We start from the raw sequence: 72,089 nt of genomic DNA on the forward strand, positions 1-72,089 counted from the left end.
GTTGTAGTGTGTCTGGGCTGGAGTTTCACTGGGACCGGTCGGTTGTAGTGTGTCCGGGCTGGAGTCTCACTGGGACAGAATGGTTGTAGTGTGTCCGGGCAGGAGTCTCACTGGGACAGGTTGGTTGTAGTGTGTCTGGGCTGGAGTCTCACTGGACAGAATGGTTGTAGTGTGTCCGGGCTGGAGTCTCACTGGACAGAATGGTTGTAGTGTGTCCGGGCTGGAGTCTCACTGGGACAGGTCGGTTGTAGTGTGTCTGGGCTGGAGTCTCACTGGGACAGAATGGTTGTAGTGTGTCCGGGCTGGAGTTTCACAGGAACAGGTCGGTTGTAGTGTGTCCGGGCTGGAGTCTCACTGGACAGGATGGTTGTAGTGTGTCCGGGCTGGAGTCTCACAGGGACAGGTTGGTTGTAGTGTGTCTGGGCTGGAGTCTCACTGGACAGAATGGTTGTAGTGTGTCCGGGCTGGAGTCTCACTGGACAGGTCGGTTGTAGTGTGTCCGGGCTGGAGTCTCACAGGGACAGGTCGGTTGTAGTGTGTCCGGGCTGGAGTCTCACTGGGACAGAATGGTTGTAGTGTGTCCGGGCTGGAGTCTCACTGGGACAGAATGGTTGTAGTGTGTCCGGGCTGGAGTCTAACTGGGACAGGTCGGTTGTAGTGTGTCCGGGCTGGAGTCTCACTGGGACAGGTCGGTTGTAGTGTGTCCGGGCTGGAGTCTCACTGGGACAGAATGGTTGTAGTGTGTCCGGGCTGGAGTCTCACTGGGACAGGTCGGTTGTAATGTGTCCGGCTGGAGTCTCACAGGGACAGGTTGGTTGTAGTGTGTCCGGGCTGGAGTCTCACTGGGACAGAATGGTTGTAGTGTGTCCGGACTGGAGTCTCACTGGACAGGTCGGTTGTAGTGTGTCTGGGCTGGAGTCTCACTGGACAGAATGGTTGTAGTGTGTCTGGGCTGGAGTCTCACTGGACAGGTCGGTTGTAGTCTGTCCGGGCTGGAGTCTCACAGGACAGAATGGTTGTAGTCTGTCCAGGCTGGAGTCTCACTGGGACAGAATGGTTGTAGTGTGTCCGGGCTGGAGTCTCACTGGGACAGGTCGGTTGTAGTCTGTCCGGGCTGGAGTCTCACTGGGACAGAATGGTTGTAGTGTGTCCGGGCTGGAGTCTCACTGGGACAGAATGGTTGTAGTCTGTCCAGGCTGGAGTCTCACTGGACAGGTCGGTTGTAGTGTGTCCGGGCTGGAGTCTCACTGGAACAGGTCGGTTGTAGTGTGTCTGGGCTGGAGTCTCACTGGGACAGAATGGTTGTAGTGTGTCCGGGCTGGAGTTTCACAGGAACAGGTCGGTTGTAGTGTGTCCGGGCTGGAGTCTCACTGGACAGGATGGTTGTAGTGTGTCTGGGCTGGAGTCTCACAGGGACAGGTCGGTTGTAGTGTGTCTGGGCTGGAGTCTCACTGGACAGAATGGTTGTAGTGTGTCCGGGCTGGAGTCTCACTGGACAGGTCGGTTGTAGTGTGTCTGGGCTGGAGTCTCACAGGGACAGGTCGGTTGTAGTGTGTCCGGGCTGGAGTCTCACTGGGACAGAATGGTTGTAGTGTGTCCGGGCTGGAGTCTCACTGGGACAGAATGGTTGTAGTGTGTCCGGGCTGGAGTCTCACTGGGACAGGTCGGTTGTAGTGTGTCCGGGCTGGAGTCTCACTGGGACAGGTCGGTTGTAGTGTGTCCGGGCTGGAGTCTCACTGGACAGGTCGGTTGTAGTGTGTCCGGGCTGGAGTCTCACTGGGACAGGTTGGTTGTAGTGTGTCCGGGCTGGAGTCTCACTGGGACAGAATGGTTGTAGTGTGTCTGGGCTGGAGTCTCACTGGGACAGAATGGTTGTAGTGTGTCCGGGCTGGAGTCTCACTGGGACAGGTCGGTTGTAGTGTGTCCGGGCTGGAGTCTCACTGGGACAGGTCGGTTGTAGTGTGTCCGGGCTGGAGTCTCACTGGGACAGAATGGTTGTAGTGTGTCCGGGCTGGAGTCTCACTGGGACAGGTTGGTTGTAGTGTGTCTGGGCTGGAGTCTCACTGGGACAGAATGGTTGTAGTGTGTCCGGGCTGGAGTCTCACTGGGACAGAATGGTTGTAGTGTGTCCGGGCTGGAGTCTCACTGGGACAGGTCGGTTGTAGTGTGTCCGGGCTGGAGTCTCACTGGGACAGGTCGGTTGTAGTGTGTCCGGGCTGGAGTCTCACTGGGACAGAATGGTTGTAGTGTGTCCGGGCTGGAGTCTCACTGGGACAGAATGGTTGTAGTGTGTCCGGGCTGGAGTCTCACTGGGACAGAATGGTTGTAGTCTGTCCGGGCTGGAGTCTCACTGGGACAGAATGGTTGTAGTGTGTCCGGGCTGGAGTCTCACTGGGACAGAATGGTTGTAGTGTGTCCGGGCTGGAGTCTCACTGGGACAGAATGGTTGTAGTGTGTCCGGGCTGGAGTCTCACTGGGACAGGTCGGTTGTAGTCTGTCCGGGCTGGAGTCTCACTGGGACAGGTCGGTTGTAGTGTGTCCAGAATGGAGTCTCACTGGGACAGAATGGTTGTAGTGTGTCCGGGCTGGAGTCTCACTGGGACAGGTCGGTTGTAGTGTGTCCGGGCTGGAGTCTCACTGGGACAGGTCGGTTGTAGTGTGTCCGGGCTGGAGTCTCACTGGGACAGAATGGTTGTAGTGTGTCCGGGCTGGAGTCTCACTGGGACAGAATGGTTGTAGTGTGTCCGGGCTGGAGTCTCACTGGGACAGAATGGTTGTAGTGTGTCCGGGCTGGAGTCTCACTGGACAGGTCGGTTGTAGTCTGTCCGGGCTGGAGTCTCACTGGACAGGTCGGTTGTAGTCTGTCCGGGCTGGAGTCTCACTGGACAGGTCGGTTGTAGTCTGTCCGGGCTGGAGTCTCACTGGACAGGTCGGTTGTAGTCTGTCCGGGCTGGAGTCTCACTGGACAGGTCGGTTGTAGTGTGTCCGGGCTGGAGTCTCACTGGACAGGTCGGTTGTAGTGTGTCTGGGCTGGAGTTTCACAGGGACAGGTCGGTTGTCGTGTGGAGGATTGAGACTCAGCAGAATCCTCCCACTCTTGAGGGCATCTTCAAAAGGGTGTGCGTATTAGATTCCAAGCTCTCCTGTCAGATTCTTCCTTCATCAGCCCCTCACCTCTTCCACCCATCACCTCCCAGCTTATGTCATTCCCTGCCCCCACCCACATCGTCTCTCCTGTCAGCACCCATGGGCAAGAGCACAGTCTGCGTTTTGGGCTGAGACCCTTCAGCAGGATCGGAAAATAAAGATGAGGGGTAGAGTTAAAGTTGGGTGGGGGGAGAAACTGGGAGCAATAGGTGAAACTGGGTGGGAGAGGGGTGAAGTAATGAGCTATAAAGTTGATTGGTGAAGGAAATACAGGGCTGGAGAAGGGGAGTCTGATAGGAGAGGACAGAAGGCCATGGAAGAAAGAAAAACAAAGGTTGGGGGAGGAGCACCAGAGGGAGTTGATGGGTGGGCAAGGAGAGAGGGTGAGAGAGGATAAAGGGAATGGGCAATGGTGAATGAATCATGAAAAGTTGCTTATGAATCACAGAAGTTTGGTTTACAGGTGCAGCAGGCAAATGGGATGTTGGCCTTCATTGCTCGAGGGATTGAATTCAAGAGTGGGGAGGTTAAGCTGCAACTGTACAGGGTACAGGTGAGGCCGCACCTGAAGTACTGTGTGTAGTTCCAGTCTCCTTATTTGAGGAAGGATATACTGGCTTTGGAGGTAGTACAGAGGAGGTTCACCAGGTTGATTCCAGAGATGAGGGGGGTTAGACTACGAGGAGAGACTGTGTTGCCTGGGGCTGTACTGATTTGAATTCAGAAGAATGAAAGGGGATTTTATAAACATTTAAAATTATGAAAGGGGTACATAAGATAGAGGCAGGAAAGTTGGTTACACTGGCAGGTGAGACTTCAACTAGGCAACATAGCCTCAAGATCTGGGGGAGTAGATTTAGGATGGATATGAGGAGGAACTGCTTTTCCCAGGGAGCGGTGAATCTGTGGAATTCTCTGCTCAATGAAGCAGTGAAGGCTATTTAAGATAAAGTTGGATCGATTTTTGCATAGTAGGGGAATTGAGGGTTATGGGGGAAAAGGAGGTAGGTCCATGGTCTTTTTGAATGGTGAAGCAGGCTCAACGGGCCAGGTGGACCTCTCCTGCTCCTATTTCTTATGTTCTTATGTTCATTACTAGAAGTTTGAGAAATCGATGTTCATACCATCAGGTTGCTGGCTACCCAGATGGAATGTGAGTTGTTGTTCTTCCATTCAGACCGAAGATGTAGGGGAGAAGGAAGAAAAAGATAACAAAGTTGCTTGCTCCATTAAGGATAAACAGAGAGTAAGAGGTGGAGAGTTTCTTAAATGCATCTATTTTAATGCTAGGAGCATTGTAAGAAAGGTGGATGAACTTAGAGCAAGGATTGATACCTGGAAATATGATGTTGTAGCTATTAGTGAAACATGGTTGCAGGAGGGGTGTGATTGGCAACTAAATATTCCAGGATTTTGTTGCTTCAGGTATGATAGAATCGGAGGGGCAAGAGTGGGAGGTGTTGCATTGTTTGTCGGAGAAAATATTACAGCGGTGCTTTGGCAGGATAGATTAGAGGACTCGTCTAGGGAGGCTGTTTGGGTGGAATTGAGGAATGGGAAAGGTGTAGTAACACTTATAGGGGTGTATTATAGACCACCTAATGGGGACCGAGAACTGGAGGAGCAAATTTGTAAGGCGATAGCAGATATTTGTAGTAAGCGCAAGGTTGTGATTGTGGGAGATTTTAATTTTCCACACATAGACTGGGAAGCCCATTCTGTAAAAGGGCTGGATGGTTTGGATTTTGTCAAATGTGTGCAGGATAGTTTTTTGCAGCAATACATACAGGTACCAACTAGAGAAGGGGCAGTGTTGGATCTCCTGTTAGGGAATGAGATATGGCAGGTGACGGAGGTTTGTGTTGGGAAGCACTTCGGGTCCAATGATCACAATACAATTAGTTTCAGTGTAATTATGGAGAAGGGTAGGTCTGGACCCAGGGTTGAGATTTTTGATTGGACAAAGGCTAACTTTGAGGAGATGCGAAAGGATTTAGAAGGAGTGGATTGGGACAATTTGTTTTATGGGAAGGATGTAATAGAGAAATGGAGGTCATTTAAAGGTGAAATTTTGAGGGTGCAGGATCTTTATGTTCCCGTTAGGTTGAAAGGAAAGGTTAAAAGTTTGAGAGAGCCATGGTTTTCAAGGGATATTGGAAACTTGGTTCAGAAAAAGAGAGGGATCTTCAATAAATATAGGCAGCTTGGAGTTAATGAGGTGCTCGAGGAATATAAAGAATGTAAAAAGAATCTTAAGAAAGAAATTAGAAAAGCTAAAAGAAGATACGAGGCTGCTTTGGCAAGTAAGGTGAAAATAAATCCAAAGGGTTTCTACAGTTATATTAATAGCAAAAGGATAGTGAGGGATAGAACATAGAACATAGAATGTACAGCACAGTACAGGCCCTTCAGCCCACAATGTTGTGCCAACCCTCAAACCCTGCCTCCCATATAAGCCCCCACCTTAGATTCCTCCATCTAATTGGTCCCTTAGAGAATCAGAGTGGATGGCCATGTGCAGAGCCAAAAGAGGTGGGGGAGATTTTGAACAATTTCTTTTCTTCAGTATTCACTAAGGAGAAGGAAACAAGAAGGGTAGTTATGGAAAGTATGATGATTAAAGAAGAGGAAGTACTGGCGCTTTTAAAGAATATAAAAGTGGATAAGTCTCTGGGTCCGGACAAGATATTCCCTAGGACCTTGAGGGAAGTAGTGTGGAAATAGCAGGGGCTCTGACAGAAATATTTCAAATGTCATTAGAAACGGGGATGGTGCCGGAGGATTGGCGTATTGTTCATGTGGTTCCATTGTTTAAAAAGGGTTCTAAGAGTAAACCTAGCAATTATCGGCCTGTGAGTTTGACGTCAGTGGTGGGTAAATTGATGGAAAGTATCCTTAGAGATGGTATATATAATTATCTGGATAGACAGGGTCTGATTAGGAACAGTCAATGTGGATTTGTGCGTGGAAGGTCATGTTTGACAAATTCTTATTGAATTTTTTGATGAGGTTACCAGGAAGGTTGACGAGGGTGAAGTGGTGGATGTTGTCTATATGGACTTCAGTAAGGCTTTTGACAAGGTTCCACACAGAAGTTAGTGAGGAAGGTTCAATTGTTAGGCATTAATATCGAAGTAGTAAAATGGATTCAGCATTGGCTGGATGAGAGATGCCAGAGAGTAGTGGTGGATAACTGTGTGTCAGATTGGAGGACGGTGTGTAGCGGTGTGCCTCAGGGATCTGTACTGGGTCCAATGTTGTTTGTCATATATATTAATGATCTGGATGATAGAGTGGTAAATTGGATTAGTAAGTATGCAGATGATACTAAGATAGGTGGCATTGTGGATAATGAAGTAGGTTTTCAAAGCTTGCAAAGAGATTTAGGCCAGTTAGAAAAGTGGGCTGAAAGATGGCAGATGCTGAAAAATGTGAGGTGCTACATTTTGGTAGGACTAATCAAAATAGGACATACATGGTAAATGGTAGGGCATTGAAGAATGCAGTAGAACAAAGGGATCTAGGAATAATGGTGCATAGTTCCCTGAAGGTGGAATCTCATGTGGATAGGGTGGTGAAGAAAGCTTTTGGTATGCTGGCCTTTATAAATCAGAGCATTGAGTATAGAAGTTGGGATGTAATTTTGAAATTGTATAAGGCATTGGTAAGACCAAATCTGGAGTATTGTGTACAGTTCTGGTCACAGAATTATAGGAAAGATGTCAATAAATTGAGAGTACAGAGGAGATTTACTAAAATGTTACCTGGGTTTCATCTCCTAAGTTACAGAGAAAGGTTGAACAAGTTGGGTCTTTATTCTTTGGAGGGTAGAAGGTTGAGGGGGGACTTGATAGAGGTGTTTAAAATTATGAGGGGGATAGATCGAGTTGACGTGGATAGGCTTTTTCCATTGAGAGTGGGGGAGATTCAAACAAGAGGACATGAGTAGAGAGTTAAAGGGCAAAGGTTTAGGGGTAACATGAGGGGGAACTTCTTTACTCAGAGAGTGGTAGCTGTGTGGAACGAGCTTCCAGCAGAAGTGGTTGAGGCAGGTTCGATGTTGTCATTTAACGTTAAATTGGATAGATATATGGACAGGAAAGGAATGGAGGGTTATGGGCTGAGTGCAGGTCGGTGGGACTAGGTGAGAGTAAGAGTTCGGTACGGACTAGAAGGGTCGAGATAGCCTGTTTCCGTGCTGTAATTGTCATATGGTCATAATCTGAGTGTGGGCTCACCACAACAGAGGAGGCCACAGACAAACATATGGAAAGGGGAATGGGAACTGGAATCTCCCAGTGGCCACTCATTTTAATTCTGCTTCCCATTCCCTCATCTTTTAACTCTACCCCTCAGCATTTTGTGTCCAGTGCTTGGATTTCCAGCATCTGCAGATTTTCTCATTAGTCTCACCTATCTCCTTCCCCTCAGTCCATCTTCTTCCTCTGGCTTCTGCCCCCTTCCTTCTCCATCCCAATCAGGGGTCTTGTCTGACTGTTTATTCCATCCATAGATGCTGCCTCCAGCATTTTGTGGGTGTTGTTTAAGATTTCCGACATTTGTAGAATCTTTTGTCCTTCTGAATATCTGAACTATTTATTGCATATTAAGCATGACCAATACACAGTTATTTCTTCCACCATCAAAACTGCTAGCATCTTCAGGTTGGGGCTGACAATAGGCAATAGGTGCAGGAGTAGGCCATTCGGCCCTTTGAGCCAGCACCACCATTCACTGTGATCATGGCTGATCATCCACAATCAATACCTCGTTCGTTCCTTCTCCCCATATCCCTTGACTTCGCTATCGTTAAGAGCTCTATCTAACTCTTTCTTGAAAGCATCCAGAGAATTGGCCTCCACTGCCTTCTGAGGCAGAGCATTCCACAGATCCACAGCTCTCTGGGTGAAAAAGCTTTTCCTCAACTCCGTTCTAAATGGCCTACCCCTTATTCTCAAATTGTAGCCTCTGGCCTATGATTCCTGCCTCTAGCCTGTCCAATCCCTTAATAATCTTATATGTTTCAATCAGATCCCCTCTCATCCTTCTGAATTCCAGTGTATACAAGCCCAGTTGCTCCAATCTTTCAACATATAACAGTCCCACCATCCCAGGAATTAACCTCGTGAACCTCCGCTGCACTCCCTCAATAGCAAGAATGTCCTTCCTCAAATTTGGAGACCAAAACTGTACACAATACTCCAGGTGTGGTCTCACCAGGGCCCTGTACAACTACAGAAGGACCTCTTTGCTCCTATACTCAACTCCCCTTGTTATGAAGGCCAACATGCCATTAGCTTTCTTCACTGCCTGCTGTACTTGCATGCTTACTATCAGTGACTGATGAACAAGGACACCAAGATCTCGTTGTACTTCCCCTTTTCCTAACTTGGCACCATTCAAATAGTAATCTGCCTCCCTGTTCTTGCCACCAAAGTGGATAACCTCACATTTATCCACATTAAACTGCATCTGCCCACTTCACCCAACCTGTCCGAGTCATCCTGCATTATTTCAACATCCTCCGCACATTTCACACTGCCACCCAGCTTTGTGTCATCTGCAAATTTGCTAATGTTACTTTTAATCCCTTCATCTAAATCAGTAATGTACATTGTAAATAGCTGCGGTCCCAGCACTGAACCCTGCGGTACCCCACTGGGTCACCGTCTGCCATTCTGAAAGGGACCCGTTAATCGCTACTCTTTGTTTCCTGTCTGCCAACCAATTTTCAATCCATGTCAGTACCCTACCCCCAATACCATGTGCTCTAATTTTGCCCACTAATCTCCTATGTGGGACCTTATCAAAGGCTTTCTGAAAGTCCAGGTACACTACATCCACTGGCTCTCCCTTGTCCATTTTCATAGTTACATCTTCATAAAATTCCAGAAGATTAGTCAAGCACGATTTCCCCTTCGTAAATCCAAATGTGTCATAATTTCATCTTTTATAATTGACTCCAGCGTCTTCCCCACCACTGATATCAGGCTGACTGGTCTATAATTCCCTGTTTTCTCTCTCCCTCCTTTCTATAAAAGTGGGATAACATTAGCCACCCTCCAGTCCTCAAGAACTGATCCTGAATGATTACTCTATCCATTGCTCCCAACATGGCGGACGGCCAGAAACTGCAGGGACAATCTTCCCTCACCAACATGGCGCGGCGAGTGAGGCGACCCTTCCTCAGTCATTTAGCGCCCAACGATAACTGCACCCAGCTCCCTTTCCAATATGGTCGACAGCAGCGTATTTACTAATGCGCATGCCTCGGGCCTCGGTGCATTGTGGGTTGCGGGGCAGCGAGGTACCGCCGCCATTTTCTGCAGCGGGGCCGGGATGCGGCTGTGGGAGGGCGGTGTCGGAGGCCCGGTGGGGAGTGGGGACTGACGGGTGCCGGGGCCCGGGGAGCGGTCCGATGCAGGGATTGAGCATGATGGGGCAGCGGGGCAGCTCCATCTTTCGTTTTAGCTGCACGCTGCAGGCCGATTTGCCGCCCGCCGAAAGGGGCGGGCCATTTACTACGGGGCTCTAATTGTCAGTAATTGCCAGGACTGAGGTTGCAAGGAGGTGGTGGTATTTGGCGGCATTATATAATATATTTAAACTAATTTCTGTGTGTCACGTTTATAATATATTCGGTTACTGATGCAACAGGTAAATTTTCATGGCATTTATACCCTGTGTGACGATAAACTGCCTATTGTGTCACTCCTGCCAACAAGGAAGACCAGCACTGGCGTTTTTCAGTGCTCATCGCGCCTGCATACCAACTTTTTTTTTGTGATTCCTGCTCTAGAAAAACCAGACGCTGCTCTCTGATATTGGGGCCACTGCACAGTATCGGAAAAAGCTGCGGGAAGTTGTAAACTCAGCCAGCTCCATCATGGCCACTCGTCTCCACAGCATAAAGGACACCGTCAAAAGGTGATGCCGTAAAAGGGCAGCATGCATCATTCAGGACTGCCACCACCCAGGACTTGCCCTCGTCTCATTGCTAGCGTGAGGGAGGAGGTACAGAAGCCTGAAGACACACACTCAATGATTCAGGAACAGCTTCTTTCCCTCTGCCATCAGATTTCTGAGCACTTCATCAGCCCATGAACACTACCTCACCAATGTGCTCTCTTTTTCTTGGCACTACATTTATTTATTTTGTAATTTATGAATAAACAACCCTGAGATTCTTCTTCCTCACAGACAGCCACAAAACAAAGAAAACCACAGAACCAAACTGTTCAAAGAAAAACATCAACCCCGGCCATGCGTGAAAAAAAATCACACAAACTGCAACAAAAAAAACGAGTGGAAAACGCAGGGTATAAAACACAAACTCAAAAGGCATATCCCAGTTCAGCTCAATGTTCATTACCCGCAGACTGCCCCGATTCAAAAATCACCCAAAACCAGCAACAGGAAGAAAGAGAGTGACCAGAACCAGGAAAATGAATTGGAGTGAATCCAATCTAGGAACCACGTTGATTATGTATTGCAATATTCTGCTGCCTCAAACTAATAAATTCAATGCCATTGTTAGCAGTATTAAACCTGACCCTGATAACTCAGACCCTGGTAAATATTCAAGTTCAGTTTATTGTCATTCAGCCAAGCGATCTACATCAAGATGCGCCACACAGGACCATAAGAACGTAAGATATAGGAGCAGAATTAGGCCATTTGGCCCATCAAATTTGCACTGCTGTTTCATCATGGCTGATCCAAATTCCCTCTCAGCCCCAGTCTCCTGCCTTCTCCCCGTATCCCTTCATGCCCTGACCAATCAATCTATCAACCTCGGCCTTAAATATACATAAAGGCATCATCCACAGCTGCCTGTGGTATGGAATTCCACAGATTCACCATTCTCTGGCAAAAGAAATACCTCACCATCTCCATCTCAATGGACATCCCCCTGTTCTGAGGCTGTGTCCTTTGGTCTGAGACCCCCCACCACCACAGAAAATATCCTCTTCATTCAATCGAGGCATTACAGCATTCGATAGGTTTGAATGAGACTTCCCCCCCCCATTCTTCTGCATTCCAGTGAGTACAGGACCAGAGCCATCAATTGGTCCTCATTTGGTAACCTTTTCATTCCTGGAGTCATTTTTGTGAACCTCATCTGTACCCTAACCAACGTCAACACATCATTTCTTAGATTATGGGCCCAAAGCTGCTCACGATACTCCAAGTGAGGCCTCACCAGTGCCTTATAAAGCCTCAACATCACATCCTCTCAAAGTGAATGTTTTCATTTCATTTGGCTTCCTCACCAATGACTCAGCCTGTAAATTAACCTTTAGGGAAACCTGCACAAGGGTGCCCAAGTCCCTTAGCACTTCAGATTCTTCAGTTTTCTCTCCATTTAGAAAATAGTCTATGCTTTTATTTCTCCTATCAAGGTGCATGACCCACTTCCCGACACTGTATTTCATCTGCCACTTCTTTGCCCATTTTCCTAATCTAAGGCCTTCCGCAGCCTCCCTGCCCCTCCACCTACCTTCGTATCATCTGCAAACTTGGCCACAAAGCCATTGATTCCATCATCCAAATCATTGATATACAGCATAAAAAGTAGCAGTTACACCACCGACCCTGTGCAATACCACTAGTCACCGGCAGGCAGCCAGAAAAGGCTCCCTTTATTTCCACTCTTTGCTTCCTACCAATCAGCCAATGCTACAACCTTTCCTGTAATACCATGGGCTCTTAACTTTGTAAGCAGTATCATGTGTGGCCCCTTGTCAAAGGGCTTCTGAAAATCCAAGTACACAACATCCACCGATTCTCCTTTGTCTATCCTGCTTGTTATTTCTTCAAAGAATTCCAACAGATTTGTCAGGCAAGATTTTTCCTTGAGGAAACCATGTTGACTTTGGCCTATGTTATCGTGTATCTCCAAGTTCCCCAAATCCACATCCTTCCAATCGACTCCAATGTTTTCCCAACCACTGAGGTCAGACTAACTGGCCTATAATTTCCCTTCTTCTGCCTTTCTCCCTTCTTGAAGAGTGGAGTGTCATTTGCAATTTTCAGTCCTCCAGAACCATGCCAGAATTGATTGATTCTTGAAGGATCATTACTAATATCTCCAGAACCTTTTCAGCCTCTTTCAGAACCTGGGGTGTAGACCATCTGGTTCAGGTGACCTTCAGTCCTTTCAGTTTCCCAAGCAGCTTCTCCCTCGAATGACAACTCCACTCACTCCTGCCACTTGAACATCTGGCATACTGTTAGAGTCTTCCACAGTGAAGACTGATGCAAAATACTTACTTAGTTTGTTCACTATTTCCTTGTCCCCCTTTACTCCTTTACCAGCATCATTTTCCAGCGGTCCGAAATTCACTCTCACCTCTCTTTTACTCCTTATATATCTGGGAAAACTTCTGGTATCCTCTTTAGTATTATTGCTAGCTTACCTGCATATTCTATTTTTTCTTTCTTTATAGCTTTTTTTTAGATTTTTTAGTTGCCTTCTGTTGGTTTTCTAATCCTCTAATTTCCCACTAACTTTTGCTCTATTACGTACCCTCTCTTTGGCTTTTATGTTGGCTTTGATTTCCCTTGTCAGCCACAGTTGTGTCATCCTTCCTTTAGGATACTTCTTCTTTGAGATGTATCTATCCTGCGCCTTCTGAATTGCCCCCCCTCCGAAACTCCAGCCATTGCTGCTCTGCCGTCATCCCTGCTAATGTCCCCTTCCAATCAACTTTGGCCAGCTCCTTCTTCATGCCTCTGTGATTCCCTTTACTCCACTGTAATACTGATACATCTGACTTCAGCTTCTCCTTCTCAAATTGCAGGGTGAATTCTATCATATTATGATCACTGGTCCCTTAGGGTGCCTTTACCTTAAGCTCTCCCCTAGTGGGCCTAACCACAAGCTGCTCTAAAAAGCCATTTTGTAGGCATTAACAAATTCCCCTTCTTGGGACCCTGCACCAACATGATTTTCCCGATCTACCTGTATACCGTATTGAAATCCCCCATGACTATTATAACATTGCCCTCTTGATATGCTTTTTCTATCTCCTGTTTAAATTTGTAGCCCACATCCTGGATACTATTTGGAGGCTTGTAAATAACTCCTATTGGGGTCTTTTTACTCTTGGAATTTCTTAACTCTACCCAGAAGGATTCTACATCTTCCAATTCTATGTCACCTCTTTCTCAGGACTTAATTTCATTTTTTTACCAACAGAGCCACCCCAGCCCCTCTGCCTACCTGCCTGTCCCTTTGATACACTGTCTATCTTTGGATGTTAAGTTCTCAACTAAAATCTTTTAGCTACAACTTAGTGATGTTCACAACATCATACCTGCCAATCTGTAACTGTGCTACAAATTTATCTCCCTTATTCCGTATACTGCATGCATTCAAATATAACACTTCCTATCCTGTATCTATCACCCTTTTCAATTTTGCCCCTATATTACACTTCAACTCATCCCATTGACTGCAATTCTGCCCTGTCATCAGCCTACACACCACCTCTGTTTGTAAACCGACTGTCCCATCCTCAGCCCTCTCACCATGATGGCCATCCTTCTGCCAAACCCTCTCCAAAAGCGCCAGCAAACCTGCCCACCAGGATATTGGTCCCACCTGGGTTCAGGTGTAATCTGTTCCTTTTGTACAGAAAATACCTTTCCCAGAAGAAATCCCAATGATCCAGAAATCTGAACCCTTGCCCCTTGCACCAGTTTTTCAGCCAAACGTTCATATCCTGACCCTCACTGGCATGTGGCACAGGCAGCATCCAGAAATTACTACCCTTCATCTCCCGCATTTCAGCTTTCTACTTCGCTCCCTAAAATCTCTCTTCACCCTTCCTACCCATGTCATTGATGCCCATATGTACCAGTGTCTGTAACTCACACTCACAACACAAACAAATTAACGAATAATACGCAACATTAAGGTTAGTTTATGTAGATTCACCAGCACACAGTGATAGAGCAGGGATTTTGTAAACCTCTGTGAGCTCAATTCTCAGCCTCCTCTCCAGGGAAAACAGTCCGAGCTTATCTGGTCTCTCCTTCGAGTCCTCCCCAGCTTAATCCAATCCTAACAACAGCGGGGTGACCAGAACTGAACACAATGCTCCTAGTGCGTCCTCACCAACTGATGCACCATCAATAACTCCAGAAGACTGGAAGTAGAGTAAATACTGAAAGGCTTTTATTAGCAGTAAAATGTGACCTCGACCATGCTGAGTATCTGCCCCTGGACTGAGAGGAGGAGCAGTGGCACAATCGCCTTTATTCAGGGGTCTGTGGGAGGAGCCACAGGAGCAGTCAGCAGAGGGTCGTGTCCAGACAGGTAACCCAGTTACAACATATATATATATATGGTTTACCACACCAACGTCTTGTACAACTGCAACATAACATCCCAACTCCTGTACTCGGTGCCCTGACTGATGAAGGCCAGCGTGGCAAATACCTGCTTCAAAGCCTGTGACTCTACTTTCAGGGAACAATGTTCTTGTACCCCTGAATTCTACCTCTGTTCTACATCGGAGACCCCCTCCCTCTAGCATCCAGGTCATGCTCTCTTCTCACTACTACCGTTGGGCAGGGGGTACAGAAGTGTTAGGTTCCTCACTGACAGGTTCAGAAACAGTTCAACCATCAGGATCCTGAACCAGCATGGATAACTTCACTCACCTCAATACAAAAGGGATTATTTACTTATTTAGTGATGTGGAACAGTGTAAACCCTTTCAGCCCCTCGAGCCACGCGGACCCAGCACTCCCCCCACCCCCACAAACCCAGCTAACCCTAATCTCATCACGGGACAATTTATAACGACTAATTAACGTACCCAGTACGGCTTTGAACTGTGGAGGGAAACCAGAGCACCTGGAATTCACTCAAGCATTCTGTAGGGAGGATGTCAGGGACTCCTCACAGAGGATGATGGGATCGAAGTCCAAACTCCTGGTTGTCATATCATCATGCAAACTGCTGCGTTGCTGTGGTTACGTGCTCTCTAGACTCACTTTACAACTCATCTTCGCAGTGTTATTTTTATTTCCACCATTTGTCTTATTTTGCACGATAGTTGTTTATCAGTCTTTGTTTATGTCCAGTTTTTCATAAATTCTGTTGTATTCTTTTCCTGCAAATGCCTGCAAGAAAATGAATCTCAGGCCTTGAAAGACCAAGATGGAGTGAATGTGGAAAGGATGATTCCTTTTGAGAGTGAGTCTAAGACCAGAGGGCACAGCCGCAGAAGAGAGGGGTGTCCGTTTAGAAATGAGATAAGGAGGAATTTCTTTAGCCAGAGTCTCATGAATCTGTGGAATTCATTGCTGGCTGTATCTTCTCGTTTTATGGTATATGGTAACATAAACATCCTTTGAAAATAAATTTAGATTGAACTTTGAACAAGAGTTGTTTAATTCTTCAGTTAGTGGGGACCTCTGTCAGTTCCTGCGGGGTGCTGCTAATTTACTAAAGATGTTACCTGATGAGGCGCAAAACCCAATGCATGTACGGGCAGAAAATCATAAACATTAAAAGGCCTACAGATGCAACAGACACAAAATGCTACAGGAACTCAGCAGGTCAGGCAGCATCTATGGAAATAGTGGACGTTTCTGGCCGAGACACTTCTTCAGGACTGAAAAGGAAGGGAAAGACGCCAGAATAAAAAGGTGGAGGAGGAGCAGAATATATTTATTCGTTCCATAATTTATGGGGTGTCCAGGGAGCAGTATTATCGCTGGTGAAATCGCTCTCCTCCTCCGAATGGCGGGCGATCCGGACCAGCATGCACAGCGCGATAGAATCCGGTCCGGTCTGTCCGGTGAGGAGAGAACGCGCATGCTCAGCGGTCTGCGGCCTGTGACAGAGGCGGCGGCTCCTGAGACTCGGTGAGTGGAAGTAGGAGGAGGAGGAGGAGGAGGAGGAGGAAGAAGGGGAGGGGAGGGAGGAGGGAAGGGAAAGGAAAGGGAGGGAAAGGAAAAGAAAAGAAAAGAAAGGGAGGGGGAGGGAGGTAAGAATAGGTTGAGGGAAGGGGATGAGGAGGAGGAGGGAGTGGGAGAGGGGAAGGGGTAGAGGGGAGGGAGGGAGGGGAGAGGGAAGGGGAGGAGGGGGTACAGGGAGGGGCAGGTGGGAGATGGGGGAGGCTGATGGAGGAGAGGAAGGAGATGTCGGGGGAGAGACAGGAGGGGTGAGAGGAGGAAGCAGGGTCGGATTTAAGAACACTGGCGAGTCATTAAACAAGTTGTTTTGTGGCAGCAGTTCAGTGTCAAACATAGGAAATAGTATAAATGACATATATTAATAAAAACAATTCAAAAGACAGCAACATTATTGAGGTAGTGTTCATGGGTTCAATGTCCATTCAGAAATCTGATGGCGGGGGTAGAAGCTGTTCCTGAATCATTGAGTGTGTGTTTTCACGCTCCTGTGCCTCATTCCTGATGGTCACAGTGAGAGGAGGGCCTGTCCTGTCCTGACGAAGGGTCTCGGCCTGAAACGTCGACTGCGCCTCTTCCTATAGATGCTGCCTGGCCTGCTGCGTTCACCAGCAACTTTGATGTGTGTTGCTTGAATTTCCAGCATCTGCAGAATTCCTGTTGTTTCCTGTCCTGTCCTGTCCTGAGTGAAGGGAGCAGGGTCCTCAGTGACAGATGCTGCCTTCCTGAGGCATCACCCTTTGCAGATGCCCCGGGTGTTGGGGAAGTGAGTGCTCATAATGGAGCTGGCTCCATGGTACCTCTGTAGAAATTTGCTAGACTTTGCTCCTCAAACTCCTCATGAAATACAGCCGCTGTTGTTGTGCATGGATGTGTTGACCCAGGATAGATCTTCAGAGACGTTGACCCTGGGGAATCACCCTTTCCATTACCGACCCACTGATAGGGGTTGGTGTGTGTTCCCTCGACTTCCCTTCCTGAAGTCCACAATCAATTCCTTGGCCTTACTGACTCTGACAGCGAGGTTATTGATGCGACACCACTCCACCAGCTGATCTATGTCACTCCCGTATGCCTCCTCGTCAACATCTGAGATGGTGTCATTGGCGGATATGTAGATGGTGTTTGAGCTGTGTCTAACCACACAGTCGTGTGTGTGGGGAGGGTAGAGCAGTGGGCTGAGGGTGTGCCATTGAGGTGCGCCAGTGTCGATGGTCAGCGAGGAGGAGATCTTATTTCCAATCCGTAACTGACTGTGGTCTCCCAGTGAGGACATCAAGATCCAGCTGTAGAGGGAGGTACAGAGGCCCAGGTTTGGGAGGAGGTTGGTGAGAACTGAGGGTATGATTGTGTTGAATGCTGAGCTGTAACCAATGTTTATTGCAGCCAGATGTAGGTATTACTATTGCCCAGGTGGAGTGCAGAGCCGAGGAGGAGAGGAGGGCAGGAGGGTGAGCGAGCGAGGACCATGTGCATACTGATCCTTCCTCCTCACCCCGCAGAGGCTGATGGATGGCGAGGAGGTGCAGGAACGCCCGGAGCCCGGTCCACAGACCCGCCAGTGGGTGCCAAAGGGAGCAGGAGGCACCCGTTCGCCAGCGGGGGGAGAGGGAGGAGCAGGGGGCCGCAGTGGCCCCCGTCGGCGCTGCCGGCCCGACCAGCGCGGTTTCATCTGCTCTGACTGCGGCAAGACCTTCGAGCACTCATGCCACTTTGAGCGCCACCTGCGGGTGCACACGGGCGAGCGGCCCTTCAAGTGCCCCACCTGCGACAAGGACTTCAACCACAAGTCAAACCTGGTGCGCCACGAGCGCACGCACACCGGCGAGCGGCCCTTCCGCTGCCAGACATGCGGAAAGGAGTTCAGCCAGCCCTCCAATCTGGTCAAACACCAGCTCACCCACACCGGCGAGAAGCCCTTCGGCTGCCAGACCTGCGGACGCGCCTTCAGCAGGCTTTCCAACCTCGCCACCCACCAGCGCACCCACACCGGAGAGCGGCCCTTCCGCTGCCCCGTCTGTGCCAAGGATTTCAGCCAGTCCTCCATCCTGCGGCGTCACCAGCGCATCCATACCCGTGACAAGCCCTTCCACTGCCCGCTGTTTGCCGGCGGCCGGGCGGGGCGCGGGGCCCTGACGCTCAGAGGGTCTGAGGGCGACAGGTAAGCAGGGAGGGAGCGATCATGGAGCAGAGAGCATGGGTAATCAGGAGGAGAGGGAGGGGCAGAGAGAAAACCCAACACCCGGGGACAGAGAGGGAGTAACGGCTGATTTATACTTGTGTGTCAAGCTTGCGCCGTAGCCTACGCAAGTGGGCAACGCTGTTGTGAGCATTTATCCTTGTGCGTTGGTGTATCTGCGTCGCTCTGCAATTCCCGCATGTCACGCATGTGCCCACACACCTGCCCGTGCAAGGCTTCATTGTCATGGTGGTCTTTCTCGGGATAAACAAGATTAAAGCGAGCGTCTTTTTTCGTAAAAGCGATATCTGTCCTCCATAATTTCGGAGGTCTGTAAAGCTTTATGGGAAGCACTGCAGCCAGAGTTCCTTCCCTGCCCTTCAATCGCCCAGTGGGAAGCTATTGCAGCGTAGGAGGAAATGCGATGCTACCAAGCGGACCCATCACAGTTGTTGTGGTCTGCGTTGCCGTGACGTGTAGTTACATTTTGGGAGAGGTGCACGTCAGGCTACGGCGTAGGTATCCGCATAGGCTCTGCGTAGGGTTCAGGGCTACGCCATACCTACGGCGTCGATCTGACGCACAAGTATAAATCGGCCTTTAGATGCTCCTACATCGACAGAGGGAGAGAGAAAGACCCTGATACGCAGAGAGAGAGAGAGAGAGACCCCGATACCCAGAGAGAGCAAGAGACCCCGCTACCCAGCGAGAGAGACACCCCGATACCCAGAGAGAAAGAGAGACCCTGATACCCAGAGAGAGAGAGAGACCCCGATATCCAGAGAGAGAGACACCCAGATACCCAGAGAGAAAGAGAGACCCCAATACCCAGAGAGACAGACCCCGATACCCAGAGAGAGAGAGAGACCCCGATACCCAGAGAGAGAGACCCCGATACCCAGAGAGAGAGACCCCGATACCCAGAGAGAGACCCCGATACCCAGAGAGAGAGACACCCTGATACCCAGAGAGAGAGAGACCCCGATACCCAGAAAGACCCTGATACCCAGAGAGAGAGACCCCGATACCCAGAAAGAGACCCTGATACCCAGAGAGAGAGACACCCCGATACCCAGAGAGAGAGAGCTCGATACCCAGAGAGAGAGACCCCGATACCCAGAGAGAGAGACCCCGATACCCAGAGAGAGAGACCCCAATACCCAGAGAGAGAGAGACCCCGATACCCAGAGAGAGAGACCCTGATACCCAGAGAGAGAGACACCCTGATACCCAGAGAAAGAGAGACCCCGATACCCAGAAAAAGAGACACCCTGATACCCAGAGAAAGAGAGACCCCGATACCCAGAGAGAGAGACCCCGATACCCAGAGAGAGAGAGAGACCCCGATACCCAGAGAGAGAGACCCCGATACCCAGAGAGAGAGAGACCCCGATACCCAGAGAGAGAGAGACCCCGATACCCAGAGAGAGAGACCCCGATACCCAGAGAGAGACACCCTGATACCCAGAGAAAGAGAGACCCCGATACCCAGAAAGAGACCCTGATACCCAGAGAGAGAGACACCTCGATACCCAGAGAGAGAGACCCCGATACCCAGAGAGAGAGACCCCGATACCCAGAGAGAGAGAGAGACCCCGATACCCAGAGAGAGAGACCCCGATACCCAGAGAGAGAGAGACCCCGATACCCAGAGAGAGAGTCACCCCGATACCCAGAGAGAGAGAGAGAGACCCCGATACCCAGAGAGAAGGAGACCCCGATACCCAGAGAGAGACCCTGATACCCAGAGAGAGAGACACCTCGATACCCAGAGAGAGAGACCCCGATACCCAGAGAGAGAGACCCCGATACCCAGAGAGAGAGAGAGACCCCGATACCCAGAGAGAGAGACCCCGATACCCAGAGAGAGAGAGACCCCGATACCCAGAGAGAGAGAGACCCCGATACCCAGAGAGAGAGTCACCCCGATACCCAGAGAGAGAGAGAGAGACCCCGATACCCAGAGAGAAGGAGACCCCGATACCCAGAGAGAGAGAGACCCTGATACCCAGAGAAAGAGAGAGACCCCGATACCCAGAGAGAGAGACTCCGATACCCAGAGAGAGAGACCCCAATACCCAGAGAGAGAGAGACACCCCGATACCCAGACAGAGAGACCCCAATACCCAGAGAGAGAGAGAGAGAGAGACACCCCGATACCCAGAGAGCTAGAGACCCCGATACCCAGAGAGAGAGAGACCCCGATACCCAGAGAGAGAGACCCCGATACCCAGAGAGAGAGAGAGACCCCAATACCCAGAGAGAGAGACACCCCGATACCCAGAGACAGAGAGAGAAACCTGGATACCCAGAGAGAGACACCCCGATACCCAGAGACAGAGAGACCCCAAAACATAGAGACAGAGAGAGACACCCCGATAACCAGAGACAGAGAGAGAAACCCGGATACCCAGAGAGAGACACCCCGATACCCAGAGAGAGAGACCCCGATGCCCAGAGAGAGAGACCCCGATGCCCAGAGAGCTAGAGACCCCGATACCCAGAGAGAGAGAGACCCCGATACCCAGAGAGAGAGAGAGAGACCCCGATACCCAGAGAGAGAGAGAGACCCCGGTACCCAGACAGAGAGAGAGACCCCGGTACCCAGAGAGAGAGAGAGAGACCCCGGTACCCAGAGAGAGAGAGAGAGACCCCTGTACCCAGAGAGAGAGAAAGAGACCCCGATACCCAGAGAGAGAGAGAGACGCTGATACCTAGAGAGAGAGAGACATCCCGATACTCAGAGAGAGACATCCCGATACTCAGAGAGAGACACCCCGATACCCAGAGAGAGAGACACCCCAATACCCAGAGAGAGAGAGACAGAGACCCTGATACCCAGAGAGAGAGAGACCCCGATATCCAGAGAGAGAGAGACCCCGATACCCAGAGAGAGAGACCCCAATACCCAGAGAGAGAGAGAGACCCCAATACCCAGAGAGAGAGACACCCCGATACCCAGAGACAGAGAGAGAAACCTGGATACCCAGAGAGAGACACCCCGATACCCAGAGACAGAGAGACCCCAAAACATAGAGACAGAGAGAGACACCCCGATAACCAGAGACAGAGAGAGAAACCCGGATACCCAGAGAGAGACACCCCGATACCCAGAGAGAGAGACCCCGATGCCCAGAGAGAGAGACCCCGATGCCCAGAGAGCTAGAGACCCCGATACCCAGAGAGAGAGAGACCCCGATACCCAGAGAGAGAGAGAGAGACCCCGATACCCAGACAGAGAGAGAGACCCCGGTACCCAGACAGAGAGAGAGACCCCGGTACCCAGAGAGAGAGAGAGAGACCCCGGTACCCAGAGAGAGAGAGAGAGACCCCTGTACCCAGAGAGAGAGAAAGAGACCCCGATACCCAGAGAGAGAGAGAGACGCTGATACCTAGAGAGAGAGAGACATCCCGATACTCAGAGAGAGACATCCCGATACTCAGAGAGAGACACCCCGATACCCAGAGAGAGAGACACCCCAATACCCAGAGAGAGAGAGACAGAGACCCTGATACCCAGAGAGAGAGAGACCCCGATATCCAGAGAGAGAGAGACCCCGATACCCAGAGAGAGAGACCCCAATACCCAGAGAGAGAGAGACACCCCGATACCCAGACAGAGAGAGAGACCCCAATACCCAGAGAGAGAGAGATAGAGACCCCGATACCCAGAGAGGGAGAGAGAGACCCCGATACCCAGAGAGAGAGAGACCCCAATACTCAGACAGAGAGAGACACCCCGATACCCAGACAGAGAGAGAGACCCCGGTACCCAGAGGGATAGAGAGACCCCGATACCCAGAGAGAGAGAGAGACCCCAATACCCAGAGAGAGAGAGACCGATAGCCAGAGAGAGACTCCGATACCCGGAGAAAGAGAGAGACCCCGTTACCCAGAGAGAGAGAGAGAGACAGACACCCCGATACCCAGAGAGAGAGACACCCCGATACCCAGAGAGAGAGAGACCCCGATACCTAGAGAGAGAGACACCCCGATACTCAGAGAGAGACACCCTGATACCCAGAGAGAGAGACACCCCAATACCCAGAGAGAGAGAGACCCCGATACCCAGAGAGAGAGAGAGAGAGACACCCCGATACCTAGAGAGAGAGAGACCCCGATACCTAGAGACAGAGAGAGAGAGAGACCCTGATACCTAGGAGAGAGAGACCCCGATACCTAGAGAGAGAGAGACACCCCGATACCCAGAGAGAGAGACACCCCAATACCCAGAGAGAGAGAGACCCCGATAATCAGAGAGAGAGAGACAGAGACCCTGATACCCAGAGAGAGAGAGAGAAACCTGGATACCCAGAGAGAGACACCCCGATACCCAGAGACAGAGAGACCCCAAAACATAGAGACAGAGAGAGACACCCCGATAACCAGAGACAGAGAGAGAAACCCGGATACCCAGAGAGAGACACCCCGATACCCAGAGAGAGAGACCCCGATGCCCAGAGAGAGAGACCCCGATACCCAGAGGGAGAGACCCCGATGCCCAGAGAGAGAGACACCCCGATACCCAGAGAGAGAGACCCCGATGCCCAGAGAGAGAGAGAGACCCCGATACCCAGAGAGAGAGACCCCGATACCCAGAGGGAGAGACCCCGATACCCAGATACCAGAGAGAGACATGCTGATACTCAGAGAGAGAGAGAGAGACCCTGATACCCAGAGAGAGAGAGAGACCCCGAAACATAGAGACAGAGAGAGACACCCCGATAACCAGAGACAGAGAGAGAAACCCGGATACCCAGAGAGAGACATCCCGATACCCAGAGAGAGAGACCCCGATGCCCAGAGAGAGAGAGACCCCGATGCCCAGAGAGAGAGAGAGACACCCCGATACCCAGAGAGAGAGAGAGACCCCGATACCCAGAGAGAGAGAGAGAGAGACAGACAGACCCCGATACCCAGAGAGAGACTGTGAGGCGCCCAGATACCAGAGAGGGAGGGAAGCAGATACCGAGACATAGGGAGAAAGGAGGAGAGAGTGTGAGCTGTTGAGGGAAGGGAAGGAGATGGGATGGTGGGTGGGAAGTTGAACATTTGACCCTCCCCTTCATCCCTCCCGCAGTGTTGCAGATGAGCAGCTGATCTCGCCAGACGAGGACCTGGACCCTGTGCAGTGCCAGGAACCTGAGCCCTCAGATTCTGAGGAGCCAGAGCCAGCCGAGCTCTTTATCTGCTCCGACTGTGGTAAAAGCTTCAAGACCATGGCCCTCCTCGAGCAGCACCAGATCGAGCACTTGGGCGAGGCGCCGGTGCCCAGCGCTGACCGCTAGCATCGGGACCAACCCCCCCAGTGGTGAACTCAGACTCCCTCGCCATCAAGCAGCGGAGAGCTCAACACACTCCCCCACAAGCACCCCCCATGCCCCCCGCACCTCGGGCAATCACCACGCCTCATCTCACCGGTCTGGGATCGAGGAGTCGATGAGTTCTTGGTAGTTGGAGATGTGCTGAAGTACTCAGATCGGTGGCAGGAAAGTGCCCCACTGCCCTAACATACATTCTCCCTTGCTCCCTCTCGTCGAGGGGAAAAGATCTCACTCGTGGAAGTGGAGCGAGGTCTGGACACCCTCCGCAGAGCAAGTATCCAGCCGTCCCATGGAGTGCGGTTACCGTTTTTAACACAGCAAGTGAGTGGCAGTGTGGCAAGCTAATTGCCTTCGTGTAAGAAGGAGTAAGTTAGAAGTCTCTGTTACTTTTTTTCGTTCCAGTAACTTCTTTGTTTATGTAGCCGTTAATGTAAAATAAACCTGGTCAGTTTACACTTGGACTCGTCCTGGTGGAGAATCTCAGTGTGACTCACTCCCCTGACCACACTCCATCAGTATGGGGGAGTGTGTGTCTGCAGTTTAAAACTCCATTCCCTCAGTTTATGCATCTCCCCAGACAGTGTGACTCTCCCTCAGTACTGGGCAAAGTGAGTCCACGTTTGACACATCATTCCCCGAGTTTATACATCTCCTCTGACAGCGTGTCAGTCCCTCTGTCCCGGTAAGTATGTGTCTGCAGTTTAACACTCTATTCCCTGAGTACGTCCATCTCCCCAGACAGTGTGGCACTCCCTCTCTCCCGGTCAGTGTGTGTCTGCAGTTTAACACTCCATTCGCCGAGTAGAAACATCTCCCCAGACAGTGTGACTCTCCCTCAGTATTGGGGAGTGTTGTCTGCGGTTTAACACTCCATTCCCCGAGTATATACATTTCCCAGATAGTGTGGCACTCCCTCAGTACTGGGGACATTGTGTCCAGGTTTGATACTTCTTTCCCCAAGTTTATACATCTCCTCTGACAGCGTGTCAGTCCCTCTGTCCTGGTGAGTATGTGTCTGCAGTTTAACACTCCATTCCCTGAATATACCAATGTCCCCAGACAGTGTGACACTCCCTCAGTATTGGGGAATATCTGCGGTTTAACACTGCATTCCCTGAGTTTTTCATCTTCCTAGATAGTGTGGCACTCCCTCATTTCCGGTGAGTGTGTGTCTGCTGTTTAACAATTCGTTCACCATGTTTATGCATCCTCCCAGACACTGGGACACTCACGTTGTCCCGGGGAGTGTGTGTCTATGGTTTAACACTTCATTCCCTGAGTATATACGTTTCCCAGACAGTGTGACACTCCCTCAGTACCAGGGAGTTTGGGTCCAAGTTTGAGATTTCATTTCCCGAGTATATACATTTCCCAGACTGTGTGACTCTCCCTCAGTACCGGGGAGTGTGTGGCTGCAGTTTAACAATCCATTCCCCAACTTTTTAATCTCCCCAGGTAATGTAGCACTCCTTCAATACTGGGAGTTTGTGACCAGGTTTAACTCTTCATTCCCCGAGAATATACAACTCCCTAGACAGTGTGACTCTCCCTCAGTACTGGGACGTGTGTGTCTGTATTTTAACACACCATTCCCCGCATACATACAGCACACCAGACAGAAACTCCCTCTGTCCCGGGGAGTGTATGTCTGCAGTTTAGCACTCCATTCCCTGAGTACGTCCATCTCCCCAGACAGTGTGGCACTCCCTCTGTCCCGGTCAGTGTGTGTCTGCAGTTTAACACTCCATTCCCCGAGTAGAAACATCTCCCCAGACAGTGTGACTCTCCCTCAGTATTGGGGAGTGTGTGTCTGCGGTTTAACACTCCATTCCCTGAGTATATACATTTCCCAGATAGATTTTTATCTCCCCAGATAGTGTGACACTCCCTCTGTGCTGGGGAGTGTGTGGCCAGGTTTAACACTGCGATCCCATAGTTTGTATAACTCCCCAGACAGTGTGAAAGTTCCTTTGTGCAGGGGAGTGTGTGTCAGTGGTTTAACACATCCTTCCCCGAGTATATACATTTCCCAGACTGTGTGACACTCCCTCAGTACCGGGGAGTGTGTGGCTGCAGTTAAACAATCCGTTCCCTGAGTTTTTCATATCCCCAGATAGTGCGAAACTACCTGAATACAGGGGAGTGTGTGTCTGCGTTTTAACAATCCATTCCCCAAGTGTACCATCTCCCCAGATAGTGTGGCACTCCCTCAGTACTGACGAATGTGTGGCAGTGGTTTAACACACCACTCCCCGAGTATATACTGCTCCCCAGATAGAAACTCCCTCTGACCCGAGGAGTGTTTGCAGTTTAACACTCCATTCCTCGAGTAGAAACATCTCCCCAGACAGTGTGACACTCCCTCAGTATTGGGGAGTGTTGTCTGCAGTTTAACACTCCATTCGCTGAGTATATACATTTCCCAGGTAGTGTGACACTTCCTCAGTACTGGGCAAAGTGAGTCCACGTTTGACACATCATTCCCCGAGTTTGTACATCTTCCCTGACAACGTCCTCCTCTGTCCTGGGGAGTATGTTTCTTTGGTTTAACACTCCAATCCCCAAGCTTATACAACTCCCCAGACAGTGTGACACTCCTTCAGTATTGGGGAGAGTTGTCTGTGGTTTAACACTCCATTCGCTGAGTATATGCATTTCCCAGATAGTGTGGCACTCCCTCAGTACCAGGGACATTGGGTCCAGGTTTCACACTTCTTTCCCCAAGTTTATACATCTCCTCTGACAGCGTGTCAGTCCCTCTGTCCCGGTGAGTATGTGTCTGCAGTTTAACACTCCATTCCCTGAATATACCAATGTCCCCAGACAGTGTGACACTCCCTCAGTATTGGGGAGTATCTGCGGTTTAACACTTGAATTCCCAAATTTATACATCTCCCCAGACAGTGTGACACTCCCTCAGTACCAGTGAGTGTGCGTCTGTATTTTAACAATCCATACCCGGAATTTATGCATCTCCCCAGACAGTGTGACACTCCTCTGTCCCGGGAGTATGTGTCTGAGGTTTAACACTCCGTTCCCTGAGTATATGCATTTCCCAGACTGTGTGACACTCCCTCAGTACCGGGGAGAGTGTGTCCAGGTTTAACAATCCTTTCCCCAAGTTTTTCAACTCCCCAGATTGTGTGGCACTCCCTCAGTACCAGGGAGTTTGAGTCCAAGTTTAACACTCCGTTCCCCGAGTATATACATCTCCCAGTCTGTGTGATACTCCCTCAATACTGGGAGTTTGTGTCCAGGTTTGACACTTCATTCCCCGAGAATATACAACTCCCCAGACAGTGTGACTCTCCCTCAGTACTGGGGCGTGTGTGTCTGTATTTTAACACACCATTCCCCGAGCACATACAGCACACCAGACAGAAACTCCCTCTGTCCCGGTCAGTGTGTGTCTGCAGTTTAACACTCCATTTCCCGAGTAGAAACATCTCCCCAGACAGTGTGACTCTCCCTCAGTACCGGGGAGTGTTGTCTGCGGTTTAACACTCCATTGGCTGAGTATATACATTTCCCAGACAGTGTGGCACTCCCTCAGTACCGGGGAGGGTGTGTATGCGGTTTAACAATCCAATCCCTGAGTATATCCATCTGCACAGATGGTCTGACACTCCCTCAGTGCAGGGAAGTGTGTGTCAGTGATTTAACACACCATTCCCCAAGTATATGCAGCACCCCAACAGAAACTCCCTCTGTGCCGTTGAGTGTGTGTCTGCAGTTTAAAACTCCATTCCCTGAGTAGATATATCTCCCCAGACAGTGTGCAGTCCCTGAGAACCAGGGAGAGTGAGTCCAGGTTTGACACTTCATTCCCCGAGTTTATACATCTCCCCAGACACTGTGACATTCACTCTGTCCCGGGGAGTGTGTGTCTACGGTTTACCACTCTGTTATCGGAGTATATACATCTCCCCAGACAGTGTGACACTCCCTCTGTCTCAGGGAGTATGTATCTATGGTTTAACACTCCATTCTCCTGGTTTATAGAACTCCGCAGACCGTGTGAAACTCCCTTTGTGCAGGGGGGTGTGTTTCTGTGGTTTAACACACCATTCCCCGAGTGTATACATTTCCCAGATTGTGTGACACTCCCTCAGTACCAGTGAGTGTGTGTCTGTGGTTTATCAGTCCGTTCCCCGACTATATACATCTCACAGACAGTGTGACACTCCCTCTGTCCTTGGGAGTATGTGTCTACGCATTTACACTCCTTTCCCCGAGTATATACATTTGCCCAGACAGTGTGAAAGTCCTTGAGTACTGGGGAGTGTGTGTCTGCGATTTAACAATCCATTCCCCAAGTGTACCATCTTCCTAGGTAGTGTGTCACTCCCTCCGTACTGGGGAGTGTGCACCTGCAGTTTAACACTCCATTCTCCGAGTATATACAGCTCCTCAAACTCCCTCAGTACCCGGGAGTGTATGGCTGCAGTTTAACAACCCATTCCCTGAGTTTTTCAACTCCCCGGATAGTGGAGCACTCCCTCAATACTGGGGAGTGTGTGTCCAGATTTGACACTTCATTCCCCGAGCATATACAACTCCCCAAACAATGTGATACTCCCTCTGTCCCGGGGAGTGTGTGTCTGCGGTTTAAAAATCTGTTCCCTGTGTTTATGCATCTCCCTGATAGTGTGACACCCCCTCTGTCCCAGGGATTATGTGTCTATGGTTTAACAATCCATTTCCTGAGTACATACATCTTCCCAGACAGTGTAAAACTCCCTCTGTGCAAGGGAGTGTGTGTAAGTGGTTTAACACACCATTCCCCGAGTATATACATTTCCCAGACTGTGTGACACTCCCTCAGTACTGGGGAGCGTGTGTCCAGGTTTAACACTCCAATCCCCAAGTTTATACAACTCCCCAGACAGTATGACACTCCCTCTGTACCAGTGAGTGTGCGTCTGTGGTTTAACAATCAGTTCCCCGATTTATGCATCTTGCATCTCCCCAGACAGTGTGACACTCTCTCAGTATAGGGGAGTGTTGTCTGCGCTTTAACACTCCATTTGCTGACTATATACAGTTCCCAGATAGTGTGGCACTCCGTCAGTACCAGGGAGAGTGTGTCTGCGGTTTAACACTCCATTCCCCACGTTTTTTTTTCTTCCCAGATAGTGTGACACTCACTCTGTCCCAGGAAGTGTCTGTCTATGGTTTAACACTCCGTTCCCTGAGTTTATGCATCTCCCCAGACAGTGTGACACTCCCTCAGTATTGGGGAGTGTGCGTCTGCAGTTTAACAATCCGTTCCCTGAGTTTATGCATCTCCCCAGACGCTGTGAAACACCCTCAGTTCCAGGTGTGTGTATCCATGTTTAACACTCCAATCCCCAAGTTTATACAACTCCCCAGACGCTGTGAAACACCCTCAGTTCCAGGTGTGTGTATCCATGTTTAACACTCCAATCCCCAAGTTTATACAACTCCCCAGACAGTATGACACTCCCTCTGTACCGGTGAGTGTGCGTCAGTGGTTTAACACACCATTCCCCGAGTACATACATTTCCCAGACAGTGTGACACTCCCTCAGTACTGGGGAGCGTGTGGCTGCAGTTTAACAATCCATTCCCTGAGTTTTTCATCTCCCCAGACAGTGTGACTCTCCCTCAGTACCGGGGAGAGTTGTCTGCGGTTTAACACTCCATTGGCTGAGTATATACATTTCCCAGGTAGTGTGACACTCCCTCAGTACCGGAGAGTGTGTGTCCAGGTTTAACACTCTGTTCCCCGAGTATATACATCTCCCCAGACAGTATGACACTCCCTCTGTACCGGGGAGTGTGTGGCTGCAGTTAATCAATCCGTTCCCGGAGTTTTTCATATCCCCAGATAGTGCGAAACTACCTGAATACAGGGGAGTGTGTGTCTGCGTTTTAACAATCCATTCCCCAAGTGTATCATCTCCCCAGATAGTGTGGCACTCCTCAGTACTGACGAATGTGTGGCAGTGGTTTAACACACCATTCCCCGAGTATATACTGCTCCCCAGATAGAAACTCCCTCTGACCCGAGGAGTGTTTGCAGTTTAACACTCCATTCCTCGAGTAGAAACATCTCCCCAGACAGTGTGACACTCCCTCAGTATTGGGGAGTGTGCGTCTGCGGTTTAACACTCCATTTCCCAAGTATATACATTTCCCAGACAGCTTTTCATCTCTCTAGATGGTGTGGTACTCCCTCTGTCCTGGGGAGTGTGTGTCCAGGTTTAACACTCCAATCCCCAAGTTTATACAACTCCCCAGACAGTATGACACTCCCTCTGTACCGGTGAGTGTGCGTCTGTGGTTTAACAATCAGTTCCCCGATTTATGCATCTTGCATCTCCCCAGACAGTGTGACACTCTCTCAGTATAGGGGAGTGTTGTCTGCGCTTTCACACTCCATTTGCTGACTATATACAGTTCCCAGATAGTTTGGCACTCCGTCAGTACCAGGGAGAGTGTGTCTGCGGTTTAACACTCCATTCCCCGCGTTTTTTTTTCTTCCCAGATAGTGTGACACTCACTCTGTCCCAGGAAGTGTCTGTCTATGGTTTAACACTCTGTTCCCCGAGTTTATGCATCTCCCCAGACAGTGTGACACTCCCTCAGTTCCAGGTGTGTGTGTCCATGTTTAACACTCCAATCCCCAAGTTTATACAACTCCCCAGACAGTATGACACTCCCTCTGTACCGGTGAGTGTGCGTCAGTGGTTTAACACACCATTCCCCGAGTACATACATTTCCCAGACAGTGTGACACTCCCTCAGTACCGGAGAGTGTGTGGCTGCAGTTTAACAATCCGTTCCCTGAGTTTTTCATCTCCCCAGACAGTGTGACACTCCCTCAGTATTGGAGAGTGTGTGAATGTGGTTTAACACTCCATTCCCCGAGTACATACATTTCCCAGACAGTGTGACACTCCCTCAGTACTGGGAAGTGTGTGAATGTGGTTTAACACACCATTCCCCGAGTACATACATTTCCCAGACAGTGTGACACTCCCTCAGTACTGGGAAGTGTGTGAATGTGGTTTAACACACCATTCCCCGAGTACATACATTTCCCAGACGGTATGAGACTCCCCCAGTACCGGAGAGTGTGTGTCTGTGGTTGAATGCTCCATTTCATGAATATATACATCTCCACAGACATTGTGAAACACCATCTGTGCAAGGGAGTGTGCACAGTCACATTTCCCAGACAGTGTGACACTCCCTCAGTACCGGAGAGTGTGTGGCTGCAGTTTAACAATCCATTCCCTGAGTTTTTCATCTTCCCAGATCGTGTGACACTCCCACTGTCCCGGGGAGTGTGTGTCTGCGGTTTAACACTCCGTTCGCTGAGTATATACATCTCCACAGACAGTGTGACACTTCCTCCGTATTGGGGAGTGTGTGAATGTGGTTTAACACTCCATTTCCCGAGTATATACAGCTCCCCAGACAGTGTTAAATTTCCCCAGTACCGGGTATTGTGTGTCTACGTTTTAACAATCCAGTCCTCAAGTTTTTCATCTTCCCAGATAGTGTGGCACTCCCTCTGTTCCGGGGAGTGTGTGTCTATGGTTTAACACTCCATTTGCTGAGTAGATACATCTCCCCAGACAGTGTGACACTCCCTCAGTACCGGGCAGTATGTCCAGGTTTAACACTCCAATCCCCAAGTTTATACAACTCCCTCAGTTCCAGGGAGTGTGTGTCTACGGTTTAACACTCCATTCCCTGAGTAGAAACATCTCCCCAGACTGTGTGACACTCCCTCAGAACCGGGGAGTATGTGTCTACGGTTTAACGATCCATTCCCTGAGTATATACATCTCCCCAGACAGTGTGAGACACCCTCTGCGGGGTGTGTGTGTCTGCGGTTCAAAACTGCATTCATTGAGTATACCTGTATATACATCTGACCAGACAGTGTGGCACTCCCTCAGTACTGGGGAGTGTGTGTCCGCGGTTTAACACTCCATTCCCCTGGTATATATGATTTCCCAGACAGTGCGGCATATCACAATAATAGCCAAGCACAATCTGTCTAAACTTTACACACACAAGCAATTGTACTTTCATGTCTTTATTGAACTCATTATTTCATCTTTCATAGAGCAGGCTGGAACAAGTGTGTAAACCCTTCTATTTAATCACTGGTAAAATCTCCTTTAGCTGTAATAACCTCCACCAAACGTTTGCTGTAGCTACCAATCAGACTTGCACAAAGGCAAGGGTGAATTTTAGACATTTTCTCCATACCAAACTGTTTCAGTCCATAAGTATTTCTGGGATTCCTTCCTCTACAGGCCCTGCCACAGCATCTCAATTGGATTGGAAGACACAAATTTTCTTTGTAAAACATTCTGTTGATTTACTTTTGTCTTTTGGGTCATTGTCTTGTTGCATCATCTAGCTTCTATTGAGCCCTATTGGTGATAGACTGCTACCCTGACATTCTCCTGTAAAATGTCTTGATACAATTTTGAATTCATTGTTCATTGCAGCTGTCCAGACCCTGAGGCAGCAAAGCCCCAAACCATGATGCTCCTTCCACCAGTTGGGATGAGGTTTTAGTGTTGGTGTGCAGTGCCCTTTCTCCTCCAAATCTTGTGGTGTGCATTTCTGCCAAAAAGGTCAACTTTTGTCTCATTTGACCACAGAACATTGTCCCAGAAGCATTATGGAACATCCAGGTGGTCTTTTGCAAACTTGAGATGTGCAGCAATGTATTTTTTTTTGGAGAGCAGTGGTTTTCTCTGTGGTGTTCTTCCATGAACACCATTCTTGTTTGTCTAATGAACAGAGACCTTTTCAAGTTCTAGAGATTCTGCAGGTCTTGGAGCCTTCTGCCAAAGAAACTTCATAAAGTTCACCAACATGGTGCCATTCCTTTCCATTTTACTCATTTGGTGTTCCAACAATTCACTGCTATTCTCTTCATGCAGAGCGAACCTTCAGTGGATAACCACCACTGTCCAAAGCATGTTGATGACATGCCATTCTCTGCCAGCCCAGCCTCAACATCCTCCAGTGTCAGCCTTCATTTGCGGGCACTTTTATTGCATATTTTCTTTCCTCACTATGCAAAAATGGCCCTGAGTAGTATCATGAATGATATGGAAATGCCCGCCAGATCCCTTGTGAAGATTCTGTTTCTAAATAGTCTGGGGTCTTCAAAGGTTGAAACATCTTTCTTTACTTCATATATTCACTGCTGACTATATTTTTGGAGGAGAAAATTCAGAAAAAAAGTCCTTCAATCATGCACTCGGGTCTCCCGCCAAGTGGAGTACCTCAGGGGCGGGAGGGAGAATTTCGCGCCACTGTTGATTGGCACTCGCTTAGTCCAATAAGAACAAGAGAAAGTGGGCACCGCTGCGCAGTTGGTGCTTCTTGCAAGGAATGGGCGGGGTCGCGATGTGATTGACAATCAATGGGCGCGGGTGATTGGTCAACGTGTCACGTGATGATTGAGCCGCGCTTTACACGGCGCGAGAAGACTGCGAAACGGAAAGGAGAGGGAGAGGGGCGCGATCGAATCGGCGATTGGATGGCGCTGCTGCCCATCACATCCGTATCCAGTGCCGATTGGATGAATAGGCAGACCACATTCCCGCCTCTGGACGCCAGAGCCGCCCCACCTCCCAGAGGGGCCCCTCGCCTCAGTCGATGAGGCAGGCAGCGACTGGGGAAGAGGCGGCGACGGAGCGGCTAGGAACCGAGTAGCGGCGGAACGGGGCCTGAGGTGAAGTGACGGCTGCGCAGGGGGGAGGGGCGTACGGAGAAATTTCTGGAAGCCGGAAGTGGAAGTGCTACCGCATTCTCTCCCTCCTCCCTTCACCGCTCCTCCTCTCCGGGGCGTCCGAGGAGGCGGGGCCCGTGAAGCACCGCCTGCCCACTCCGCTTCCCTCCTCCCCTCACCCTCCCTCCGCCTCCCCTCACCCTCCCTCCTCCTCCCCTCACCTCACTTCCCTCCTCCCCTCACCCTCCCTCCTCCTCCCCCCACCCTCCCTCCTCCTCCCCTCACCCTCCCTCCTCCTCCCCTCACCCTCCCTCCTCCTCCCCTCACCTCACTTCCCTTCACCCTCCCTCCCGTCACCCTCTCTCCTCCTCCCCTCACCTCACTTCCCTCCTCCCCTCACCCTCCCTCCTCCTCCCCCCACCCTCCCTCCTCCTCCCCTCACCCTCCCTCCTCCTCTCAGATCACTTCCGTCTGCTCCCTTCCCTCCTCCCCTCACCTTCCCTCCTCCCCTCACCCTCCCTCCTCCTCCCCTCACCTCACTTCCCTCACCTCCCTTCACTTCCTGTCACCGTACTTCCCTCCTCCCGTCTCACTTCCCTCACCTCACTTCCCTCCTCCCCTCACCTCACTTCCCTCCTCCCCTCACCTCACTTCCCTCCTCCCCTCACCCCACTTCCCTCCTCCCCTCACCCCACTTCCCTCCTCCCCTCACCCTCCCTCCTCCTCCCCTCTCCTCCCGTCACCCTCTCGTCCCTCCTCGTCCCTCCTCCCCTCAACCCTCACTTCCCTCCTCCCCTCACCCTCACTTCCCTCCTCCCCTCACCTTCTCCTCCTCCTCCCCTCTCTCCTCCTCCTCCCCTCTCTCCTCCTCCCCCTCTTCCTCCTCCCCCCACCTCCCTCCTCCCCTCACCCTCTATCCTCCTCCCTCCTCCCCTCACCCTCTATCCTCCTCCCCTCACCCTCTATCCTCCTCCCCTCACCCTCTATCCTCCTCCCTTCACCCTCTATCCTCCTCCCCTCACCCTCTATCCTCCTCCCCTCCTCTCCACCTCCCTCCTCCCCCCTCTCCTCCTCCCTCCTCCCCCTCTCTCCTCCTCCCTCCTCACCCTCACCCCTCCTCCCTCCTCACCCTCACCCCTCCTCCCTCCTCACCCTCACCCCTCCTCCCTCCTCACCCTCACCCCTCCTCCCTCCTCACCCTCACCCCTCCTCCCTCCTCACCCTCTCTCCTCCTGCCTCCTCACCCTCTCTCCTCCTCCCTCCTCACCCTCTCTCCTCCCTCCTCACCCTCTCTCCTCCTCCCTCCTCACCCTCTCCCTCCTCCCTCCTCACCCTCTCCTCCCCACCTCCCTCCTCCCCTCACCCTCTATCCTCCTCCCTCCTCCCCTCACCCTCTATCCTCCTCCCCTCCCCTCACCCTCTATCCTCCTCCCCTCCCCTCACCCTCTATCCTCCTCCCCTCACCTCACTTCCCTCCTCCCCCTCTCCCCCCTCCCCCTCCTCCCCCTCTCCCCTCCTCCCCTCCCCTCCCCCTCTCCCCTCCTCCCCCTCTCCCCTCCTCCCCCTCCTCCCCCTCTCCCCTCCTCCCCCCTCCTCCCCCTCTCCCCTCCTCCCCCCCTCCTCCCCCTCTCCCCTCCTCCTCCCCCTCCTCCTCCCCCTCTCCCCTCCTCCTCCCCCTCTCCCTCCTCCTCCTCCTCCCCCTCCTCCTCCTCCTCCCCCTCCCCTCTCTCCCCTCCCCCTCTCTCCTCCTCCCCCTCTCCCCTCCTCCCACCTCCCTCCTCCCCTCACCCTCTCTGCTTCCCTCCTCCCCTCGCCCGCCTCCCTCTCCCCTCCCCCCCTCCCCTCACCCTCTCCTCCTCCCCACCTCCCTCCTCCCCTCACCCTCTCTCCTCCTCCCTCCTCCCCTCACCTGGCTTCCCTCCTCCCCTCACCCCCCTCCTCCCCCCCTCCCCTCCTCCCCTCACTTCCATCCTCCCCTCCTCCCCTCACTTCCATCCTCCCCAAACCCTCTCTCCGCCTTCCCTTCCCTCCTCCCCACCTCCCTCCACCCCTCACCCTCTCCCCACCTCCTTCCTCCCCACACTGTTCCCTTCTCTCTTCCCACTTCTGTCTTCACCTTCCCTACCTCTCTCCTGGCCTCACCCTCTCCTTCCGTCTCCCTCATCTCTCCATGTCCCTCCCCTTCCATCTCCCACACCTCCTGCTCCCCATCTCTCTGGTCCACCAACCATCAACCCCATCTGTTTTTCCCATTCCTCCCCATTCAATGCCATCTCCCTCCTCCCCTTCCATCTCCTCTCTCTGACACCTCCCCCATCCCTTTGCCTCTCCAATCCCATCTCCCTCCCCTTCCATCTGCCCTCTCCCACACCTCGTCATCCCTTTGCCTCTCCAATCCCATCTCCCTGCCCTCTCCCACACCTCCCCCATCCCTTTGCCTTTCCAATCCCATCCATCTGCCCTCTCTGACACCTCCCCCATCCCTTTGCCTCTCCAATCCCATCCATCTGCCCTCTCCGACACCTCCCCCATCCCTTTGCCTCTCCAATCCCTTCTATCTGCCCTCTCCCACACCTCGTCATCCCTTTGCCTCTCCAATCCCATCTCCCTGCCCTCTCCCACGCCTCCTCCATCCCTTTGCCTCTCCAATCCCATCTCCCTGCCCTCTCCTATACCTCGTCATCCCTTTGCCTCTCCAATCCCATCCATCTGCCCTCTCCCACACCTCCCCCATCCCTTTGCCTCTCCAATCCCTTCCATCTCCCCTCTCCCACACCTCCCCCATCCCTTAGCCTCTCCAATCCCATCCATCTGCCCTCTCCGACACCTCCCCCATCCCTTTGCCTCTCCAATCCCATCCATCTGCCCTCTCCGACACCTCCCCATCCCTTTGCCTCTCCAATCCCTTCTATCTGCCCTCTCCCACACCTCGTCATCCCTTTGCCTCTCCAATCCCATCCATCTGCCCTCTCCCACACCTCCCCCATCCCTTTGCCTCTCCAATCCCATCCATCTGCCCTCTCCCACACCTCCCCCATCCCTTTGCCTCTCCAATCCCATCCATCTGCCCTCTCCCACACCTCCCCCATCCCTTTGCCTCTCCAATCCCATCTCCCTGCCCTCTCCCACGCCTCCTCCATCCCTTTGCCTCTCCAATCCCATCTCCCTGCCCTCTCCCACGCCTCCCCTATCCCTTTGCCTCTCCAATCCCATCTCCCTGCCCTCTCCCACGCCTCCCCTATCCCTTTGCCTCTCCAATCCCTTCCATCTCCCCTCTCCCACACCTCCTCCATCCCTTTGCCTCTCCAATCCCATCTCCCTGCCCTCTCCCACACCTCGTCATCCCTTTGCCTCTCCAATCCCATCTCCCTGCCCTCTCCCACGCCTCCCCTATCCCTTTGCCTCTCCAATCCCTTCCATCTCCCCTCTCCCACACCTCCCCCATCCCTTTGCCTCTCCAATCCCATCTCCCTGCCCTCTCCCACTCCTCGTCATCCCTCACTCCTAGGCAACAACGAAGGTTCTCCCGCTCTGGTGGTGTCAGGACTCCTTCATCGTCTCAGTAGCTTCCTCTCGGTTTTCACTGTTGATGGAGACTCAGGAGTACAATTGCACTCCGATGTAAAAGGATTCTTCGTTGCTGTTTCCGTAACAATTTAGTTTTACCAGCAGGGTTGCTAGTCCTGAGCCTGGAGGACCGGTGGACCACTCTGAGCCTGTCCTCTACCCTTTGACCTGTTTGGTATGGGTGACCCCACCGAGAGCCAAAGCATAAAGCCAGCATAGCTCTGTGGGTCATTGAGGCATGCTTGCCTTCAAACCACATCAAGGGTGTGGACTACAGGCATTTATATACAGCATAACAGTTCCCCGGGACTGGGACCTAACCCAGGGGTTGGGGACACTTATATATAGAATAACATTTCCCTGAGAGTGGGTTACAGGCTGGGATCTAATCCAGCAGGTTGATATATAGAGGGTGAGGAATAGATTCGCCAGGGCATGCATTATAAGGAGAGGTTGGATAAACCTGGGTTGTTTCTCTGGAGCATCGGAGTGGTGCGTGTGAGGAATGTGCTGTTGGTGGACGCAGGTATGTTGGGAGGAAGGTGGCCCATGTGGAGGCAGCAGGGATTCATTTTCATTCTGCATGTAGACCAGAACAGATCTAATGGGCTGAAGGGCTGGTTCCTGTGCCGTGATATTGCCCATCCAGAGGGTCCAGGCGAGCCATCGAAGTCCTGCTACTCCGCTGGGGTAGTCAGAGGCTCGTCGTCTGGGAGGGAGCAAAGAGGCTTGTGTTCTGTGTTGTTCTGCTGAGTATTGTGGCCCCAGCACATCCTTGTGTGTTTAATCGACCCATGATAAATATGTTTGAATCTTAAATGTTGGAGAGGTCGAGGTGGATTGCAGAGGAATCTGAATCATGTTGATTATTGTTGACATCTGTTGTACACTGCAAGACATAAAAATTACAGTCAGGTACAATAAGAAATCCAGTGGATTCCAGTTAATTGGGACACGTCGGGACCTGTACTTTTTGGTCCAATTAAGCAGTTGGCCCAGTTAGCCAAAGTTTCATGAAAGTAGTTACAAAGGTATAAAAAGGTCAGATAAGAGATTCTGCAGATGCTGGAAATCCAAAGCAACACACACGAAAGGAAGCAGACTTCCAGTTAAATGGAGCCAGCATATAATGCTCCCTTGGTCAACATCTGCCGGATAGCTCACAAAAATGTCTTTTTTTACTACTTTTACGTCTTGTTTTTCACCTTACATGTGTTTCTGGGACTGTTAGAGCCTGTGATTTACCGTTTGGAGATCGTTTGAGTGATCCAGCGCTTTGCTGTTGCTGAGAAGATTCCGGGAAGCGAGCGCAAACTCAGATGGCCTCAATGCAAATAAACTTCGGGGCGAGCTGATGTTTGACTCTATTTCGCTGGTCAAAGAGTCCACGAATCGCCAATTAAGGCATCGAGGAAGACTGAGACATCGAGGATGGTGACCGAGAGTTCAGTGCTGACTGCCTCCCTTTTGATCACTGCCAAGGAGTCTGTGAGCGGCCTGTTGCTGTGGGGCTCTCTGTGGCAGGCGGGTTGGCCGCTGCCTCGTGCGGTATCCCTCTCAGTGAATTTGTGATATCGTAGGATGCTATCGTTCTGCGTTTATGGATCGGACTATTGTGTTTATGGACTTCTTCAGATTTTATTTTTTGCGTTTTTTATTGCCCATTCCTTTTCTGTTTTGTGTGTGGGGGGGTTGATGTTCTTGTTCGGTTTTGTTGGGGGGGGGTTTGAATGGGATGCTGTCCTTTTTTGTGCAGCAGGTGGGTTTGATGTTTCTCTGAACGACTTTCATGCTGTTTCTTTGTTTCATGGCAATCGCAGAAGACAAATTTCAGTTGTTTATGGATATATGCTTTGACCCTTTGAACAAAATGCTGGAGGAACTCAGCAAGTTAGGCAACAGCTATGGAAATGACTAAACAGTTGATGTTTCAGGCGAAGACCCTTGAGTCTTGGCCTGAAATATCGACTGTTTACTCTTTTCCATAGATGCTGCCTGACCTCCTGAGTTCCTCCAGCATTTTGTGTGCTTTGCAGAATTTCTCGTGTTTCAGTTGCTAATAGTCATTGACGGAGGAATTCATCTGGTGTATGCTGCTGTGTTCTTTTGATTGACCGTAAATGAACAAAATCTAGTGCAGATAATGCACTGCCTTCATTGCCTTCCTACATGAACTAGTATCCTATTTCAACAATAAATTTCCTGGCATTCTGTGTAGTCACTAACTCACATTCAGGTGTGTCATCTTCATCACTCTGCTCGTCTTCATATTTCATATCTTGGTGTTTTGATGCAATGCTGTCAACAATTGCATCCCCCAAATCTGCTTCCGCTCGATAACATAACACAAACACACACGACTAATGCTGTTTGCTCTAAGTACATCGTAGTGTGTAATGGTCACACGACTAATGCTGTTTGCTGTAAGCACATCGTAGTGTGTAATGGTCACAGGAGTAATGCTGTTTACTCTAAGTACATCGTAGTGTGTAATGGTCGCACAAGTGCATGCGACTGATGTTAGTTAGAAAGAGTCTCCTGTCCCAAATAAGCAAAAAGAACCCTGGCTATTTTCTCGATTAGTTTCTATTTAAGAGTTGTCCTAAAGAAGCAGCTGCTCCAATTAACCAATGAAGTAATTAACTGGAATCCACTGTGCAAAAGAGGGATAGTGAGGCAGTGTTCATGAATTTATGGATCATTCAGAAATCTGATGGTGGAAGGGAAGAAACTGTTCCTGAATCATTGAGTGTGGGTCTTCTGGCTCCTCTACCTGATCCTCAGTGATGGTAATGAGAAGAAGGCAAGTCTTGGGTAGAAATCTGTGGGAATCTTTGGCGATGTATCGAATCTCTGACAGAAACGTGACACATTTTATTTACTCAGGCTGCTCAGATTAGAGAAGATGGTTTATGGGGACAGGTTGACCAAGAAGAGAGCATGCCACGCAGGTCCTAAGTGTCGTGAGACACTGCGTTTTGAAGACACCCTCATTAGCAGGAAGGGTTGAGCGTGTGGTGGACGGGAGGGATGCCCATTGCTCTCATCTCCTCACTGTGACAGGCCTTCCTCTTTTCCCTGCAGGCAGAGCCCACCCCATCCTTCCCCACCACCCACAAACTGCAGACCCCCAGCTGAACAAGGAGACGCTGGGCAGATGGAGGAAGACCTGGCGGCCATGAAAAAGGAAGAGGAAGAAGAAGAGGAGGAGGAAGAAGAGGAGGGCTGGGAATTGGAGGACACGATTTCCCCACGGCCCAGGAGGGCGGTGTCACGCCGGCTGAGAGAGGGAGGGGTTGTGCCAGCTGGCAAGCGGCCTCGCCCCTCCACCCAGCCCTCGGACATCCTCAGTCACCGGGCTAGCCTTGCTGATGCTGGCCGGGAGGAGGGAAAGCAGGAGGAGGAGGTAGCAGACACTCCCCACCGCTGCCCTGTCTGTGGCCAGGCCTTTGGCACACCGGCCCAGCTACTGGTACACCGTAGCAGTCACACCAGCGACCGGCCTTTTCTCTGTGATGTCTGCCAAGAGGCCTTTGCCCAGCCCTCGGAGCTGGCTGCACACCGGCGAACCCATGCCGGTGAGCGTCCATACCAGTGCCCCGTCTGCCACCGCCGCTTCGCCTACGGGTCCTCGCTGGCCATGCACCGGCAGGCCCATGACGGCGAGCGGCCTTACCGCTGCGCTGCCTGCGGCAAGTCATTCCCCACCTCGGCCAAGCTGCTGCATCACCGACGGCAGAGCCACGAGCCACATCCTGCTCCCCCTCCCTCCTCCTCCCCCTCTCCTTCACCCTCACCTACCCCTTCGCCCTCCTCCCGCCGCCCCCTCTGCCACAGCCCAGACTCGCTATCCCGGAGCCACCAGTGTCCGACCTGTGGCCGCTCCTTTGCCCAGTCCTCAGACGCCCTCAAACATCGGCGCACCCACACTGGCGAGAGGCCCTTTGGGTGCGAGCTGTGCCCACGTTCCTTCAGCCAGCTGTCCACCCTGCTCAACCACCAGCGCATCCACCTGGGTGAGAAGCCGCATCGCTGCCAGGCCTGCGGCCGCTCCTTCACCCAGCTGTCCACACTGCTAAACCACCGGCGCACCCACACCGGCGAGCGTCCCTTCCGCTGCCAGTCCTGCGGCCGGGCCTTCGCCCAGTCCTCCAGCCTGCTGAACCACCGGCGCACCCACACCGGTGAGCGTCCCTTCCGCTGCCCCATCTGCGCCAGGGCCTTTGCCACCTCCTCCTCTCTCGCTGTACACCAGCGCTCTCATCTCTGAGGGCCAGGGCAGGAGCGGTGGTGATGGGGCTCCACTCTCTCCCCTCACCCCACCCCATCAAGAAATAACCAGCTACCCTGTCCTCACTTTTCTCCCCCCCCCCCATAGTCCATGAGGAAGAGTGTGGGGTAAGTCTGTTATTCCCCCTTGTTGGAGCCTGGTGGAAGTTGGGGAGATTTTGGTGGTGATGGGTCTGGAACCCAGCGAAGATGTGGGATCCCATCCAGAGAGCAACAGAACTCATGGTCCAACATGTTAAATGGGATGTCTTTTCTCTCTTCTTCTGTCTCTTTCTCTCTATCTCTCTCCCCCTCCCTCCTAACCCCCCCCCCCCGCCCTGGCTTGTATGAGGAGAAAGATGCCCTGAATAAAAACGTGGGGAAAAGAACAAAACTGGCGTTTGGAGGGGGTGTTGATTTTAACATAAATTGGCTCTTTGGCCCACAATATCTGTACTGACCACAATGCCATTTTAACCAATCCAATGCGCCTGCACGTGATCCATCTCCCTCCTTTCCCTGCCTCTTAGTGAGTCCATCTATCATATCTGCTTCAAGCACCTCCCACACACTGACCACTGTGTAAAAAAAATCTGCCCCACCATCTCCTCTGAACTTGCCCCATATCGCACCTTCCACCATGTGTCTGTCTAAAGGCCTCTTGACTGCCTCTATCAGATCTGCTTCCCTCACCAGCACATTCCACACACCTACCAGTGACCGTGTAAAACTATGAATTTCCTCACACTTCTCCTCATCACACCTTAGAGCTATGCTCTGGTATTTGTCACTTCTACCTAATGACAAATGAAAAGATGCTCTCTATCCTGTTCTGTGCTTTACATTGAGCACTACACCACACAAACATACCTTTGGCCCATCTAGTCCATGCCAAACTATTAATCTGCCTAGTCCCATTGACCTACACTCAGATCATGAACTATATTGTAAACTTTGATATGTTTGCTTAGTTTCTGATAATCCAGAAAAAACAACCAAGTTTCTCCACATAACTTACTCTCCAATTCAGTCAGATCCAGGTGCACCTTCTCTAAAGCTCCCACATCCTTCCTGTAATGAGGCAACCAGAACTGAACACGACACTCCAAGTGTGGTCTAACCAGAGTTTTATAGAGCTGCAACATTACCTTGCAGCTCTCGAAATGAAGGCCAGTGCACCATATGCTGCCTTAACCACCCTATCACCTTGCACGCAACTATGATTCTTCTATGATGTGGACGCCAAGATCCCCCTGTTCCTCCACACTGTGAAGAATCCTGCCATTAATCCTGTACTCTGCCTTCAAATTTGACCTTACAGAGTGAATCACTTCACACTTTTTCAGATTGAACTGTCTTTGCCACTTCTCAGTTCAGCTCTGTATCCCATCCTGTTGTAACCCTCAAAGCTTTCTACACTGTCCACAATGACACTAATCTCTGTGATATCCCCCACCATTTCCACACGGTCCACAGTGTGACCAAACTCTGATATCCCCACCACTTCTACACTGTCCACAATGTCACCAGTCTCTGTGATATCCCCACCATCTCTACACTGTCCACAATGACACTAATCTCTGTGATATCCCCCACCATTTCCACACTGTCCACAATGTGACCAAACTCTGATATCCCCACCACTTCTACACTGTCCACAGTGTGACCAAGCTCTGATATCCCCACCACTTCTACACTGTCCACAATGTCACCAGTCTCTGTGATATCCCCACCATCTCTACACTGTCCATAGTGTGACCAAACTCTGATAACCCCCACCACTTCTACACGGTCCACAATGTCACCAAACTCTGATATCCCCCACCACTTCTACACGGTCCACAATGTGACCAAACTCTGTGATATCCCCACCACTTCTACACGGTCCACAATGTCACCAGTCTCTGTGATATTCCCACCATTTCTACACGGTCCACAATGTGACCAAACTGTGATATCCCCACCATTTCTACACTGTCCACAGTGTCACCAAACTCTGATAACCCCCACCACTTCTACACTGCCCACAGTGTGACCAGTCTCTGTGATAACCCCCACCACTTCTACACGGTCCACAATGTCACCAAACTCTGATATCCCCACCACTTCTACACTGTCAACAATATCACCAAACTCTGATATCCCCCACTATTTCTACACTGTCCACAATGTGACCAAACTCTGTGATATCCCCACCACTTCTACACGGTCCACAATGTCACCAGTCTCTGTGATATTCCCACCATTTCTACACGGTCCACAATGTGACCAAACTGTGATATCCCCACCATTTCTACACTGTCCACAGTGTCACCAAACTCTGATAACCCCCACCACTTCTACACTGCCCACAGTGTGACCAGTCTCTGTGATAACCCCCACCACTTCTACACGGTCCACAATGTCACCAAACTCTGATAACCCCCACCACTTCTACACGGTCCACAATGTGACCAAACTCTGATATCCCCACCACTTCTACACTGTCAACAATATCACCAAACTCTGATATCCCCCACTATTTCTACACTGTCCACAATGTGTCCAAACTCTGATATCCTCACCATTTCTACACTGTCTACTGTGTCACTAAACTCTGATATCCCCACCACTTCTGCACTGTCCACAATGTGACCAAACTCTGATATCCCCACCATTTCTACACTGTCTGCTGTGCCACCAGCCTCTGATATCCCCACCATTTCTACACTGTCCACTGTGTCACCAAACTCTGATATCCCCACCACTTTGCCACACTATTCCCATTCAGTTTGTATACAACCCCTCCAAAGCCTCATTGCACCATCTTCCCAGGTATGAGCTTGAACTTTCTTTCCAGCGTATTGGAGATGCCAACCTTGACCACTCTTGGCATTCGGACTTTCCTCTTCCTTGAGTCCTGGTTCCACCGTCTGTTGGGTCAAGAAGTCGAGAGCTGTGTCATCGAGCAAAAGAATCACAGAGACAGCATCAGAAACTGCAGCATCTGTGGAGAGAACCCGTCCAATAATGCAGAGCTGACTGCCTTTCATTGCGGCCAAGCACAGTGTACTGAGAAGGGGTTGGAGTGTAGAGGGGAGAAAAGAATGTGCCAGTGAAGATACATTGTACAGGATTTGGGATGTCACTTTGCAGTTCTATAAAATGCTGGTGAGACCCCACTTGGAGTATTGTGTTCAGTTCTGGTCACCCCGCTGTAGGAAAGATGCCATTGAGCTGGAAAGAGTGTAGAGGAGATTTGGGAGGATTTGCGAAACTAAGTATGGAGAGAGATTGAAGGTTAGGAATGGAGGTTGACAGGGTGGTGAAGAAGGTGTTTGTCAAGCTGGCCTTTATCAGGGCACTGAGTACAGGAGTTGGAACATTATGTTACAGGTGTTGGTGAGGCTGCACTTGGAGTATTAAGTTGTGGTCACCCTGCTGAAGGAGAGAGTGCAAAGATGATTTACGAGGATGTTGCCAGGACTCAAGGATCTGAGTTAAAGGAGAGATTGGCCTGACTAGGTCTTTATTTCTTGGAACACACGGAGAATGAGGGAAGACCTTATAGCTTTTAAAATTATTGGAGGGGAGGGGGGAATAATTTTTTCCACAGGATAGGTTTAGGATCATTGAAAGGGACCTGATGGGTAATCTTTTCATGCCAAGGATAGCAAGCATGTGGAACTAGCTGCTAGAAGTAGTAGTTGAGACAGGTATGTTTAACATTTAAAAAGATTAATGGGACCCCTGCTCTTTGTGATTTTTTTTAAATAGATTATTTGGAGGAGGTAGTAGAAGGGTGGGTTAGTAAGTTTGCAGATGACGCAAATGGCGGTGTTGAGAGTATAAAACGGGCTCCCAACCTGGACCTCTTGCTTAATATTATTGGTCCAGGGTATAAAAAAGGTTGGGAACCCTGGTTGTCATGAGTTACAATGGGACATTGAGAGGATGTAGAGCTGGTCTAAGAAGTGGCAAATGCAGTTCAATCTGGAAAAGTGTGAAGTGATTCACTGGAAGGTCAAACGTAAAGGCAGAATACAGGGTTAATGGAAGGATTCTTAACAGTGTGGAGGAACAGAGGGATCATTGGGGTCCATGTCCATTGACCCCCACCAAAGTAGCTGCACAAGTTGATAGGGTGGTTAAGAAAGTGTGTCTTCATTTGTTGGGAGATTGAGATCAAGAGCCACTAGTAATGTTGCAGCTCTATGAAACTGGTTGGACCACACTTGGAATATTGTGTTCAGTTCTGGTCACCTCATCATAGGAAGGGTGTGAGCTTTAGCGTGGGTGCACTGGAGATTTACTGGGATGCTGCCTGGACTAGAGAGTATGGCTTATGAAAGAAGGTCCATCGAGCCATGGCTTTTCTCTTTGGAGAGGAGGATGAGAAGTGACTTGATAGAGGTGTACAAGATAAGAGGCATCGATCGAGTGGATCGCCATTCACTTTTAAGGTGATTGGAGAAAAGTATAGGGAGGGATATGTCAGAGGTAGTTTTCTTACACAGACAGAGATTTCAACTTCCTTAATACAAGCTGGGACCTTCTTAGTGCAAGGGGAAGAATTTGTTAAATGTATCCAGGAAAGTTTCTTAAATCAATATGTGGATGGTCCAACGAGAGGAGGGGCTGTACTGGACCTGGTGGGTAATGAGCCTGGCCAGGTGACAACCTTACAGTGACCACAACACCTTTACTTTCTTGTGGAAGAGTTTCAAATTGGAGTAGGGCAAATTACAAGGGTGTTAGGCAGGAACTAGGAAGTGTTTATTGGGAACACTGTTTCTCGGGCAAGCCCACTTCAGACATGTGAAGGGTGTTTAAAGATCAGACAAGTAAGTTCCTGTTAGAAGGAAGGGCAGGGATGGAAAGATGAGAGAACCTCGGGTGTCCTGAGAGGTGATGAATTTAGTCAAGAAGAAAAAGGAAAAGTATGTAAAGCTTCGGAAGTTATCAAATGAAGCATTAAGGTGGATAAGTTCCCAGTGTCAGTGTCCTGAGTGACCTGGTGTCCTGATGGGATTTACCCCAGGTTATTGAAGGAGGCAAAAGGTGAGATTGCTGGGCCCTTGACCAGTATCTGCATGTCCTTTCTAGCCACAGGCAAGGTCCCCGGGGACTGGCGAGTGGCTAATGTTGTATCTCTATTTAAGAAGGAAGCAAAGAAAAATTCTGGAAACTATAGACAAGTGAGTCTTATGTCAGTTATAGGGAAACTACTGGAGAAAATCCCAAGGTTAGGATAAATGAGCATTTGGAAACTCATGACCTAATTAGAGAGAGCCGGTGGTGCCTTACCAACTTAATTTTTGACAAGGTAATGAGAGAGATTGGTTAGGGTAGGGCAGTGAATGTTGTCTACATGGATTTTATTAAGATGTTTGACGAAGTCCCTCATAGCAGGCTAATCCAGAAGATTGAGGTGTGTGGGAGTCCATGGTGAATTGGCTGTTTGGATTCAGAACTGGCTTGCGCATAGAAGACAGATGATAGTGATTGAAGGGCCTGATTCAAGCTGGAGATCTGTAATTAGTGGTGTTCCACAAGGATCTGGTATCTCAGCAGGGCAGGCAGCATCTATGGAACACAGTATAGTCGACTTTTCGGGACTGATGAAGTAAAGAGCTGGGAAGTTGATTGATGAGAGATACAATGCTGGAGAAGGGGGAGTCCGATTAGAGAGAACAGAAGACCATGGAAGAAAGAAAAGGGGGGAAGGACCACCAGGGGGCCCATCATCTCCCTCTTCCCAGCTCTTTACTTCATCCCTCCTCCTAGTTTCACCTATAACCTTGTATTTCTCTCTCCCCTCTCACACTCTTCATCTTTTTTTCTCCAGCCCTGCTGTAGGGGCTCGGCATAAAATGTTGACTGTACTTTTTTCCATAGATGTTGCCTGGCCTGCTGAGTTCCTATTGCAGTTTGAGTGTATTGCTTAGATTTTCAGCGTCTGCGGATTTTCTCTTGTTTGTGCTGGGACCTCTGCTGTTTGTGATGTACAGTGTGCTAGAAAGTTTGTGAACCCTGTAGAATCTTCTATTTCTGCATAAATATTGTATGATGTAAAATGTGATCGGATCTTCACATGTCCTAAAACTAGATAAAGATAACCTAATTAAATAAATAACACAAATATTGTATTTGTTCATTTATTTATTGAGGAAATGATCCAATATTACATGTATTTGTTGGAAAAAGTATGTGAACCTTTGCTTTCAGTAACTGGTGTGATCCCCTTGTACAGCAATAACTTCAATCAAACGTTTCTGGTAACTATTGATCAGTCTTGCACATCGGCTTGGAGGAATTTTAGGCCATTCCTCCTTACAAAACTCTGGGATGTTGGTGGGCTTCCTTACATGAACTGTGTGCTTCAGGTCTTTCCACAACAATTAAGCTCGGGCCATTCCAAAACATGAATTTTCTTTTGAAATCATTCTGTTATTGATTTACTCTTGTCTTTCAAATTATTGTCTTGTTGCATCATCGATTTTCTACTAAGCTTCAGGTGATGGACTGCTACCCTGACATTCTCCTGTAAAAGGTCTTGATAACATTTTGAATTAATTGTTCCCTCAATGATTGCAAACTGTTCAGGAGCTGAGGAAGCAAAGCAGCCCCAAATCATGATGCTTCTTCCACCATGCTTCACAGTTGGGATGAGGTTTTAGTGTTGGCGTGCAGGGTCCGTTCTCCTCCAAACCTAGTGGTGTGCATTTCTGCCAAAAAGTTCAACTTTTGTCTCATCTGTCCACAGATCATTGTCTCAGAAGTGTTGTGGAATATCCAGGTGGTCTTCTGCAAACTTGAGACATGCAGCAATATTTTTGTTTGGAGAGCAGTGGTTTCCTCTGTGGTGTCCTTCCATTCTTGTTCAGTGTTTTTCTGATAGTGGACACATGATTTCTGCAGATCTTTTGCTGTTACCCTTGGGTTCTTTTTCACCTCACTCAGCACTGCAGGTTGTGTCCTTGGTGTGATCTTTGCAGGATGCCCACTCCTCGGGAGAGTAGCAACAGTACTGAGTTTCCTCCTTTTGCAGACAATTTCTCTTACTGTGCGCAACAGGTCTTTAGAAATGCTTTTGTAACCTTTTCCAGATTCATGTATCTCTACAATTCTTCTAAGGTCATCTGAAAGTTGTTTTTATCGAGGCATGGTGCACATAAAGAGACCTTTCTTGAGAAGAGCAGGCTCTGCTAGTAACTTGGCTTCGTGTCTATTTTATAGGGCAGGGCACCTATACAACCCACACCTCCAATCACATCTCATCGATTGGAACACCTGACTCCAAATAGCTTTTGTAGAAGACATTACCCCAGACGTGCACATACTTTTCCCCCCAACAAATACATGTAATATTGCATCATTTTCCTGAATGAATGAATAAATGAACAAGTGTAATGTTTATCTAATTGGGTTCTCTTTATCTAGTTTTAGGACTTACATGAAGATTCATCACATTTTAGGTCACCCCATAGAGAAAAATGTATGGGATTCAAAAACACACACAATGCTGGCCAAAAAAAAAAACACCACTATATATAAATTACCTGAATGAAAATGTAGATGGGTGGGTTAGTAAGTTTGTGGATAGTGTAGAAGACTGGCAAAGAATATAGGTCAGTTGCAGATATGGACAGAGGAATGGAGGATGGTGTTTAACCCAGATAAAGGTGAGGTGTTGCACCTTGGTTGGGCAAATGCAAGGAGACAGTACACTGCTAAGGGCAAGATCCTTTACAGTGTTGCTGAGCAGAGAGATCTTGGGATCCAAGTTCAAGGCTCCATGAAAGTGGCTACACAGGTGGATAAGGTGATTAGGAAGGCTTATGGAATGCTTGCTTTTAATGGTCAAGGCTTTGAGTTCAAAAGTCAGGAGGTTATGTTGCAACTTTATGAAACTCTGGTTAGGACAGTATTGCATACAGTTCTGGTCACTGCAGGAAGGATGTTGAGGCTTTGGAGAAGTTTGCCGGGATGCTGCCTGGTTTAGAGGGCATGTGCTATCACAAGAGGCTGGATAAACTTGTTTTCTTTTTTCTCTGGATTGCCAGAGGGCATGCATTGAAGGTGAGAGCGGGTAGGTTCAAAGGGGATGTGAGGAGTAAGTTTTTTTTGCTCAGAGAGTGGTGGATGCCTGGAATGCGCTGAGGGTAGAGGCAAATACATTAGAGGTTATTAAGAGATGTTTAGATAGGCACATGGATGTAAGAAAGATGGAGGGATAGGGACATGGTGTAGGAGGGATTAGTATTGGATGTTTTTGATTTGCTTTTTAGCTGGTTTGACACAACTTCATGAGTTGAAGGGTCTGTTCCTGTAGCTGTACTGTTCTATGTTCTACAAGTGGTGGGTGCCTGGCAAAGGCAGGTGCATGAGGGAAATTTATTATCAAAGTACATACTGTATATGTCACCATATAAAACTGAGATTCGTTTTCTTGCAGGTATTTACAGTAAAAACAAAGCAACAAATAATAAGAAAGAATAAGTATCGACAACATGAGGCAAAGAGAGCTTGAAAGGTTGTGGGAACAATTCAGTTTAGTCACATGGAGGATGAGAGGTGACCTGATAGAGGTGTATAAGATGATGAGAGGCATTGATCGTGTGGATAGTCAGAGGCTTTTCCCCAGGGCTGAAATGGCTAGCACAGGAGGGCACAGTTTTAAGGTGCTTGGAAGTAGGTACAGAGGAGATGTTAGGGGTAACTTTTACGCAGAATGTGTTGAGTGCGTGGAATGGGCTGCCGGCGACGGTGGTGGAGGTGGAAATGATAGGGTCTTTTAAGAGATTCCTGGATAGGTACATGGAGCTTGGAAAAATAGAGGGTTATGGGTAACCCCAGGTAATTTCTAAAGTAAGTTCATGTTCAGCACAGCTTTGTGGGCCAGGGCCTGTATTGTGCTGTAGGTTTTCTATGTTTCTAATAAAATGGAGGGTTATGGGCAGTGTTGGAGGGGAGGGGTAAATTAATCTTGGAGTAGATTAAAAGGCTGGCACTGTACCAAAAGACCCACCCAGTGCTGTCTTATGTTCTAAAGGTTTAGAAGGGTTAAACTCAAGCAAGTGTGACCACCTTTGTCAGCATAGACCAGTTCAAAGGTTGCATTAAAGTTTATTATCAGAGTACATACAACCCTGAGAGTCTTTTTCTGCGGGCATACTTAGCAAATTTATAGAACGGTAACTGTAAACAGGATCTGTAAACTGTAAACAAACTGAAAATGCAATAAATAATGAGCATGAAATAACAATATATCAGAGTCCATCAGTGAGTGTAGCCATCCCCTTTTGTTCAAGAGCCTGATGGTTGAGGGATAGTAACTGTTCTTGAACCTGCTGGTGTGAGTCCTGAGGCTCCTGCACCTTCTACCCTGATGGCAGCAGTGAGAAGAGAGCCTGGCCTGGGTGGTGGGGGTCTCTGATGGATGCTGCTTGTATACGGCAAGGTTTCATGTGGATGTGCTCAATAGTTGAGGGGAGGGTGTTACCCGTGATGTGCTGGGCTTCTGTAGGATCTTCTGCTCAAATGCAGTTGGCTGAAGTGCCTGTTTCCACGCGCGATGACTAAGTAGATTACAGGATCCCGTGGTCAGACCTGAATCACATCACAGGCTATTACAGAAATTGGGGATGATTTTGGGCAATGACCACCTCTACAGAGTGCACTGGGGATATTGTGGTCGCCCTACTAAAGGAAGGGTGTGATTAAACTGGAGAGCTCACTGGACTGCTCTGAATCAGAAGTAGAGACTGAAAAGGACTTGGGTTGAAAAGACATGACAGAGATTTACCAAAACCATGAGGGGCATAGATAAGGTGAACAGTATTTCCCCAGGGTCAACGAATCAAAGGCTAGAGGGTTTAAGGTGAGAGGGGAAAGATTTTAAAGGGGCCTGAGGGGCACTCTTTTCGCCCCTCAGAGGTTGGTGGGTCGATGGAGTGAGCTGCCAGAGGAAGTGGTTGAGGCAGGTACAATGGTATCATTTATGAAGCACGTTGACAGGTAGATGGAAGGGTGGGAATCGAAGGAATATGGGTCAAACACAGAAATTAGGACGAGTTGGGCTGGCGCGGGCTAGTGGAGCTGAAGGGTCTGTAACCATGCTGTATTTGTTTATGGTGCTGAAGGTGAGTGGTGGCAATGGGTGTAGCCTTGACTACAGAAAATGTAAACGTGGATCTTGAATTAGAAGAGGTGACTCTGCAATCATCAAACCAACATTGGAAATACCTGGCAGGTTGGGCAGCAACTGTGGGGGTTGTGTCTGAGAAATAGGACATGAACAGAAGACCTGACGAAGGGTCTCGGCCTGAAACGTCGACTGCACCTCTTCCTATAGATGCTGCTTGGCCTGCTGCATTCACCAGCAACTTTGATGTATGTTGCATGAACAGAAGAGGCAGGTTATTGGAAAATATAGCAGGTCCGGGATGTTTCTGATCGCATCCACAATATCCTGAAGTGGGAAGGTCAACAGCCAGAGATTGTGGTATATATTGGTACCATCGACATAAGTAGGAAAGGGGAGGAGTTCCTGAAAACAGACTACAGAGAGCTAGGAAGGAAATTGAGAAGCAGGACCTCAAATGTAGTAATCTTGGGATTACTGACTGTGCTACGTGACAGTGAGTATAGGAATAGAATGAGGTGGAGGATAAATGCGTGGCTGAGAGATTGGAGCAGGGGGCAGGGATTCAGATTTCTGGATCATTGGGACCTCTTTTGGGGCAGGTGTGACCTGTACAAAAAGGATGGGTTGCACTTTAATTCCAAGGGGACCAATATCCTGGCAGGGAGGTTTGCTAAAGCTAATGGGGAGAGTTTGAATTAGAATTGCTGGGGGGGTGGGAACCGAATTGAAGTGACGGAGCAAGAACCATCATAACAAACCGGATGAGCTTAGAGCGTGGATCAGCATTGGAGCTATGATGTTGTGGCCATTACAGAGATCTGGGTGGCTCAGGGGCAGGAATGGTTACGTCCAGTGCCGTGCTTTAGATGTTTCAGAAAGGACAGGGTGGGAGGCAAAAGAGGTGGAGGCGTGGCACTGCTGATCAGAGATAGTGTCATGGCTGCAGAAAAGGAGGAAAACATGGAGCGATTGTCTATGGAGTTTCCAGGTGGAAGTTAGGAACAGGAAGGGGTCAATAACTACTGGGTGTTTTTTATAGACCACCCAATAGTAGCAGGGACATTGAGGAGCAGATAGGGAGACAGATTCTGGTGAATTCTTCTGGAAAGGCGTAATATTAACAGGGTTGTCGTGGTGGGAGATTTTAATTTCCTAAATATTGATTGGCATCTCCCTAGAGCAAGGGGTTTAGATGGAGTGGAGTTTGTGAGGTGTGTTCAGGAAGGTTTCTTGATACAATATATAGATAAGCCTACAAGAGAGGCTGTACTTGATCTGGTATTGGGAAATGAACCTGGTCAGGTGTCAGATCTCTCAGTGGGAGAGCATTTTGGAGATAGTGATCACAATTCTATCTCCTTTACCATAGCATTGGAGAGGGATAAGAACAGTCAAGTTAAGAAAGCATTTAACTGGAATAAGGGGAAATATGAGGCAGGAACTTGGAAGCATAAATTGGGAACAGATGGGTACAGAACAAATGTGGCAAATGTTCAGGGGATAATTGCGTGGAGTTCTGCATAGGTACGTTCCAATGAGACAGGGAAATGATGGTAGGGTACAGGAACCGTGGTGTACAAACGCTGTTGTAAATGTAGTCAAGAAGAAAAAAAGAGCTTACGAAAGGGTCAAAAACTAGGTAATGATAGAAATCTAGAAGATTATAAGGCTAGCAGGAAGGAGCACAAGAAAGAAATTAGGAGAGCCAGAAGGGGCCATGAGAAGGCCTTGGTGGACAGGACTAAGGAAAACCCCAAGGCATTCTACAAGTATGTGAAGAACAAGAATACGTGAGAGAATAGGACCAATCAAGTGTGACAGTGGAAAAGTGTGTATGGAACCGGAGGAAATAGCAGAGGTACTTAATGAATACTTTGTTTCAGTATTCACTACAGAAAAGGATCTTGGCGATTATAGAGATGACGTACAGTGGACTGAAAAGCTTGAGCATGTAGATATTAAGAAAGAGGATGTTCTGGAGCTTTTGGAAAGCATCAAGTTAGATAAGTCACCGGGACCGGACGAGATGTACCCCAGGCTACTGTGGGAGGCGAGGGAGGAGATTGCTGAGCCTCTGGCAATGATCTTTGCATCATCAATGGGGACGGGAGAGGTTCCAGAGGATTGGAGGGTTGTGGATGTTGTTCCATGATTCAAGAAAGTGAGTCGAGATAGCCCAGGAAATTATAGACCAGTGAGTCTTACTTCAGTGTTTGGTAAATTGATGGAGAAGATCCTGAGAGGCAGGATTTATGAACATTTGGAGAGGCAAAATATGATTAGGAATAGTCAGCATGGCTTTGTCAAAGGCAGGTCGTGCCTTACGAGCCTAATTGATCTTTTTGAGGATGTGACCAATCACATTGATGAAGGAAGAGCAGTAGATGTAGTGTATATGGATTTCAGGAAGACATTTGATAAGGTACCCCATACAAGGCTCATTGAGAAAGTAAGGAGGCATGGGATCCAAGGGGACATTGCTTTGTGGATCCACAGCTGAATTGCCCACAGAAGGCAAAGAGTGGTTGTAGATGGGTCATATTCTGCATGGAGGTCAGTGTCCAGTGGTGTGTCTCAGGGATCTGTTCTGAAACCCTGTACTCATCGTGATTTTTATAAATGACCTGGATGAGCAAGTGGAGGGATGGGTTAGTAAATTTGCTGATGACACAAAGGTTGGGGGTGTTGTGGATAATGTGGAGGACTGTCAGAGGTTACAGCGGGACATTGACAGGATGCAAAACTGGGCTGAGAAGTGGCAGATGAGTGTGAGGTGATTCATGTTGGTAGGTCGAATATGATGGCAGAATATAGTATCAATGGTAAGACTCTTGGCAGTGTTGCGAATCAGAGGGATCTTGGGATCCGAGTCCATAGGACACTCAAAGCTGCTGCGCAGGTTGACTCTGTGGTTAAAAAGGCGTACGGTGCATTGGCCTTCATCAATAGTGGGATTGAGTTTAGGAGCCGAGAGGTAATGTTGCAGCTATATAGGACCCTGGTCAGACCCCACTTGGAGTACTGTGCTCAGTTCTGGTTGCCTCACTACAGGAAGGATGTGGAAACCATAGAAAGGGTGCAGAGGAGATTTACAAGGATGTTGCCTGGATTGGGGAGCATGCCTTATGAGAATAGGTTGAGTGAACTTGGCCTTTTTTTCCTTGGAGCGATGGAGATGAGAGGTGACCTGATAGAGGTGTATAAGATTGATCGTGTGGATAGTCAGAGGCTTTTTCCAGGGCTGGAATGACTAGCTCAAGAGAGCACAGTTTTAAGGTGATTGGAAGTAGGTACAGAGGAGATGTGAGCGGTAAGTTTTTTACACAGAGAGTGTTGAGTGTGTGGAATGGGCTGCCGGCGACTGTGGTGGAGGTGGATACGATAGGGTCTTTTAAGAGACTCCTGGATAGGTACATGGAGCTTAGAAAAATAGAGGGCTATGGGTAACCCTAGGTGATTTCTAAGATAGGGACATGTTCGGTACACAGCTTTGTGGGCCGAAGGACCTGTATTGTGCTGTAGGTTCTCTAGGTCAGGCATCATCTGGGCACACACAGCACAAGGTGGTGGTAACAGGACATTTGAGAGACTCTCAGATAGGCACATGGATAACACAAAAATGGAGGGCAACATGGGTGGGAAGTGTTAGATTGATCTTGGAATTGGTACAATATTGTGAATCAAATGGCATGTACTGTACATTTAGGCCTCTTATCTAAGAAAAAATGTGCCGACATTGAGCGGGTCCAGAAGAAGATCCGAAAAATGAAAGGATTAACACAATAGGGGCGTTTGGTGGCTCTGGGCCTGTACTCACTGGAGTTTAGAAGATATTATCAAATATTGAAAGGCCCAGATAGAACAGGCGTAGAGAGAATGTTTCCTTTACTGGGAAAGTGTAGGACCAGAGGGCACGGCCTCAGAATTGGGGGACGGCGATGAGGAAAAGCTCCTTCAGACAGAGGGTGGTGAACCTGTAGAGCTCATTGCCACAGGAGGGTGTGCAGGCGAAGTCATTCAATGGTTCCATTTATTATACAGTATACAACCTGAAATTTTTGCTCTTCCCGAAAACAGAAGAGAACCCGAAAGACTGAATGACAGTAAAGCTCTGGAACCCCAATACCCCCTCTCCTCCCGCCCAGGCACAAGCATCGACACTCTATCAACCATCAAATAAAATGCGCATGCGCCGGTCCTGCATGCAGCCTGTTACAGCTGTTCCGACTAGTTTTCCTACTTTTTTCTTCTTACTTTTTTAACTTACGTTATTTGTTGTATTTTTTTTCACGGTAACTCGTTGAAGCTGCACCCTCTCTAACATGCTGGTGGAGAGAGTTTTATTTGGGTTTTTAGCGCTGGAAATAGTTACATTCGGACACATCTCATTAGCGGGGCAGCAGTATGGTCGCATTGTTTATTCCAGGGACCAGCTGATTGCGTTTATGCCGGCCGGTTTAGCGAGCAGAGCGGTGGACACCTATGCTGAAAGCCGGAGGAAAACACGCAGAGGATGCAGAGGGGGATCGAAGAGGCGAGGAAAGAGGACCGGGTCGAGACAACAGAGACTTATGGAGAAGATGAATTCTCCGCTTGGATTGCACGAGGACATACCCGACCAAAACTTTTCCATGGAGGGCTTCCAGACCGTTCGGGCTGACCGGAAGTGCATTGAGAGCGGTAAGCGTAAAGGAGCTGGGGTCTTGCTGCTCTGGTTAACAACGGATGGTGCAATCCTGGTCATATCACGATCGAGGAACGTGTTTGTAGCCCGGATATTGAACTTTTTGCTGCTGGATACCGGCCATATTCCACCGAGATACAACACCGGGCGTCAACAACAGAGGTCGTTCCTGCCTGTGGCCATCGAACTTTGCAGCTCCTCTTGCGGAGGGTCAGACTCCCTGAGCCAATAGGCTGGTCCTGGACTTATTTCCATCTGGCATAGTTTGCATACTGTTGTTTGATTGTGGTTTTTGTATTTCTATATTTATGCTCTATTCTTGGTTGGTGCAGCTGTAACGAAACTCAATTTCCCTCGGGATCAGTAAAGTATGTCTATGTCTATTCCCCCTCTCCTCCCTCCCACGCACAAGCATCGACGCTTTGATCAACGAGCAAAGATGCAGGTTAACAGGTTCTTGATTATTCAGGGCGTCAAAGGTTACGGGAAGAATGGAAGTGAGAGGGATAATGAATCAGCCACGTTGGAATGGACTAATTCTGCTCGTATGTCTCATGTACTGTGCCTACTGTTTATATTTCATGCCCACCAATCCACGGGTCTGTCCAAGTATAACACCCAGGCATGGTACCGTTGCGGACAGTAGGTGATAATATTGCTGGACGAGACGCAGCTCTTGTAGCAGACAGGGCAGACGAAGGGCATGGCGCCCCTATAGACCAGCACGCAGGCACAGCGAGCACGGGTAGCTAGAGCTCTCCTCGCTACCGGCTTCATAGTCGGGGGAAGGGTAATGTGCCGATGGTTTACGTATGGGCGAAATATAAAAACCTGCGGATTTAGTGTTCATCAGCGCGCGGAGTAAAGTGTTAGGAAATCACCTCTCATCTGTATCAAACTCAGGTCAAGCTGCACTTAATATATTGCATGTAGGTGTGAACCCTGGATAGAAGGGTTTCTCCAACCAACGGATAAGAGCAGCAATGGCGGCGAGGACTCCCACAAGTCCTCGCGCGCGAGACACAGCCCTATAACTGGGAGCGGCGCGGCCGAGGAAGGGACAGAGAAGCCTCTCGCAAGACGCCTGAGCACCGCCTACCGCGACCTCCATTCCTCTTCTGCCGCAGACATAACCGATATTACGAATGCGCTGCCAGACCGCCCTCCCTCCGGCCGGTCTGAGAACATGTGATAACCCCTCACCCATGTCAGTGCGCATGTGTTGCGCCGTCAATCAAATGGAGAAGGCGGAGTTAACAGGCGGCCGGAGAACGGGGAGTGACTGCGCATGCGTCCTGTTTGCCTCTGCAAACCCCTTTGATCTTGGTCGCCCGGGTAACGGCCAGGTCTGCTTGTCAATCATCAGGCGGCGCCGGAGCAGCTGCAGAGATCAAAAGCATCGCCTCGGTCACCCAGCGACTCGCGAGAAAGTTGGGGCACATGTCAGGTCGGTGGAGAGAAATAGTTAAATATTTCAGGATGCAGAGCTCAATCCCGCTGTTAACAGACCATTCGACGGTCCCTTAATAGCATAAAATCGAAAAAAATCTGCGGAAACTGGAAATCCAAGCACACAAAATGGAGTCTTTGCCTCGTAATCTACGGAACTGCACCTTACCGGCTGCGTGCATTGCACTTCCTCTGTAATTGTAACACACTGACCACTGACCACATCATGACTGTAACACACTGACCACTGACCACATCATGACTGTAACACACCTACCACTGACCACATCATGACTGTAACACATCTCCCACTGACCACATCATGACTGTAACACACTGACCACTGACCACATCATGACTGTAACACACCGACCACTGACCACATCATGACTGTAACACACTGACCGCTGACCACATCATGACTGTAACACACTGACCACTGACCACATCATGACTGTAACACACTGACCGCTGACCACATCATGACTGTAACACACTGACCGCTGACCACATCATGACTGTAACACACTGACCGCTGACCACATCATGACTGTAACACACCGACCACTGACCACATCATGACTGTAACACACCGACCACTGACCACATCATGACTGTAACACACCTACCACTGACCACATCATGACTGTAACACACCTACCACTGACCACATCATGACTGTAACACACCGACCACTGACCACATCATGACTGTAACACACCGACCACTGACCACATCATGACTGTAACACACCTACCACTGACCACATCATGACTGTAACACACCGACCACTGACCACATCATGACTGTAACACACCGACCACTGACCACATCATGACTGTAACACACCGACCACTGACCACATCATGACTGTAACACACCTACCACTGACCACATCATGACTGTAACACACCGACCACTGACCACATCATGACTGTAACACACTGACCACTGACCACATCATGACTGTAACACACTGACCACTGACCACATCATGACTGTAACACACCTACCACTGACCACATCATGACTGTAACACACCGACCACTGACCACATCATGACTGTAACACACCTACCACTGACCACATCATGACTGTAACACACCGACCACTGACCACATCATGACTGTAACACACCTACCACTGACCACATCATGACTGTAACACATCTCCCACTGACCACATCATGACTGTAACACGCTGACCACTGACCACATCATGACTGTAACACACAGACCACTGACCACATCATGACTGTAACACACCTACCACTGACCACATCATGACTGTAACACACTGACCACTGACCACATCATGACTGTAACACACCTACCACTGACCACATCATGACTGTAACACACTGACCACTGACCACATCATGACTGTAACACACCTACCACTGACCACATCATGACTGTAACACATCTCCCACTGACCACATCATGACTGTAACACACTGACCGCTGACCACATCATGACTGTAACACACCTACCGCTGACCACATCATGACTGTAACACACCTACCACTGACCACATCATGACTGTAACACACCGACCACTGACCACATCATGACTGTAACACACCTACCACTGACCACATCATGACTGTAACACACCGACCACTGACCACATCATGACTGTAACACACCTACCACTGACCACATCATGACTGTAACACACTGACCACTGACCACATCATGACTGTAACACACCTACCACTGACCACATCATGACTGTAACACATCTCCCACTGACCACATCATGACTGTAACACACTGACCACTGACCACATCATGACTGTAACACACTGACCGCTGACCACATCATGACTGTAACACACCGACCGCTGACCACATCATGACTGTAACACACCTACCACTGACCACATCATGACTGTAACACACTGACCACTGACCACATCATGACTGTAACACACCGACCACTGACCACATCATGACTGTAACACATCTCCCACTGACCACATCATGACTGTAACACACCGACCACTGACCACATCATGACTGTAACACACTGACCACTGACCACATCATGACTGTAACACACCTACCACTGACCACATCATGACTGTAACACACCTACCACTGACCACATCATGACTGTAACACACCTACCACTGACCACATCATGACTGTAACACACCTGACCACTGACCACATCATGACTGTAACACACCTACCACTGACCACATCATGACTGTAACACACCTACCACTGACCACATCATGACTGTAACACACCGACCACTGACCACATCATGACTGTAACACACTGACCACTGACCACATCATGACTGTAACACACCTACCACTGACCACATCATGACTGTAACACACCTACCACTGACCACATCATGACTGTAACACACCGACCACTGACCACATCATGACTGTAACACACTGACCACTGACCACATCATGACTGTAACACACCTACCACTGACCACATCATGACTGTAACACACTGACCACTGACCACATCATGACTGTAACACACTGACCACTGACCACATCATGACTGTAACACACCGACCACTGACCACATCATGACTGTAACACACCTACCACTGACCACATCATGACTGTAACACACCGACCACTGACCACATCATGACTGTAACACACTGACCACTGACCACATCATGACTGTAACACACCTACCACTGACCACATCATGACTGTAACACACTGACCACTGACCACATCATGACTGTAACACACCTACCACTGACCACATCATGACTGTAACACACCGACCACTGACCACATCATGACTGTAACACACCGACCACTGACCACATCATGACTGTAACACACTGACCACTGACCACATCATGACTGTAACACACTGACCACTGACCACATCATGACTGTAACACACCTACCACTGACCACATCATGACTGTAACACACCGACCACTGACCACATCATGACTGTAACACACCGACCACTGACCACATCATGACTGTAACACACTGACCACTGACCACATCATGACTGTAACACACCTACCACTGACCACATCATGACTGTAACACACTGACCACTGACCACATCATGACTGTAACACACTGACCACTGACCACATCATGACTGTAACACACCTACCACTGACCACATCATGACTGTAACACACCGACCACTGACCACATCATGACTGTAACACACCGACCACTGACCACATCATGACTGTAACACATCTCCCACTGACCACATCATGACTGTAACACACCTACCACTGACCACATCATGACTGTAACACACTGACCACTGACCACATCATGACTGTAACACACTGACCACTGACCACATCATGACTGTAACACACCTACCACTGACCACATCATGACTGTAACACACCTACCACTGACCACATCATGACTGTAACACACCTACCACTGACCACATCATGACTGTAACACACTGACCACTGACCACATCATGACTGTAACACATCTCCCACTGACCACATCATGACTGTAACACACCTCCCACTGACCACATCATGACTGTAACACACTGACCACTGACCACATCATGACTGTAACACACCTACCACTGACCACATCATGACTGTAACACACCTACCACTGACCACATCATGACTGTAACACACCGACCACTGACCACATCATGACTGTAACACACCTACCACTGACAACATCATGACTGTAACACACCTACCACTGACCACATCATGACTGTAACACACCTACCACTGACCACATCATGACTGTAACACACTGACCACTGACCACATCATGACTGTAACACATCTCCCACTGACCACATCATGACTGTAACACACCTACCACTGACCACATCATGACTGTAACACACCTACCACTGACCACATCATGACTGTAACACACTGACCACTGACCACATCATGACTGTAACACACTGACCACTGACCACATCATGACTGTAACAACCACTGACCACATCATGACTGTAACACACTGACCACTGACCACATCATGGATGTAACACACCTACCACTGACCACATCATGACTGTAACACATCTCCCACTGACCACATCATGACTGTAACACACCTACCACTGACCACATCATGACTGTAACACACTGACCACTGACCACATCATGACTGTAACACACTGACCACTGACCACATCATGACTGTAACACATCTCCCACTGACCACATCATGACTGTAACACACCTACCACTGACCACATCATGGATGTAACACACCTACCACTGACCACATCATGACTGTAACACATCTCCCACTGTCCACATCATGACTGTAACACACTGACCACTGACCACATCATGGATGTAACACACCTACCACTGACCACATCATGACTGTAACACACCTACCACTGACCACATCATGACTGTAACACATCTCCCACTGACAACATCATGACTGTAACACACTGACCACTGACCACATCATGAATGCTGCCAAGCAGACACAAAGGGCTGGAGGCACGCCAGATCAGGCAGCATCTATGGAAAAGAGAAAACAGTCAATGTTTCGGAGGAGACCGTTCTTCCGGACAGTGAAGGAAGGGGGAAGAGGAAAGAATGAGCAACACACACAAAAACTGCTGGTGAACGCCCGAAACGTCGCCTATACCTCTTCCTATAGATGCTGCCTGGCCTGCTGCGTTCACCAGCAGTTTTTATGTGTGTTGCTTGAAATTCCAGCATCTGCAGATTTCCTGGTGTTAGAGGAAAGAATAAAGTGGGAGGAGGGCAAGGAGGTCAGCGGGAGGCTGATAGCTGAAGGCAGGTGGGTGGGAAAACAAAAGGGCTGGAGAAGAATGAACCTGATATGACAGCAGGTATACAATTAGAGTGTAGAGGTTAACACAACGGTTTACAGTACCAGTGACCCGGGTTCAATTCCCATCACACGGTAGTGTAGAGGTTAACACAACGGTTTACAGTACCAGTGACCCGGGTTCAATTCCCATCACACGGTAGTGTAGAGGTTAACACAACGGTTTACAGTACCAGTGACCCGGGTTCAATTCCCATCACACGGTAGTGTAGAGGTTAACACAACGGTTTACAGTACCAGTGACCCGGGTTCAATTCCCATCACACGGTAGTGTAGAGGTTAACACAATGGTTTACAGTACCAGTGACCCGGGTTCAATTCCCATCACACGGTAGTGTAGTGGTTAGCACAACGCTCTACAGGACCAGCAACGCTCACAACACACTGGAGGAACTCAGCAGGTCAGGCAGCATCCGTGGAAACGATGAGTCAATGTTTCGGGCCGGAACTCTTCGTCAGGACTGTAGAGGGAAGGGGCAGAGGCCCTATAAAGAAGGTGGGGGGAGGGTTGGAAGGAGAAGGCTGGTAGGTTCCAGGTGAAAAACCAGTAAGGGGAAAGATAAAGGGGTGGGGGAGGGGAAGCAGGGAGGGGATAGGCAGGAAAGGTGAAGAAGGAATAGGGGAAAACACAATGGGTATTAGAAGGAGGCGGAACCATGAGGGAGGTGATAGGCAGCTGGGGGGGGCAGAGTGAAATAGGGATAGAGGAAGGGAGGGGGAGGGAATTAACGGAAGTTGGACAATTCTATGTTCACACCAAGGGGCTGGAGACTACCTAGACGGTATATGAGGTGTTGCTCCTCCAACTTGAGTTTAGCCTCATCAGGGCAGTAGAGGAGGCCATGTATGGACACATCTGAATGGGAATGGGAAGCAGAGTTGAAGTGGGTGGCTACTGGGAGCTTTGTTTTGGCGGACGGAGCGGAGGTGCTCAACGAAGCGGTCCCCCAATCTGCGTCGGGTTTCACCGATGTAGAGGAGGCCGCACCGGGAGCACCGGATGCAATAGATGACCCCAACAGACTCGCAAGTGAAGTGTTGCCTCACCAGGAAGTACTGTTTGGGCCCTGAATGGTGGCAAGAGAGGAGGTGTAGGGACAGATGTAGCACTTGTGCTTACAGGGATAAGTGTCGGGTGGGAGGTCTGTGGGGAGGGACGTGTGGACCAGGGAGTCGCGGAGGGAACGATCCCTGCGGAAAGCGGAGAGGGGTGGAGAGGGAAAGATATGCTTAGTGGTGGGGTCCCGTTGAAGGTGGCGGAAGTTGCGGAGGATAATGTACTGGATCCGGAGGCTGGTGGGGTGGTAGGTGAGGACAAGGGGAACTCTGTCCCTGTTGTGGTGGCGGGAGGATAGGGTGAGGGCCCAAGTGCGGGAAATGGAGGAGATGCGGGTGAGAGCATCATTGATGACGGCAGAAGGGAAACCACGATCCTAAAAGAAAGAGGACATTTGAGATGTCCTGGAACGGAAAACCTCATCCTCGGAGCAGATGCGGCGGAGACGGAGGAACTGGGAATATGGAATGGCATTTTTGCATGTGGCGGGGTGGGAAGAGGTACAGTCGAGGTAGTTATGAAAGTCAGTGGGCTTGTAGAAGATGTCAGTGGACAGTCTGTCTCCAGAGATGGAGACCGAGAGATCGAGAAAGGGGAGAGAAGTGTCCGAGATAGACCAAGTGAATTTGAGGGCTGGGTGGAAGTTTGAAGTAAAGTCGATGAAATTGACGAGCTCAGCATGGGTGCAGGAAGCAGCACCAACGTAGTCGTCAATGTATCGAATGAAAAGTTGGGGAGCAGTACCAGAATAGGTTTGGAGCACAGACTGTTCCACATAACCAACGAAGAGGCAGGCATAGCTGGGGCCCATGCGAGTGCCCACAGCTACACCCTTGGTTTTACAGTACCAGCGACCCGCGTTCGATTCCTTGTAAATCAGTAGTTTAATTGCAATCCCAAAAGAATCTGGCTATCCAACAGTTGGGAATTCTGACTCAGCAGTGCGGAATTCCATCAAAATTATGTTTTGTTATCATTTTTTAATTCTAATTATCCTATCCTGAGATTCATTTTCTTGCGAGCATTCAGGGTATAACAAAGAAATATTCTAGAATTTTAGGAAAAACCTTTCTTTCTTTGGCTGCCTGAGGAAGCGAATCTCAGGGTTGTATATTGCGTGCATATTTTGATAATAAATGTACTTTGAATACTTGAATTGAACACACTGACAAACAACTAACGTGCAAAATAAGACAAACTGCAAACAGAATAACGCCGAGAACATTTGTTGTAAAGTGTCCGTGAAAGCGAGACCCGGGGCTCTGGAATCTGCGGTGAGTGAAATTATCCCGTCTGGTTCAGGAGCCCTGATGCCTGAGGGGTAGTAACTGTTCTTGAACCTGGCGGTGTGTGTCCTGAGGCTCCTGTCCCAGTGAGAAGAGAGCCTGGCCCGGGTGGTGGATGTACTCATTGGTGGGGAGGGCTTTAGCCGTTACCGACTGGGCCGCATTCACCATTCCTGGGCCTTGATGTTTCCATAGCCGGCCTTGATACCAGCAGTCAATTTATTCTCCGCTGCACATCTATAAAAGTTTGTCGAACTTTATGGGAACATGGCGAATCGACGGAAACTTCTGAAAAAAAAAAGTAGAGGCGCTGCTGTGCACATTGAAATGGTTTTCAGGTGCTGGAACCGAGAGACAGATCCTCCGACATGATAACAACGTTCCTCATCCTCTGCCTGAACACAGCAGACAACTTCTTAACAAACCCACCCCCAGCTGCTGAGAGAGGGAGCGAGGTCGGGGGGAGAGGCGAGCGCGATGAAGGGCAATCGGAGGGACGGAAGAGGTGATTGGGAGAAAGGGGAAGGGAACGGTTAAGGGGGAAAGAGGCGGCTGGGAGAGGACAGGGAGGTGAGGAAAGGGGAGAGGGAGAAGGGAGAAGAGTAGGAGGCGGAGTGGGAAGAGAGTGGTAGGGGAGGGATAGAAGGAATGGGGTGGTGGGGGAAGGGGTTGGGCAGGCTGGGAGAGGGGAGGGGAAGATGGGGATAGAGGGAGACGGAGGGAGGAAATAAGGGATGCTGATGCGGCTGAAGGGACGGCGCAGCCTCCAGGGCCGGAGCGGCCTCTTCCCGCTCTACCCTGTTGTTCTGCGGGAGTCCCGGTCTGGCAACGCCGCTGAACAAGAGGAGATTGGCAGTGAGGGGTGTGGGACGGTCTCTCCCTCCCCTCCACGTACCCACAACATAACCGAAGTTCTTGCAATTCCGAGCTCTCAAACCCCTGCGCTAGGTCTGACCACCCGGGGGGAGGGGTGGGGACAGAGGGAAATCTCCCGTGCGCACGTCTCGATCGCCTTCCAGCCCCATCGGACCAAGGCACCGCGCACCCTTCCTCCTCTCACTGCGGGACAGAGAGACAAGGAGACGGGACCTGCTGGAGGACATTTGGCCACACAGTTCGTCTTGGGGATCCGTAAGTCTGAAACCGATGGGTCTCTCCGGTAGTTCGTCCACCTGTAGATATCCTCTCTCCTTCCGACATTTCCAAAAGCTTGTCGGATTCCCGGGAACGAAATTCCCCAGAATCCGACCCCGCCGTCGAAAGCAACAAAAATTAAAGTCGGGTTAAAGCGAATCAAATTCATGTTTAATATCGATTGAAATTGTTGTTTTGCTGTAGTGGTTCATTGTAATACATAAAAACAAACACCGTAAATTACACCGTAAATTATATATTTAAATATATGGTCGAGGCAGGTACATTTAGATCGGCACGTAACCGAACGGCTGTGGATACTGTGTGGGCAGAGGGGGTTAGTTGGGCAAAGCCGGTTGATTACTAACTTAATTCGGCACAACACTGTAGGCGGAAGGAGTGTGCTGTACCGGTCTGAGTTCTATGTTCTATATATCTTCAATTATTAGTAGAAAAAGGAGCAGAAGAAATCGTAAGCTTGTGTTTATACATTGGTTAATGCCCCTAACCCCCCCCCACCCCCACCCCCCGGTATCGCTGTCACCAGCTAAAATTAATGTTCATATTTCCGTAACCTTTGAAACTTTTAAGATGGTTTCGTGTTTCGAAAGAAAGGCAATCGGATATAGCACGCACAACGTCAACATAAATATAAATATATTTACTGAATTCTAACTGATTGAGAATACGTGCATCTTTAATCGCATTTAATCTCTTCGTTAATGTAATATCAGATAATGTGTACAGTATACAGCCTGAAATTCTTACTCTTCACAGACATCCACAAAACAGAAACCCCATAGAATGAGTGACAAAAACATCGGAACCCCGAAGCCCCCTGCCCCTCCTATTGCATTAGCAACAGACCGTCGGTTATTGATCACAATTAAAACAGATCGAATTAACAGATAGAAACGTTCGTAATTTATTGTCTGGAAAGATCTCATGAGCTCCAAAGATCCCAAAAATATCAAAGATTAAATTTGTGAAAAACATATTAGTCCGTGCAATATACAGTCGCAGCGTTTGATCAGCCCATTAGAGCGACCGATTCATTTATTATCTGTCAAAAAACTTTGCAGCGATGTCGACGCTATTGAAGTTTGCAGCTTTGACTTGTAGAAACTTGAATATCTCACGAGTGCTTTGAGGTTTTTATGAAAATACAATCCATTCAGTAACTGTCAAAATAATCGATATCAACAGAGGTTCAGAGGTTGGCTTTCTCACCTCAATACGATTCAAATTTAGAAAACAATATGTTCGTACTCTCGCCAAGGAGGGTTAGATTAAATGTAACCTAATTCCTAAATGATTCATTATTAACCAATTCGTAAAGAGAATTTTAAAATTTTATTGTAATATTTATTGAGGTACAGCGCGAGAGAGACCCTTCCGGCCATTCGAGCCCCGCCGCCAGCAAACCCCCGATCTGAGCGCGGCCGAATCACACGACAATTCATAATGACCGGTGGGGTTCACGGACGCTCTCCGGGGTCCGTTGATTGATTTCAGGGGTCCGGGAAAAGTTTGCATCTTTGTTTCCCCACTATTGTAACCATTAAAACAAAAATCAAAACCGATAGGCTGTTTAACATGATTTGCGTGTCAGCCCACGGTTAATCGTTCTTATTCAACAGCGTCAGACGGATACCTCTTGAAAAGATACGGTTTAATTTTAACCCGCCTATGTTTTAAACGTTTAGTCCTGTTATTTAATGCGTTAATAAAGACGCTCATACTATTACTAATCACAAGTTTGTTTCTTAATGATAACAGCATTTCAATTGAATCGGTCTTTTTGAAATCCAATATATTTTATTTTATATAAATACTTTAAAAACAACAAACACAAAATGTCGAAGGAGCTCAGCAGGTCGGGCAGCATCTATGGAGATTCACAGATAGTCCACATTTTCTGGCCCTGAAAAGTCGACTGTTTACTCTTTTCCACAGATACTACCTAAGCTGCTGAGTTCCCCGGGCATTTTGCTCTGGATTTCCAGCATCTGCAGACTTTCTCGTGCTTTAAGTACATTATTCTGAGAGAAGATCCACAAAAAATGTTTTTAAAAACCTGAATTAACCTATCGCCCAGCACATCTTAGCGTTGTGGGAGGCTACCGGAACACCCGTAGGGAACCCGTCGGTCACGCTTGTTACAGGCAGCGGCGGGAATCGAACCCGCGTCACTGGTACTGCAAAGTGTCGTGCTAACCACAACACTACCGTGTGATGGGAATCGACCCCGGGTCGCTGGTACTGTAATGTTAAGATAATTTTGAAATAATGAGAAAATAATTTTGAGATCTATGTTAAGATAATTGTGAAATAGCTTGTAATTAATTGTGTTAATTAATATAATCCATAAATTTTCTAAATAATTAATGTACCAGAAACTTTACTTTGAAACATTTAGATCTTGAACATACTTACATTGTCAGTGTTTCAAGTAGCAACACTATTACAAATTGTAACAATAAACACAGAATGGAAGTCGGTAGCTCATTGTTAATAAATCACCATCCCACTGAATGCTGATGCCGTCTAATTAAGACATTTTATTTTTCCCTTTATGCCTGTCAGTTGTTTTGACTGCCTGACATTGTTTACTTGTGTTGTGAGCTGTGGTTTCTGTTTTTGTTTGACGTATACATTACAAAAAAACACACACACATTTAAAGTGCCACGCAGTTTTCAAAGCATGTAAAAATTCCCTGCTCAGAGCAGTTTGCCCAGCTGCAAAAGAAAATTGGAGAGAACGTTGGTTATTATCATGTTAAAAATGGTCATGGATAGGATTAAGAAAATTAATTCAAATATTTTTGTGAAATTTCCTGGAATATTAATTTTAAATTTAAAACTTGTCCTGGTGGTGTAAATTTCTTCACTCAGAGATTTGTGAGAATGAAGACATTCCCACTACAAGGACAAGTTCTAAATTTGACGGTGGTGACGAGGTGGCAGATGTGGGTTTGATTTTAACATTGAAGAGAAATTTAGAATGGGAGTTGTATGGAAGGTTACTGCTCGGGTACAGCTCGATGGGATGAGGCAAAATAATGATAGGGTCTTTTAAGAGACTCCTGGATGGATACATGTAGTTTAGAAATATGGAGGACTATGGGTAAAGCCTAGGTAGTTCTCAGGTAAGGACATGTTCGGCACAGCTTTGTGGACCAAAGTGCTGTAGGTTTTCTATGTTTCTATGTTAACAGTTCAGCAAGGAATAGATGGCCCGAATAGCCTGTATCTGTGCTGTAATGGTCTATGACGCTAATTATTTACTAATGGTATCATTAGTGCCAGGTAGAGGTGTACAGGAATAATTACTTACCAAGTTAGCATTAAACTTTTCTGATTGTACATGAAGAAAAATACAATTAGTTTCTTAGAATGATACACACAATGTGCTGGAGGGACTCAGCAGAACCTGATGAAAGGTCTCGGCCTGAAACGTCGACTGTTTATTCCGCTCGGTAGATGCTGCCTGGCCTGCTGAGAACTCCAGCACGTCGTAGATATTGCTCCGGATTTCTAGCATCTGCAATACCTCTTGCATCTATTAGAACACTTTGCGTGAAAAAAAAATCCGTGCGATTTATATGAATAACATTGGCTAGAAATATAGAAACATAGAAAACCTAAAGCACAATACAGACCCTTCATCTCACATTGCTGTGCCGAACAAATATTTAGACTCTCATTGATGCATATAAAGTTATTGCTAGTGTGTGTTAATGAATAATTCATTAGACTTTTAATGTTGGTTAATAAATCTTCACGATTCATGTGAAATTCAACAATAATTGTCCAGAATGGCAACATTACATTTAAAATTCCTTACAGTTTATGTGGCAAAAGATGTTCAAAATGTTAACATAGCACCCAAAGTTCCTCACAGTCATAGAGTTAGAGAAAATTAATTCAAATCTGACTCTTCGCCACTGTACATGCTAAGATAATGATAAATAATTACGGTACTTAGGATATTGGTATCGCATTTAGAAAAATCTCCTGACAATGATGTCAATCAAATTGGATAGAAAGACATTGCACTAAAAGTCCGCACAGTTAAAACATTTCTCGACATCATATTTTCGCCATATTGAAACGTCCTCACAGTTTATTCACGTATTCAAAGAACATTTATTGTCAAAGTATGTATGCAGTATCCAACCCTGAGATTCGTCTTCCCGGAGACAGCCACGAAACCAAGAGCAGCCAATGAAAGAAAATCACCAACACCCCTCCCGCTCCACCCTGATACAAACAAAAATCACTCAAACGGCAAAGAAACGAGCGAAAAACACAAAATCGCAAGAGTGCGGGCATATTTATCCCGGTTATGTTTCAAAGTTAAAAATAAGATTATCTTCATTATCCTAAAATTGCTGTATTAGAAAATTGTTATATTAAAAATTGTTCTCTTAAAATTATCTTAAGATGTTATATTAGAAAATTGCCATCTTAAAAAATCTTAATTATTTTTAAACAGTTTATTTTAGAAAAATGTTCTCTTAAAAATGCCCAAGACCTATGCTAATTACTTAGAAATACTGTTATCCCCAGTTTATGTGAAAGTTTGAAACAAGTGCTTAGTGTACTAACATGATATGGAACATTTTTAATTTACACTAAGGAATATCAAAAATGCATCAAAATCCCCACTGTTAATGATAATAAAATTGGAACTAATTATTTCAAATGTTAATGTTTTGTTAAAAAATCCTTTCTGCTTGTGTAGGAAAGTTTCAATTAATACTCAGGTTATGATTGAGATATTGAAGTATTCACACATTGGAAAGACTCGCTCAGAATGTGAATAATCCCTGATGATTAAAGTTGGTGAATCTGCATCTCGATACTTTAAATTGTATTAAAGATACAACGTTCAGTAATTAAAATAGTTACTTAGAATGATAACATTGAATTTGAATTTTTTTACTATGTTACAGATAATCACCTACAATACTTAAGGTTAAAAATAAAATCTCCATTCACGCTAAGGTAATTAGACAAATTACTTCAAATGTTAACATTATATTTAAAAACTCATAAACACGAGAAAGTCTGCAGATGCTGGGAATCCAAAGCAACACAGCCCAAATGCCGGATGAACTCAGCAGCTATAGAAAAGAATAAACAGTTGATGTTTCGGTATTCGAGCAGTTTGAACTAATTAGAACATCGGTGTTATATTTAAATATCCATACATTTTATGTTCAGAAAGTTACGCCGTCATTTCACTTGGAATATTAAAGTCATAGGAACAAACGCTGGTGATTTATGTTAATAAACTTGTGTATAAACTTGTAATATTAAGGCCGTGGACACCGTTACTCTTAAGTAAGTTAAAATACTTAATTAGAATGTTAAATTTTAAAATTACTTATGTAAAATAATTTACCATGTTAATCTTATTTTTAAAAGTCCCAAAAAGAAATTAATTAATCATTTTTAGTTTATTTTCTATTTTTTAAAATCCCCACCATTAATGTTAGAACACATTACCTTAAATGTTAACATCATGTTAAAGTTACTGTTCTTATTAATGTTTAAACTAATTTCTTATATTAAAATAGTCACAAATTTCAAACTAACTTCACTTAGAATATGAAACTCACATGGACAATCTGCGATTATCTATATTAATAAAGTTCAATATACGTAAATACTTGAAATATTGAAGTTGCATAAAAACGCTAACCAAATGAAATGTCGATATCAAATTTTAATATTCTTCCCTGTTAGAAATAATTCCCAATAATGTGAATATTATGTCAAAAATAATCCCGCCGTTACTGAGAAGCACAAATTACCTCAAAAGTTACTGCTCAGCGAATCGTTACTTCTCGTGTTAGGAAAGTTTGAACAAAATACTTAGAATATCGCCATTATCTTATAATATCCACACACTTTATGCTAAGAAAGTTGTGAAGCAAATTTTCTTCGAATATTCCAGAATCAAATCAGAATCAGGCTTAATGTCACTGACGCTTTAAACTTAGGTGTACAAGCCCTGGTGACTTGCGTCAATACAGCTGGCAATAAACACTTAGAATATTAAAGACGCATTAAAATGCTCATTGTTAGTATGATGGAAATTAGAAATAACTTCTTACAATATGAATGTTATTTTTAAAATCTTGTTAAGTTAGAATTATTTAGAATGCTATTGTTATATATTTTTCAAATCTTCACAATCAAATCTTCTTTGGAATTATAATGTTACATCAACAAAAACAGTCCCTGCCGTTAATGTTAAAAACAAGTTTATTTGAGTGTTACGGTCAAATACAGCCCGCTGCCTGCATCTGGAACGGTGTCTCTCTTTCCATGAGATGTCTGCTCCAGCCGACT

General features: G+C 48.4%; 1 protein-coding gene across 1 annotated transcript; it reads left to right on the forward strand.

Moving 5' to 3' along the window:
- Positions 1-15,984: 15,984 nt before the first annotated feature.
- Positions 15,985-47,272, forward strand: LOC134338989 (zinc finger protein 70-like). Its single transcript, XM_063035211.1, has 5 exons — positions 15,985-16,029; positions 17,464-18,238; positions 23,337-23,539; positions 33,172-33,316; positions 39,965-47,272. Exons 2-5 carry the CDS (start codon positions 17,586-17,588, stop codon positions 41,148-41,150), a joined length of 2,187 nt encoding a protein of 728 aa, XP_062891281.1. The 5' UTR covers positions 15,985-16,029; positions 17,464-17,585; the 3' UTR covers positions 41,151-47,272.
- Positions 47,273-72,089: the final 24,817 nt, after the last annotated feature.

This window comes from Mobula hypostoma, chromosome 28 (genome assembly GCF_963921235.1).
Source record: "Mobula hypostoma chromosome 28, sMobHyp1.1, whole genome shotgun sequence".
Classification (NCBI taxonomy): domain Eukaryota; kingdom Metazoa; phylum Chordata; class Chondrichthyes; order Myliobatiformes; family Myliobatidae; genus Mobula; species Mobula hypostoma.

Bases quoted from the DNA above. Each gene is read 5' to 3' on its own strand.
- LOC134338989 (XM_063035211.1), top strand. From the start codon at position 17,586: ATGGATGGCGAGGAGGTGCAGGAACGCCCGGAGCCCGGTCCACAGACC. The intron at 18,239-23,336 runs GTAAGCAGGGAG...TCCCTCCCGCAG, and splicing joins AGAGGGTCTGAGGGCGACAG to TGTTGCAGATGAGCAGCTGA. The intron at 33,317-39,964 runs GTGAAGTGACGG...TTTTCCCTGCAG, and splicing joins GCGGCGGAACGGGGCCTGAG to GCAGAGCCCACCCCATCCTT.